Consider the following 71889-nt stretch of genomic DNA (forward strand, 5'->3'; position numbering starts at 1 on the left):
GGATCCGACCCAGCCGTCTGCAGGCGGCCTAATTTTGTTTAAAAAAAAGTTTACCTTTTCTTTTTTTAAATAGAAAAACATTTTTAAAAACTATATAAATTTGATATTGCTGTAATCGAAATAGAGATAATTCATCATTTTACTGCACCACGAACGATGTAAAAGCACAATCCACAGAACAATGGAGCAATTTTTTTTTCCATTTTACCCCACTTTAAAACTTTTTAATGTTTTTTGGCACATTATATGGGACTTTATATGGCACCAATACAAAATATAACTTGCCCGCACAAAAAAACCCCCAAGCCCTCAGACATTTATATCTACGGAAATTAAACAAGTTATAGCTCTGGGAAGACAAGGGACAAAAAAAAAGAAAAATATCTCAGGAGTGAAGGGCTGAAAGAGACAATGTGATCTAGATTTCGATAAAATGTTGCCTTCGTTGATCACCCGGGTTTAGTACATCTTGTTCCTCTGGGTGTTTTGACAGTATGGGAGTCAAAATGTGTGAAGGTCACATCCCAATTCTATGCCTGTGATGCCACTTCAGTTGTTCCGTGTTCCCTGATACAGAGGAAGTTTTATCGCCCTTCTAAATATTCTGTCCGTTACATACAGCTGGTAACAAAAAGGCGCTCTCCGAATTGTTCCTTCCAGTCCTCCCCGCCTCCCGCAAGAACTTGGAAGTAAAGCAACAGTTAGGCTAATTTGACACGGCGAGTGCAATATCGGTCCGTAAAACTCAACCTGATATCGCGCTCGGGAGCGTGTGCGGTTTCCCCGCGGATGCAAGGTGTTTTTGTGTCAAGAACACCTCACATCACTTCAGGGAAGTAGCGATCCTCTGCTGCAGCTTTTGGTATTTTTAGGGAAACCATGCATCGCACTCGCATGCACCTCACATGTCATGCAATGCTTTGCCAGCACCATTGAAAACCATGGGCGATGTGTTTCAAGAGAACGCCCAAAGATAGAACATGCCGCAAGCTATTCTCTCGCCGCGATGCAGAAAAAAAAAATTACTTGTGTGTATGATCCCATTCTTAAGGTCTATTCAATATAAAGTTTTCAGGTTCCGTTACGGATTACACCTCAAATCCTGAAAACAGGTTTGGACAGAAGCCAACTCTGGATATCTCTCTGGATGTCCCTTACTGCACGGCGGGCTTTGTGGTACAGAATGCTGTAAGTAAATGGATATTGGCCAGAAAATAACCCAATTGGTCTCTATTTCAGAAACTTTCTCCAAGGCCAGCGATAAGTTCCGTCCGCGGGTTCCGTCACGATCCTGTTTTAATGATTTGAGATATAAACCAAGATGGAACCCAAGAACGGAATCTGAAACATAATGTAAAGAGGCTCTTATTACCTCTGCATGGAGGTAGAGGGGGGTTATGGACACAGAGGCTAACTTCACACTGCAGAGCGCGATATGGGGCCATGAATCCCGCCCTTATATCACGCTCGCCATCAATATGAAATCCCTGATGATGCGAGGCGTTTTCATGGCTAAACAGCCTCTCATCACTTCAGGGATGCAGGGATCCTCCAATCTGCCATTGTTTTCAATGGGAGGTTTTGGCATTGCATCGCATGCACCTACCCGTAGCATGCGGTGTGATGCTGCCGCAGGCCCCATGGGACACAATGGGCGTGCAATGCAAGAGCACACAGAAAGATAGAACACGCCGCCATTTTATTTCCCGCATCACATCGCAGTGCCATGCAGGAAAACATTGCTTATGTGTATGACCCCATTCAAAAGAATTGGGTTCATATTTGTGTGAGATTTGTGCGTCTCGCAATGCACAAATTGCGCACAATTTTGACACCCGTGTGAAGGCAGCCGGACTTGTCTGTAGTAAAAATATCCTTTAACCCCCTAAAGACCAGGATGTTTCAGCCCAAGTACTTTTTAGCAACTTTACCCATGTGGTGGTTTTAGCTAATCCGACCAGCACTTTCAAGAAGCGGGGATTTTAAAATCCCTGGCTAGAAGAAAGTGCTTTAGATCAGTGCCAGCATGCAAGAGAGAAGACGCGCCGGAGCCCGGACAGCGCTGCTAGGTGAATAATGTTTTTTTTTTCCTACACCTAGGGTTGATTTACAGGGAAGGGCTTATATTTCAAGACCTTCCCAGAAAATCACTGCGGGGGTTGCGTTCATTCCTTTGCTGTCAATGTGGCGGCAGCAGCGCTGGCCCCATTGAAAGCAATGGGAGAACATCACCATCTTCTGCCACAGCTGTGGCAAGTGATTCTTTCATCCCCGCGGGAAGACCCATCTTCACTGAACTCTGTGACAATGCTGTCACAGTGTTCAGTGATGAGGGGACTCCCCGCAGGGATTCTATACCGACCTTGCCGCTGCACGCATGATCTATCTTATTCAGGTCCAACGTTTTTGCGCCTGTAAAAAGCGGATACGTGAACACTGCATAGGAAACCAATGGTTCTATCAGATGCGCTTTTTTTGGCGCACATTGGTGCATGTAAAAAAACGCTCATCTGACTTCTCCCTAAGAAAGAATGTCCAAAGTGTGGATTGCCCGGGGCAAATCTATACCACGACATTTGGGAATGTCCAAGCTAGCAAAGTTTTGAGTTGGAGCATCAGCACTTTTGTATTTGATTACCGGCAGTAGAATAAAAGAGGATTGGTGGTGATATCTCCTCCACGAGGTTCCTGGGTGACTCCAGCATCAGCATTATCTATGGATATAGCCCATATTGTATCACTGGAGGACAAAAATCTATTCTAAAACACTGGATCTGGGTTCAGCTACTGGATCGGGATAGGCATTGGAGTCCCTAGGAAACCTATGTACTTGGAGAAATTGGAGGTGGAGAGGGTCCGATGGAAGCAAGACAACGCCTCTTCCAATTTGGGGGTTATATATTGAAAGAATAATCTTGGGGGAAGTTCGACAACAGATAATGACTTCCTCCTACGGGTAATTCGAATGTGTATTAGATACTTATGTGGGGTTGTGATTCCCGTTACATGGGGGAGGAAGCGGAGATAAAATCTAAACTGTGCATTACATTGTGTACCACACTATATCTTCCCAGGCTGTAACCCTTATTTCCTGATATGTTAGGTCACAAACGTTTAAAAAATATCTATCAGTGAGATTAAATTCTCGGTTTGTGCCCAGAAAAACGATTGATTAGAAAAATTGCTGTTATGCAATAAAACCTGTGAATTTTCCTTATTCTTGTTTGCATAAAATCAGTAAACTTCATTTAAATCAAGTAACATTAAGATTTATTCATACACGGATAACAATGGGTCAGAAACTATATTTTTTGTTCCTAAAGATTTACCGCTAGTTTTGAGTTACCTCGGTCACATGTAGTTAATTTTCTTCTACTGAGTCATAACTTTGGTTTTGTACCAGTTGAGCCGGTATTTTAGCTGGCCCTATGTCCTAAGGTCTCCAGTCCACGGGTATATTGGTAAAGCACTGTAGGTCTCCCCATAGCGTTTTACCGGTGTTTGTAAATACCAGCTCTGAGAGTCGTCAGAGACCACGTATGGGTAACGAGCAGGGGCGTAACTATAGAGGATGCAGGGGATGCGGTTGCACCTGGGCCCAGGAGCCTTAGGGGGGCCCATAAGGCCTCTCTTCTCCATATAGGGAGCCCAGTACTATGAGTAAAGCATTATAGTTGGGGGCCCTGTTACAAGTTTTGCATCGGGGCCCGGGAGCTTCAAGTTATGCCTCTGGTAATGAGTATACTGCGCATGCCCGTGTATCACACGCATGTGGTCATGCGCAATGTGCCTTTTTTTATTTCTTAATTCTCCGCTCTGTTTCATAGAGGAGTTGTGTATGAAATTGCTGCCTATACTCAATGTATTACATATGGATAGCATTTGTATACAAAAGTACAGGGCTCGCGCTACGTGGTACACCGAGAAATAGAGCATTCTGAGATCTATTTCTCGCATGTATCTACATGCAGTGTCTACACCCTCATGTGCATGAACCAATGAAAGTCCAATTACTTTCATTGAGTCTATTCACCGTGTATTATGCGGCCGTGCATCGCACGTGTAACGCGCAGTGAAAAAAATGCGCATGAACATGAGCCCTAAGTAGCATACCACTGCACGCATCACAACAACATACCCAATTGTGGCAGATTGCAAACAGATGTATCATTGAACATGGCGCATGCATGTTTGTTTTTGGAACTGCCTGGAAATCTGAAGTATACTATCTGTTCTCTGCGGGAGTCAATCAGACAAACAAAGTATCCACATTGGTTTTCTCATGGCCTTTGTAGGTTGCCAGTATACTTGAAACCTCTGGAGGCCATGGGAAAACCAATGCAGATACTTTGTCTGATTGTTTCCTACAGACAATAGAAGGTATGCAACTTCAGATTTCCAGGGAGCTCCAGACTTGCAAAAACAAACGGATGCACGCACTGTCTTTGTGATCGGCCACAATTGTGTGTGATGCATACGGTGATATTGGGACAGCTAAAATAGCAACTCTATTGGTACAAAATCAAAGTTAAGACTTGATAAAAGCACATTACCAGTTATATGTGACCCAGGCATCACAAAACTAGCCATAATTTCCGGTAAGAAAAAAAAATGAATTTCCATTACTTAATGTTATTTGGGCGCTGTATGGAGGTGTTATGTGGGATTTTTTTGTTCACCATATTTGTGCTCGGCTTTTGCCATGCAGTGTTGGGAAAAAGTATTTGCCCTTCACCCAATTTCCTCTGTTTTTGCTATTTTGTCACATTTCAGATCCAACCGATAGTAATATAAACTAAAGACAACATGAGAAACCGCAAAATGAAGATCCTAAATTATTCCATTTATTGAAGATTTTTTCAAACCCCCGTATCAGCCATCCGAAAAGGATTTGTTCAATAGCTGCAATCAAACATTTGTAGTAACTTACAATTTGACTTTCACATCGCTGTAATATACCGTCTGAACACACAAAACATATATCACTAATTACAGCGGTATCGTGTATATATGTTTATTTTATTTCTTGTGTTGATATAATTATACACTATGCACTTTATTATCATACTCTGGTTAATTGTTATTTATTATATAGGATGTATCGCCATCCTTATTCTGCTCTAGGGACTCCCATTTATAAGATGGTGACGCTGGTTTGCTGTTTGTGTTTAAACTGTTTTTAATGACTATTTTTACTGGTTTCTGAACAGTAAAATATTTACGAGAGTGCGCTTCATGTGGTGCGCCTTTTTTTTCTTTTTGCAACATGTTACTTGTTCTTGCACATGTAAGTAGCAACCCATTCATATATTTGTGGCCTCTAAGTAAGGTACATAAAGTGCCTGCTTTGTTCTGTTTTTTTTCGTTATAATTCAAATTGCGCACTCCCACCCATTTTGATTGCACGTCATAATGCAACCAAACAGAAAAAACTCCAAGAGTAGGGGATACATTCACAATGCACTATATTGCTTGGGTAATAAATAGCAATGCAGCGTCCTTTCAGCATACAGTATTAATTGGATCACGGTCGACCATTATAAGCTGAAAATATTGTATGCTGAAACCAGAACTCTATGGTAAACTGGAAATTAGAGTTGAGCGAACGTACTCTGCCGAGCTTGATGTTCGTTCGAATATTAGCGTACTCGATGGTGCTCGTTACTCGAATGAGAATCACGCCGCTTTCGACCCCGCCCCAGTTTTTGGCTCCTCCTTGCTGTGACATGCCTGTTTTGGCCCCTCCCTGACGCGACGCAGCACGCGAGTCAATGGCAAATTTTTTGGCTGGCAGGCAGGCGAGAGAGAGAAAGAGAGAGAAAACACATGAACCAAGAAAAAAAAAAAAAGCTTGGCACCCGGCGTCCCACATACAAAAATGCTCGAGTCTCCCATTGTAGTCAATGGGGTTCGTTACTCGAGTAGAGCTCTCGAATTTTACGAAAAGCTCGACTTGAATAACGCAGACCCGAGCATTTGGGTGCTCGCTCATCTATAGTGGTAATGCATTCTGAAGGGACCTAAAATGTCAACCAAAAGTAAACAAGCCAACATTGGGTCTGACTGTATAAACAGAGTTCAGGAGGGAGCCAGCTAACGATGATGTCATTTGCTTGTTCAAACGATAAATCAACTTGTCTAAAAGGGCTCAAATGAGATAAGGAAAATGTAGTTGGTAACTATCACAGATAAAGAACATTGTTACATATAACAGTCAGAGAGATACTGGAAGCTGTAAATCACTTTCTATGGTGTGCTCAGCAGCTTCTTCAGGGTCTTGCACAGTACACACAATGTATCAGGAATATAATATGGAGCTGCCCTCACTTGCTGTTCATAAGAGCAGCTCATCCTAAAGGTAAAGGGCAATACAGGAAACTTATCACATTGTGGTTCTGGCACCTCTAGTACTATGGGTTACACTGCTGCAGGTGTGGTTGATTTGGCTGTCTGGTGGTGTGGAGTTCTCCAGCCTGCGAAGCACCATGCGTTTGTATATATAAATACCAGATGCTCTTACTACAGGTTGCTGGTCATTATCCATTCCCCATCCCTCGCAGAATGTTGGTCTTTGTTCTATGTCTTGTTCTGCCCGTCTGGTTCGTGGTCTTGTTTGGTTTTTGTCTGATGTTCCCTTCAATCTGTAAGTGTGCAGACGCCTGGTGTGAACTATGTTATGTTTGGTGAACCCCTTATATCAGAAGGTGAGACGACGCCTGGTCTGTTTTGGTGTATGTCTGAATTCCCCTGTGTTTGCAGGTGTGTAGACACCTATTGTGTTTTATGTTCTTGTCTGGTGTTTCCTGCCTATTCCTATTTAGGTCAAGACAGGTGGTTTCTAGGTTCCAGCGTAGGGCCGTTTTTATTAGGACGATCGCCCCGCTTGTAGGCAGGATTCCCTTTACTGGGTTTTTTATCTTGTTAGTGTAGAGACTCACAAGATAACAAGGACCCTTGACGTGGGCTTGTGAGCTTGAATATTTTAGCTAAAATATGAACCAATACCTCATACTTAGTGATATTTCCATCTGCCTTGTTGTGTTGGTACATTGGTAATTTTTTGGCAACCTGCTATTGGTGTAGGGTCTATGTTTTCCCCTTTGTTGCTTACACGTTCGGATTATGTTTGGTGTGAACGTTGTCCGATCGTGTGTTTATCCATTCCCTCTAACCTTAAATATATTGCATTAGTATAGACAAGGTGAATAAGATCTGGATGAACATAACAACATGTAGCAACGCACTGTACTGTACAGAGGGAGTCATAATTAGACAACCAATCGGAGCATGCACTTCAGTAATACAGGGGTTTTACTTGAAATGCCTATACTGAGCATGTATCTTCTTCAATTATATAGACTTATAGAATGGTAGAGTTGGAAGGGACCTCCAGGATCATCGGGTCCAACCCCCTGCTCAGTGCAGGATTCACTAAATCATCCCAAACAGATATCTGTCAGCCTCTATTTGAAGACTTCAATTGAAGAAGAACTCACCACCTCCCTGTGGCAACCTGTCCACTCATTCATCACCCTGTCTAATATCTAATCTGTGTCTCCTGCCTTTCAGCTTCATCCCATTGCTTCTAGTCTTTCCTTGTGCAAATGAGAATGCCTACATGGGATAGGAGTAAACGAGAGTAAGGAAGATATAAACAATAGTAATCGCAGCACCAAGCTCTGATTCCATCACAGTGAGAGGAAGACTGAAAATAAACAGCAAAGAGCTAAGCACAAGGCCAGGTTAAATGGGTAAAGCTGGAAAGGTGTAAAGAATTCTGGGGAGAATATTCATCTTGAAGACTGAACATCTGCCAAACTATGAGAAAAGGCCCTTAGTCCATGAGCTTAAATCTGACCTGAGTATGCTTAGGATGGGGGGTAAGGTTGGCAGAGTAAAGGTCGGAAATGTCTGCAATGAGAGAAATCACAAGGTATTTAAGGTTGTCTCCGGCCCAGGAGAAAGAGAAGCAGTCCCTTAGTTCCTCTACTAGAGCTTGAGGTAGGGATATGTTTAAAGCTGCGTATGCCACCAGCGCCATGTTGGAAGACCACTGCACTGAAGCAGAGGGCGCCATAGTGCTTAGGAAGCGGCTCAGTGGTGCTTCTGAAGGGGGTAAGTTGTTCTCCTTTCTCCTGTTCCCCTTTGCCATGTCACGGGGTGAAGATAGATGAGTGTCCTGTCAGAATAGTATGTTATCCAGGTCCGGAGCTCCAGATCCCGCTTCCTCACTCCGCCATGCCTAAGCCACGACCCCTGTTTATCTAAGGGTACTTTTACACAGGCCGACTATCGGATCGTGCATGCGGGGAGTACGCTGCCCAGCCTCAATTTGTACTATGCCCATGTGTGGGACCTTTATCCGGTCAGTGCGTGTGCCGATTGGTGAGTGCCGGTTGACGTACTCTCTTGATTCCTAGTAGTCGGGGGTATGTACCGTTGTGTTTGTGGCACTATTACTGTTTGTCACAGGGTGATAGCTGTACATTAGGATGGGAGGATGTGGCTATCTTTACCCCTTAAGGACAGCAAAATGCGCTGTGGAGTGGTGCCGGGGCTCTTTGGTGGGTGTTTATACATTCACACACACATTTTGTGAGCGGCTTTCGACTGTTTTTGCACAGCAGTATATGTGATTTTGAATGGAACATGATGAGTATGTAATGGGACGATATATAATGTACTAATGTTGTGCATTATTTCACTATTTGTGGCTCATGTAGGTATTATGTATATGTTATCACCTGTTGAACTTGGGGCACTACATGCTTGGAAGCCGCCTTAAGATGTTATATATATATATATATATATATATAGTATTTTTTATACATGCTTTTAATATATTTGATCAAACATATATTTTTTATTGATGGTAGTAAGCTCTGTTTATTCTAGTCCAATAGATGCTTCAAATAAACGGTGGCCACGGAAAGACTGAAGGGTTTGAAAAAGTCATAACTTTTCATTTTTCATCTCTTTTATTTTCTTTTTGTAGGTTATAGAGCATCCCTCAGAGATTATAATGGCTGTATGATGTCCAGCAGCGATTAAACCTATTTCCAAATAGGATGCTATTATTTGTGTTGCAGTAGTATTGGGTGCTGAATGGTAGTGTCATTTGAGCAATGACTATTCGTATTATGTGGGACTATATAGGATCAATATTTGGCATGGTATGGTAGTACACGGAAGTTGGGTTACAACTCTAGTGGTGGGCATAATAGTTGTCACTCAACCATTCTAGAAAGACACGTAAGTAAGAAGCAGCTGACTGCAACTCCAGGACTTTACTGGGGGAAGATTCAGATTTAAAGAGGGATTGCCCTTTAAATACTGGAAACACAACTTTCGCTCTGAGGGCTGAAATAGTTATTGCATTAATTAATGCACCCTTAATATTTGTTTCTTGCTGGTCCAGATAGCTGGATCTGTATGCAGGGAGGTGGGGGTGTCCCACAGCCAAGGATTCTGTGTGCAGCGAGAACCTGACCTTCAGCTTAAATGGGGGTGGGCAAGTAAGGGGAGACTGGCATATACGTCTGCACATCTCTCATGTTTGTTGTAGTGTGGTTTGGTCCAGCGTTGAGATTCGTCCCCATCCATGTCCTCGTCCATACTCCTCTGACTTCTGACAACCCTGGAGATCTGCAATCACCATGAGCGGCACGTTGGCCGGGGTCTCCTGCCTGGTGACAGGGGCTAGCGGGTTTGTAGGACACCGAATTGTGCAGATGTTACTGGAAGAAGAAGAAGATCTGGCAGAACTCCGAGCCATGGATAAGACCCTGAGCAGCCAACTCCTCCAGACCTGTGACCGTAAGTCTCAACTTATGTAGAACGGGGGAATAAAGGGGATCTCTGCTGCTGCTTCTGGCCAGGGTTTTGATAAGGTCTCTTAAAGGGGTATTCCCATATGAAGCATTTATGACATAATGCACAACATCTTATGAGGAGAATAAGAATTCCTTCACCTGTAAGACATGGCTGGGCTTGTGTGCTTTCTTCATTGACATCTAAAGCGCTGCTCCACTTCTCATGGTGGGTGGAGTCCCAGAGGTGGAGAAGCCATAAATGCTACAGATGAGAATACACCTATATAATGCCTCTACACACCTGCTAATAAAGAGATCTAACGAGCCTGGATCCTTTATTACAGCCAGAGGTAATGGTCCTTTAACCCCATAAAGACTAGAGTGTTTCACTCTTAAAGGACCAGACACTTTTAAGCGATCTTATGCATTTTTTTCCATGGACCACCAAAATAATTTTTGTTGCCTTTTTTTTTTTACATAGGGCTATTTTTTTTTTTGCTTTATTAGAGGTAGTATATACAAAAAGTTAATTTAAAAAATATTTTATTTAAAAAAATGTTTATTAATAAAATTAGTAGATTAATGTTAAAATAAAGTACAAGAATGCGTCTCCCCTTTTTCTTTCGGGCGTTTATATATATCACGCATATACTCTTGGATTACAGAGTGACTATGCCGATCGTTTAGGTTGGCTTAGATATATATTTTTTAGATATATTTGTATTTTAGGCTTTAATTTTTTTACTTATTTTTCTAACTTTTTTTAACATTTATGTCCCCGATGACCTTTGGGAAACATTAACAATGTCTTTTTTTTTAATTTTGCATTTTTCCACTGTAACAGGGGCATCCATAGGAGCAACACCCACAGGTGCCCCAGTTACAAGGGGGAAACATCTCCTTATAGTAAAATAGTCACTGGCAGAGCTGATTTGGGTCTGCTCTATATCAGGCTGCAGGGAGCGTTCACAGCCGGGCCCTACAGAGCTTCTATAATATGTATACCACTACTATTCTATAACTTAGTTAAAAAAAAAAGCCTTACAAGGGTGTCTTGTCCTGAAGGGAGTAGGTGATTATTTAATGTGGACTGGAAGCGCCTGTATCGGGACCCTCTGATCTCAGCTGTTTAACTCTTTCATTGACATAATCAATAGTGACCGTAGCATGACTGAAAGGCACTATAAATGCAGTATATAGAGGTATTAGAACAACATATACTCCCATCCAGACAGCGTCTCTTTCAGGGAAGGACTTGCACATTTCAGCAAGACAGTGCTAAACCACATACTGCACCCATCACAACAGCATGGCTTCCCAGAAGAAGAGTCCAGGGGCTGAACGGGCCGCCTGCAGTCCGGACCTATCACCAATAGAAAACATTGGGCACATTATAAAAAAGAAATATACGACTAAGAAGACCCCGGACTGATGAGCAGCTGGAATCCTACGTATCAAAGGGAAATGACAGCATTCCAGGCGTATCAATTCAAGAGATATGGTTTTTATTCCTCCATAGACGCCACGTTTCGACCCACTTGGGGTCTTTGTCAAGCTTGACAAAGTGGGTTGAAACGTCGTGTCTATGGAGGAATAAAAATCATCTCTTGAATTGATATGCCTGGAATGCTGTCATTTCCCTTTGATACGTAGACAGTTACAGAAGTCGTGGCTCAAACTTTGAATTTGGATGCACATTCAGCGGCCTAAAGGCCTCTATAGGAACCTTGAAGTGTGCTGCGAATCTTCTGCATTGGACTACAGCTGGAATCCTACATCAGACAAGAATGGGACAACATTCCTCTCTGCAATTGGTCTCCACACTTCCCAGATGCTTACAGACTGTTGTAAAAAGAGGAGGGGATGCTACACAGTAGTAGACATGGCCCAGGCCAACTTTTTTGAGATATGTTGCTGCCATCAATTTCAAAATTAGTTACTTTTTTCTAATGGAATGGAAAAATGTCTCACTTTCACCTTCTGTTCTATGTTCTGTTTTGAATAAAATATGGCTACATGAGATTTCCGAATCATTGCAGTATTATTTTCTTTACATTTATTTACATTTTTGGGGAATTAGGGTTGTAACTAAAAAACACAAAACTACAATCAACATGATTATTAAGTATAAAATAACATTTGTAATGCTTTTGTTACATGAATACAAAAAAACATACACGTATTAGGTATCTCGGCTATGTATCTTCACAAAAAGATATACAGTATGTATCCTAGTGCATATGTATGAAACACTTTACGCCCAAATTCTGGCACCAGCACGAGTGCCAAAATTCCAACTTTTTGGGGATCTACATTGGCCACACTATTCTAAATGGGTGGGGCCTGGCGCTGGGGGTGAGACTACTCAGGTTGCTCAATTTACTCTAATTAATGCTGAAAATTGGTGTGAATTATAGCTGAATTCTGAACCACCATTTCTGATATCGTTTGTTAATATCTTTGCATAACTTAACAGTAATAAACGTGTTGTTTTGAAAAATTGAAAATCTTATAAAGAATTATAGCTGAAACTTACTGCAGCTTGCACCTCTTAATACGTATTTCACACTTGCCTAATCACGTAATTTACTTAGACCAGTGTATGATGCTAGTCTAAGTAGATATGCCCCAATATGTATAAAGAACACTCCATTGTTGCACACACTCAAATCCTGTGTATTGTGCATTTATCAGGGTTCCAGAGTAAGATCCAGGTGAAGGTTCTAGAAGGAGATATCCGGGATGAGGAATTCCTACTCAAATCCTGCCAGGGAGTGGACCTGGTCATACACACTGCGGCCATCATAGATACCACGGGCCGCATCAGCCAGGAGACCCTGATGTCCATCAACCTGCACGGTGAGACCAGAACAGATGCCCATACTGAAAAAAAAAAATAATATATATATATAGATAGATATATATTTCCATTGGGTATGCTGACTAGAGATGAGCGAGTATACTCGCTAAAAGCAATTGCTCGAGCGAGCATTTCCCTTAGCGAGTACCTGCCTGCTCGAGGCAAAAGATTCGGGTGCCGGCGGCGGGCAGGGAGCTGCGGGGGAGAGCGGGGCGGAACGGAGGGGAGATCTCTCTCTCCCTCCCCCCCGCTCCCTCCTGCTGATTGCCGCTACTCACCGCTCCCCTGCGCCGGCACCCGAACCCTTTGTCTCGAGCAGGCAGGTACTCGCTAAGGGCAATGCTCGCTCGAGCAATTGCCTTTAGCGAGTATACTCGCTCATCTCTAGTGCTGACCTATTTTATTCTTTTTTGTACTAATATTGTGAAGTTTTGTCTGCCTTCACCTGGTCGTGCACACCTGCCGCCCACTTACCTTCTGTCCCTCCTACTGGAGCATATGAATGGTATCCCACCTTCCCTGGTTTTATTTGTTGGCTTAGTCCCATGAGAGGAGCATTCTGAGAGGTAAGAACCCAAGTTTTTCAGGTTGAGATTTACCACCTGGTTTTAGCGTTAGGACCCATCTGAGAGCTTGGTCACCTGGACGTTGGTATTGATTATGGGAATGTATACCTCTGATAGTAAATTTATTTTGCGTGCTGTTGCCATTTTTGGTTTCTGCTTCTATATACTGAAAATATACTCGAGGGAGATGTGGGGAGCTGAAGCTGCAGGGAACTGAGATGATGGAGAGGACACTGCTGAGTACAGCACTATTCTACACTAAGGAAATTCCAATCACTCCTCTTACCATCACTACTGGTCTTACTAAAATGGCAGAGTGGGCGTCTGCCTCCGGGTTCCTGAGCAATATCCCTCCACAGCATGCTATGAAAAAATGATTCTTCATGCACGGCTTCCGTTTGCGGATGAAAAATCGCAGCATGCTCTATTTTCCTGCGGCTCCCGTGAGGGAAAGCAGGATTTAAAAAAAGAAAACCCCGTACTGCACATGTCTGACAGCGAGCCATGCAGACCATCCGCAGTACTGAGAAGCTGGAAGAAGACAGGTCTGCGTGGACGCCGGCAGAGAAAACGACAGGTACGCAGGGTCACCCGCCATGGTCAGGGATGGATTCCATGCGGGATTCCGCAACTGGAATCCGCACCTGCCATGTGCATGACGCCTGAGCTTCTTCTCCTATGCTCATTGTTGCCTCCTGCTGGGTAAGAGGTGTCAAAACGATCCTATACAAGTACAATAATACTACCCCCTATGTAGAAAAATAAAACTACTATAATACTGTCTCCTATGTACAAGAATATAACTATTATAATACTGCCTCCTATTTACAAGTCTATTACTACTATAACACTGCCCCCTATGTACAAGAATATAACTAGTATAATACGGCCCTCTATGTACAAGAATGTAACTACTATTATACTGCCCCCTATGTACAAGAATATAACTACTATAATACTACTTTCCATGTACAATGTGGGTGGGCAAACCCTTGTGATTCCAGTACAACCATTTTAAATTGGGAAGGATGAACCAATTCTCTGCCTCTCCCCATGTAAGTTGGACCCCCCCCCATGAAATGTGATCTTGCCTCATGTGTTGATAATGTTCCTTGTAGTAGTGTCTTTCATCTTTTTTCTCTCAACTTTAAGGTACTGAGCTGCTCTTGAAATCTTGTGTCCAGAACAATGTGCCGTACTTTATCTACACCAGCAGTATGGAGGTCATGGGGCCTAATACTAATGGGGACCCCATTGTAAATGGACATGAGGATCTGGTGTATGAAAGTAAATTGGGCTTCTTCTATGGAGAAAGTAAGAAACAGGCGGAGCTGGCCGTCCTGCAGGCCAGTGGTCGGGAACTCCACAATGGAGGGTTCCTGGTGACCTGCTCACTTCGGCCTACCTACATCTTTGGAGAAGGGTCTCAGTTTCTCCAACTTCATCTTGACCAAGCTATCCAGAATGGTGGAGTCTTCCACCGAATCTCCAAGAAAGAAGCATTGGCCAATCCAGTCTATGTGGGGAATGTGGCGTGGGCTCATATCATGGCAGCTCGAGCAATAAAAGAGCCAGACACTGCCAAGAAGATGTCAGGAAACTTTTACTACATCTGTGATGACACACCCCACATGAGCTACTCTGACCTGAACCACGCTCTGGGCAGAGACCTGGGCTTGGAGGTGGAGGGCAAGTTGGCTATGCCCTACCCGCTGCTCTACTTTGTGGCCTCCATGATGGAGTTGGTCAGCTTCCTGCTCCGTCCTTTCCTCAGGTTTGTGCCACCACTCACCAGGCACCTGCTGATCCTGCTGAACACCACCTTCACCTTCTCCTACAAGAAAGCCCACAGTGATATGGGATACAAGCCGCGCTACAGCTGGGAGGAGGCCAGGAGGCTAACCTCCACTTGGATAGCCTCCATACTGCCCCAACGTAAGGAGGAACTCAAAAACAAGTAGATAGAGAAAGAATGAGCAGCCGGAGTTGTTCCTTCTAGGTGGGAATACAAATCCAGGTGCAACCTAGAAGGTCATACTGGTGCTTGTAGATGAGTAGCCTCTAGTTACCTCCTGCAATGGTAAAACCCCTTATAATAAAAATATTCCCAGAAAATCTACAGCTTTGAGTCGTCTTTTTTGTCTTTATCTATACGTGTCCTGAGCTCAGTGACAGCCTTTGGGGGTATACTTGGTTTCATCAAGCAGAGATCTTGAAAATCGCAAGGAATTGCTACAAAATGTATATTGGAAAATTGTGGAACTCTTCATTATACCAATGATAATAGAAGATGATTCTCTCACTCAGAAACCCAAACATTCCTCAATAACTTTGTAATTCCTGTCTGGTTCTTTATGACCATAGACCTGGATCAAGATAGGAACACATTTTTGAAAACTGTCTAAAACAAAAACTGCCCTTGTTGCCTATAACAACCAATCACAGAGCAGCTTTTATTTTTCAAGAGCACAATGAGAAATGAAAGCTGCGCTTTGATTGGTTGCTCTGGACAACAAAGACAGTTTTTGTTTTAGACAGTTTCATAAATCTCTCCTTATGTTCGTGGATATGCGAATGTTCTATTTTTTCAATGGATGCGGAATAACGTGGATTGTCCGCGCGAGTGATGAACGCAGATTCCGCAATTGAAATACGGTCATGTGAGACGGACCTAATTTATATAATGTCAAAGGGCATTTTGGAATTAGTATAGTGAAGAAATTGTAGCGATAATCTATCTCTGAGCTCTTTATGTGTAACTGTAACTGGCACAAAGGGAACAACACTGGTGTGTGGGAGCTCAAAGGGTGCATCATTACTGCGGGAACTATTATTACTGCTTGGGTTGAACGATTATTGCATGGGGCAACAAGGTGAGCAATATTAATGTCTGGGGCACTGTTGAATGAAATGTCCGTACAGGTTAGGAAAAGGCAGGACAGGTTGCTAGAAAAGTGAGGCGTTTGTGGCTGGAAGAAGTCTTCATGGAGGTCTGGAGCAGATGGAGAAGAAAAGCAAAAGTGAGTGACTCATCAGAGAGGACATCATCTACGGTCTCCAGAATGCCTGTGTTGAACCGTTTTAGAGGTATCATTTATTAAAAGTATGAATGCATGTTTAGACTTTTTATGCAAATGGGAAGATGGAGCAATACCTCTGCAGTGAGACCTATGTTTGACTTTTTAGACAAGTCTTGTAACAATGACTGGGAATTGTAAGCCAAAGCCAAAAACCATACACAGACAGCTGTTTTGGGGTGATTGCCCCTCATCAATACCTTTCCTGACCCACGTCTATAGACCTCTCACTAGCCAAGCCAGAAACTTACTGACACTGATGAAGAGCAATCACTCCGAAACAGCTGTCTGTGGATGGTTTCTGGCTTTGGCTTACAATTCCCAGTCATTGTTACAAGACTTGTCTAAAAAGTCTAATATTGACTTGCAGGAATGCCTTCCCATAGGTGGTGCTGCAGAGGTATTGTTCCATTTTTCCATTTGCATATTTCCCAAAGAAGCGTGGATGGTCCTATAAGTCTCCTCACACACCTTCTAAGTCCGTGGTAACGAAGCTATGGCATGCGTGCCAGGGAGGGCATGCAGAGCCCTCTGTGTTGGCACGCACGCCGACGGCTGCTCATCACGATAGTGATTACTGTCTGGGGTGCTGTGGCTCCCCGGATGGTAATCACGCAGCGGCACTGCTAGTGGCACTGATCCCGGCGTACACTCTGACAGCAGTGTGTGCACCCGGGATCCTCCTCTCCTGACCTCTCCTCCTTAGTTCTCCAGGACAGAAGAAGGAAGGAGACGTTCCAGGCGCACACACTGATGTCAGTGTGTGCACCCGGCATCAGCGCCGAGAAGAGGAGGAGCAGCGCTGACTACAAGTAGGAGGTAAGGGTATGGGTTGGGGGGTTAATATTACTACTGGCGCTACTGAGGGGATTAATATTACTACTGGGGTTACTAAGGGGGTTAATATTACTACTGGGGCTACTGAGGGGGTTAATATTACTACTGGGGCTACTGTGGGGGTTAATATTACTACTACTGAATCTACTGTGGGAGACACTAGTACTACTGAGGACACTGTGGAGGGGGTCACTGTTACTACTGAGGCCAATATAGGGAACACTATTACCCCTGGGGCCACTGTGGGGGACACTATTACTACTGAAGCCATTGTGGAGTTCACTATTACAGACGAGGACGACGTATATCGGCTCGGCGTGAAAACCGAGCCGATATACGTTCGTGTGAATGCAGCCTCAGGTTGTGCTGCTGGAGTCTGTTGTCCTACAGGGTTCCAGGAGCACAACTTCACAGGTGAGGGATAGTTTAGCTGGCTGCGTGTGGTTTGCTCTTGCCAGCCAATCCCCAGGGTCTGTGCTTATATATAAATACAGGCATCTTTCAGTGTCTGTTTGGTGTCCAGGGTGAGCAGTCATGTTTCCTTCTGTGTGACTTGTGTCCTGTTACCTTTGTGTGCAGCTTGCTGTGTGACTTGTGTCCTGTTACCTTGGTGTTGCAGCTTGCTGTGTGAACTGTGTCCTGCGCTGCTGGATCATGTGTCTCGTTAGAGTAGGGACCATGAGACACGAGGACCCTTGATCGCTGGGCTCGCGGTTTAAGTGACTTAGCCAATTCATGAACTAATCCCTCATATTTCAGCTATTCCATCTGTTTTAGCGTGCGGGGATGTTTGGCGAGTGTGTTGGCTGTTTGTCCTAGGTTATGTCTATCCGTGAGTCCAGTCTGCAGTTCTCTGTCCTGCTTGGTGTTTCTGCCAGTACGTCCAGTTCGTTTTCAGTCCCTTGGTCCTAACCCGTGCTTTTGGGTCATGTTCGTATGGGCCCGGTGCCTATTAGCCCACACGAACGTAACAATGGGTTATTTCTGACATACTTGGTCATTCTCCACCTTTATGGTACAAAATATTCTTTATCCCCCTCCCATACAGCATCTTCCCGGTTTTTCTTTTTGCCTCAGCTGATCAAATTGCAACATGGTGAAGTGCCTGTGATGCCTCATGTCCACGGGCGGATCGGATTCCACATGCGGGAGCAGAAATTCAAATTTGCCCGTGGACGTTGGGCCTTACTGGATCAATAGGGCCGGCATCCTACTTCCATCTGCTTTCATGAAGAGATAATATATCTTCCTTCTCAAACTATGCAGCCCAGGAGGGAACACAGTGATAGTGTGTGATTGAGTGACCTAGGGTTAGAGATAAGCAGACCAGCAAGCTGACCCTCCCACAGGCAAGAACAGCTGCAGCTTCCAACAAACAGAAAACTAACTTAAGGTCCCTTTACATGAGACGCTTAAGTACTCGAAAGCCGCCCCACAGACTATCGCTCCTGTGCTTTCAGAAAATGGAGGCAGAGTGGCCTGAGACCTCGTCCGGTCACCCGCCTCCAGTCACTGACTGCACCCTCACTGTGGATGACCCGTTGATTGAATGGGCACTGTATAATTCCTCCTTCACACAAACGTATGCGTTTAACGGTCGCTCGCATGTGCCGTTAAATCGTATGAATGAAAAAAGTTGGGTATTCATGCACATTTTGATGTTGGCCTTACTGTCAGATTTCTCACCGCTGATGCTGAGATCCCCACCAATCCCAAGAATCGGGTGCTGGCGTCGCTTCTTCCACCTGCAGTTACGTCACATTGAACGGGGCAATGACTGAGGGAGCCAATGGAAAGGCAAGAAGAAGCGTTTTTTTTTTTTTTTAAACCCATTATGTCTCCCTGGCATTCTTTCCACTCCACTCCACTCAGAATACCCGTATAAGGGCTGGCAGGTCACCCTCACGGTGGGATGGGCAACAGCCAACAATCACTTTAGTGCAACACAACTCTGCTGGGACCTCAGACGCACCGCCTGATCCCCACCTGATAGAGGGCCACTCAGAATTTATTGTGCCACTGTTGAAAAAAAATCTTTCCAAAGGGGAGGTGTCAGTCCTCACTGTAATTCCAGAATTCTATTCATGTACCTGCAAGATCAGGATGAACAAAGCAACAGACCACATTACTTCTAAAAACAGCGCCATACCTGTCCATGTCTGATATTACAGCTCTGCTCCGCTGATTGAATGGGGCTGAGGTGCAGAACTAGACACAAGCGGACACTGTTTTGGGAAGGAAGACACCATGGTTTTCTCATCCTAGGGAAGCCCTATAAGGCCGATGTCACGCAAATGTATTTACGCAGCATGTTGTGCGCAAAACGCAGTGAACAGAAACAATTGATTTCAGCAGCTTCGCTCGTATGAGCGTGTTTTGCGCACATATTTTGTTCATGCAAGAAAAATTGCGTCTTGCAGTATTTTCCTGCACGAAAATAGTACATATCGAACTAATTAACTTAATTACCCGTTTCAATGAACAGGAGCGCCGTTGCATGTTTTTTTGCCCACAGATGTAAACGATTTGCGGAAACATGCACATGTGCGCACAAATACGCAACACCCATTGTGCAAACATGCATCAGAAATGCACGCGTAAATGCTCTTCCGCCCGTGTGACACCGGCGCGAGACAAGGGGTGTCTGTAAAGAGCTATTCGTTTTTATTTAGGCAGGTTAACTGCTTCATGCAGCTCCTGATGTTACTGGATCATAAAAGCAGAAAAGTGAATGCAGCTCTGGCTGTGACTAGAGTATAATGTATGTAACAGTAGAATAGTGAATGCAGCTGGAACATAAAATATCACATCAGAATTGGGACTGTAGATTTGAACATGACTGGAGATGAATAAATTATGTAGCATCGTAAATGCAGCTCTGGATGCAACTGGATCATAAAGCAGGAGCAGTTCCGGCAGCTCTGGATGCGACTGCAGCATAAAGCAGGAGCAGGGCCAGCAGCTCTGGATGCGACTGGAGCATAAAGCAGGGGCAGGGCCAGCAGCTCTGGATGCGACTGGAGCATAAAGCAGGAGCAGGGCCAGCAGCTCTGGATGCGACTGGAGCATAAAGCAGGAGCAGGGCCAGCAGCTCTGGATGCGACTGGAGCATAAAGCAGGAGCAGGGCCAGCAGCTCTGGATGCGACTGGAGCATAAGGCAGGAGCAGGGCCAGCAGCTCTGGATGCGACTGGAGCATAAAGCAGGAGCAGTGCCAGCAGCTCTGGATGCGACTGGAGCATAAAGCAGGAGCAGTGCCAGCAGCTCTGGATGCGACTGGAGCATAAAGCAGGAGCAGTGCCAGCAGCTCTGGATGCGACTGGAGCATAAAGCAGAAGCAGGGCCGGCAGCTCTTGATGCGACTGGAGCATAAAGCAGAAGCAGGGCCGGCAGCTCTTGATGCGACTGGAGCATAAAGCAGGAGCAGGGCCAGCAGCTCTGGATGCGACTGGAGCATAAAGCAGAAGCAGGGCCGGCAGCTCTTGATGCGACTGGAGCATAAAGCAGAAGCAGGGCCGGCAGCTCTTGATGCGACTGGAGCATAAAGCAGGAGCAGGGCCCGCAGCTCTGGATGCGACTGGAGCATAAAGCAGGAGCAGGGCCAGCAGCTCTGGATGTGACTAGAGTATAACAAAGGAGCACGGCCAGCAGCTCTGAATGTGATTGGAGTATAAAGCAGAAGCAGAGCTGGCAGCTCTGCATGCGACTGGAGTATAAAGCAGGAGCAGTGCCAGCAGCTCTGGATGCGACTGGAGCATAAAGCAGGAGCAGTGCCAGCAGCTCTGGATACGACTGGAGCATAAAGCAGGACTGGCAGCTCTGGATGTGACTGGAGTATAAAGCAGGAGCAGGACCGGCAGCTCTGGATGTGACTGGAGTATAAAGCTGGAGCAGGGCCGGCAGCTCTGGATGTGACTGGAGTATAAAGCAGGCGCAGGGCCGGCAGCTCTGGATGTCACTGGAGTATAAAGCAGGCGCAGGGCCGGCAGCTCTGGATGTGACTGGAGTATAAAGCAGGAGCAGGGCCGGCAGCTCTGGATGTGACTGGAGTATAAAGCAGGAGCAGGGCCGGCAGCTCTGGATGTGACTGGAGTATAAAGCAGGAGCAGGGCCGGCAGCTCTGGATGTGACTGGAGTATAGAGCAGGGTCGGCAGCTCTGGATGTGACTGGAGTATAAAGCAGGCGCAGGGCCGGCAGCTCTGGATGTGACTGGAGTATAGAGCAGGGCCGGCAGCTCTGGATGTGACTGGAGTATAAAGCAGGCGCAGGGCCGGCAGCTCTGGATGGGACTGGAGTATAGAGCAGGGCCGGCAGCTCTGGATGTGACTGGAGTATAGAGCAGGGCCGGCAGCTCTGGATGTGACTGGAGTATAGAGCAGGGCCGGCAGCTCTGGATGTGACTGGAGTATACAGCAGGGCCGGCAGCTCTGGATGTGACTGGAGTATAGAGCAGGGCCGGCAGCTCTGGATGTGACTGGAGTATACAGCAGGGCCGGCAGCTCTGGATGTGACTGGAGTATAGAGCAGGGCCGGCAGCTTTGGATGTGACTGGAGTATACAATCTCCCACCCTGTCTATGTACTTCTGTGTCTCCGAGATCTGAATGTCTACATTGTATCAGCGGCCGCACAGACGTCCTTCTGTGTCCCCCACAATGGTCGGGAGGACAGTGGCCGCCTTGTGGCCGCGCTGCAGGAGGTGACACTTCACTCCCGGAGGGGCAGGGTGAGGATTTGGGACCTTTATCAGCAGTCTGACTACACAAGCAGCAGCCGCCCGGCTAATGATTGGTAGCATTAACCCCGACACTGCCGAACTGCTTGACACGGGATTACACAGACTCAACCCTGGATCAGCATAGTAATCTGCTAATCCAATGAAAGGGTTACAGATGGGGTCACACCACATCACAGCCGGACCAAGGATGACGATCGTGCAGCCCACCCTAACCGCAGCGCTACTTACCTGCCTTGTATTAACAGGTGAGTCCCCGATGCAGACAGTAGGGCACAGATCAGCCTCCACACATAATAATGCTGTTCATCCAGAGCCTCCAGCTTCATGAATGGCCTCATACAGTCCCCTGATCCCCCTGACATTGTCACATACCCCGGCTGCTTCCCTAGAGGCACATTCTCCAGCACGGATTTGGGGAGTTTTCAAGCCCATATCTTTAGTGGGGGCACAGGGGGACATATTGGGGTCTCTGCATTTAGACTTGTGTGAAGTGAAGCACACTGCATGGAGGACCAGGTTTGCCCAATTCTATTTATTAACCCCTTAGTTGGCCACTTAAACCTGTTTGCACATTAATGACCAACTCATTTTTTAGTTTCTTTCATGGTTGCATTCCAGGAGCAGAACTCTATATATTTTCTGTCCAGACAGCCGTATGAGGGCTTGTTTTTCGCACGACTAAATGTATTTTCTAAGTCATTTTGGGGTATATATAATGTAATGTATAACTTTTTGTACACAAAAAAAACTTTTTTTTTTTTAAAGATTTGCTTTTGTGGGATCTTCATTTGTCCAATTTTTGGGAATATATAACATTTTGATTGCTTTTTATTCCATTTTCTTCTAGAAGCAAGATTAACAAAATTCTTCAATTCTGGCCTGTTTTTTCTTTTCTTTTAACAGTGTTCAATATAAATAATATGTTAGATTAATTCTGGAGACCGCTTCGATTACACCAATACCACATTTATATAGGTGGTGTTTTTTTTATTCTGTGTTTTTTTGTTTATTGGTGCATTCAAAGACCCCTAACATCTTTCTTTTTTTGTCAGCAGAAGGATGGGGGGGGGGGGGGTGCAGGATGAGTTGTACTTCTATTGGCACCATTTGTTGACCCATGTCACATTTTGGTCACTTTCTATTCTGTTTTTAGCTATTTTTGACATGATGTTTGTATTTTTTTTCATGGCGTACACTGTGCGGGTTAAACAATGTACTAACTTTTTTCTCTGGGTCATTACGAACACAGCGGTACCATACATGTGATTTTTCTTTATTACAAAGTAATGGCCAATGCCCACGGACAGATTATCGCTGCAGGATTCACGGCCAGACGCCCGCCGTGAATTCCGCAGCAATGACTGTCCGTAGACATGCAATGGTAAACGATTCTCCCCTGCCCACAAGCGGAAATCAACTGCGATTTTATGCTCACGGGGGAGAATCGCTGCATGTTCTATTCTGTGCACGGACAGCTTATGTTGCAGTCAATGGAAGCCGTCCATCCCGCGATATTCCATAGTGGGCACTGTGGAACTACCACGAGAATCCGCATTACAGCCCAGCATCAACGCGTCATTCCCTGCACTGCGTATGTGCGCCGGCCAAGACGTTCACGGTGGATCCGGAGAGGTGAGTATGGGGTTTCTGTGGGACGCCGAGTCTGATTCCTCTGCAAGTCGGACTCTGACTCGGCTGTGGGCATGAGCGCTAAAGGAGGGAAGGTGTGCTTTTTGCCACATTTATTTTTAGTTAGTTTTTTACTTTTTTTTTTTTTTACTTTTTTTTAAAATTTTTGTCCCACTAGGGAACTTAAATATCACCATATTTATCATTCTTCTAATTCACTACTATACTTCTAATTCACTACTTATTCACTACTATAAGGGGCAGAATAAAGCCCCTTAATGGCCGCCATCAAAAGACGTATGGATGGTCATTAAGGAGTTAAGTAGGGTGTATTTATTTATGCTGGTCTGTTTGGCTATGTCACCATGTAGTAAACACAAGGGGCAAAGTCCCATTCAAACCCACTATAAGCCACACTGTGGCATACAATATTGAGCTACAGGCATCATTATTAAAGTTGGCCACAAGAGGGAGCTCCAACATTGTTAATAGAAGTGGATGGAGCTATTGGAGTATATTGAGAAATTTTAAGCTAAGAACTGATTTGAGGCCAGTTTCACATGGTTGAGAATCTCGCACGAGATTTGTGCATTGCAAGACGCACAAATATGAACGCAATTCTTTTGAATGGGATCTAACACGGGAGCGATATTTCTTTTTTATCGCACCGCGATCCTGAAAAAAAGAAAATCACAGCATGTCCTATCTTTTGGTGTCCCATCACATCGCTCGTTGTTTTCAATGGGTCCAGCAAAGAATTGCACAGCATGCTAGGAGCACATGAGTGTGATGCAATGCGAGGTTTAAAAACAATGGGAAACACTCCGCGATCCTTTCAGCCACAGGGGAATTGTCATTTCCCTGAAGTGATGCGAGGAAGTTTTAACCCAAAAATCCCTTGGATTTGCGGGGACATCGCATCTTTGCAAGCTTGATAGAAGGCAGAGTTTCACGGTCCGATATCGCGCTCGCCCGTGTGAAATTAGACTATTAGCTATTTTAGGATTGTGATGCAGCACAGAATTCAGTGTGTGAGAGGAGAAGCAAACAGCACAGGGAGGTCTGCCGTGGCGGAGGGACAGTGTGGCCTTTCCTGGTATAGCAGGCTGTATTAATAAAGAATCAGATTCATGTGTCTCTGAGTGACATAGCTATAGGGATCGCAATTGTGATGGGACCCTAAACCTGGAAGTCTAGAGGCCCCCCTCGCCATACTAGCCCTGGGCTGACTGATCTGCTACATTTACAACTTTATTCCGTTCTTCCTTTTGCAATGCGTTACTGGCGCACAGCACCGTGTGCAACCTCCTCCCCTCACTACTCCTCTTTGGATCCTTGTTACGTCCGTGTGGTGCACTTAGCACCGCACCTCAGTACGGACACGAGATTGTGTCCTAGTAAAACCACAAACACACTTGCATAGTATTTGCAAGGACCAATCGCACCACTACAGGCAAAGATGGTAGGAAACCTGTCCCTTACTAATCAGGGGAAGTGGGGCACCCCCTGCTTAAAAGCGGGGTAGGCGCCCTAATAAGGACGACCCCACTGTCTTTGTCTAGGACCAGACTATTCCTGATTAGGAACCTGTAGAGATGCACAAAACGTAGGACACGACACTGTTCACACACACAGAACATGACTGTTCCTTCCCCCTGATGTCTGACCAACTGTACAGACACTCAAAACACGTCACTATTCACACCTATACACAACAGATAATGCATACCACAGAGAACAGGAAAGTTCATACACCCCATGTCTGGCCTCCTGTACAGACCCATTGAACACGTCGCTGTTCAAACATACACCTCAGGTAATGCAAACCACACAAAACAGAAACCCGACTCTGAACTCACATGCAAACAGCTAGTAAATGATAGGTAGTCGAAGTGTCCTCACACCAAGGGGAAAGAGAGTCCGCTACCATGCTGACATAAAGGGAACAGTGTCAGGAATCACCCATCTGACCATATGTGACATCAGATGTCTGGAGGCCGCACCTGTAAAAAGAGAAGGGAGAGGGGGGTCTGCATAAGATGCAGATGAGAACAACAGGTGTCTAGACTGTCCTCAGGAAAAGCAAGAGAAACACTACAGACCAACATGTATAACACCAAGCTCAAAGTGGGAATAACTCAGAGTAAAATAACCAGCAGCCTCTAGCCAGAGGAGCTGGTATTTATATGCAGCAGACCAGCGGGGATTAGCTGGCTGGAGAAACTCCACACCCAGCCAGTTCAATTATCCCTCAGCTGAGAAGGTGTACTCCTGGAAACCCATAGTACTACAAATCCCAGCAGTACAACACTCCTCTAGCGTTCTCTGAGGTGCTTCAAATACAGGAGTTGGGAGGAAGATCCAGTTCCGTGCGCCAGTGGCATTCTGCATGAAGAGGAACAGAATAAAGATATGCAAGTGCCAGACAAATAGAGATTATAAAAGACCACTCCTGGGGGACATGGGCACAGAGTGAGCACTAACACTTGGGGGGCATGGGAACAGAGGACGCACTATTACATGGCATGGGCACAGAGAGAGTATTATTACTTGGGCACAGGGGAACCATGATTAGATTAAAGGGGTAGCACAGAGGACACATAATTAGATTGTGGAGAAGCATCGGGGACACGTGATTAGTTTGCAGGAGCAGTACAGGCGACACACTATTAGAATGCAGGAGCGGCATAGGGGATGCATGATTAGATTCTGAGGGTGGAACAGGTATGCAGCCTTGAATCAGAACATGAAATTGCATGGAAAGAGGGGTCCAAGTTAAACTTTTGTACCAGGGTCTTTGGCTACACCTGTGGTGTCTCCTACACTTGCACAGTAACGCTTCCTGCCACGCTGCACAGTACACAGCTTCACAAGAACAGTGATTCACCTCTATTTTCCTATTATAGAAATGAAATCATCCATACAATGTGAAGATGATTCACTCTAAGTACATTTCAGTATTAAAGGGTCTGTAAAACCTAAAACTTCCCAAAATATGGGAATGTAAATGTGTATGAGATGCACTCTTCACCAGTTTTCCAGAGTTCTGTGTTCAGACAGGGCAAAAATCAGCTCTCTCATCCCCTCTCACAGCAGTTCTTAATGTTCGCTAATGTTGTAAACAGCAGTCAACAAATTAGCTACAGGACTCAAATCACAGGCAACCAATCAGAGTTTATTGGGGTAGGATCAGAATGGATATTTTTCTGACTTCACTGCTGAGAGCTCTATTGATCCTGAGAATGGGGAGTCCCGTGTCCCTCTCACTGCACCCCCCTTCCCTCGCAGTGAGAAGACGACTGAATGGCCTCTTTCCCACTGTGCTCCTCCATTCATCTTCAATTGGATTGTAGGTGATAGCTGAGCACTTGTACTTGGCTATTTATGTCCGCCCCATTGAAATGAATGGAGCGGCACCACTCCATTAACTTCAATGAAGCAGACAGAAAGTTGAGCAACTACAGCAGTCGACTATCTGCCTGTGTCATTGAGAGGAATGGAGCTGCACATGTGCAACCAGCAGCTCCATTCCCTACTACAATACAGAAACAGGACAATGTATGTTGAACTGTGAAATAGGGGAGACACAGATCCCCCATTCTTAGAACCGGTGGGGGTTCCAGAGGTTGGACCCTTACCTGATCTATCAGTTTTCACCCATCCAGTGGTGGTGGGTGAAAACTTAAAAAGAAAGTTCAATCATGGGAAAAAAAACTTTAACCAATCTCACGTGACCAGTCATCAAACTCCTATCTAGTACTGCAAATTAGAGGAAATTTATTTTCAGAGCAGTAAAAGTGAATATTCTCATCATGGCTGACATTGACAGCCCACAATGCCCTAATATTGAACTTACCTTAGAACAATGTCATTAGCTGCTTATAGGGGAAATCAGAGGCGTAACTTAAAGCTCCTGGGCCCCAATGCAAAACCTGTAGCAGGGCCCCCAACTATAATACTTTATTCATAGTACTGGTCTCCCAATATGGAGAAGAGAGACCTTATGGACCCCCTAAGGCTCCTGGGCCCAGGTGCAACCGCATCCCCTGCATCCTCTATAGTTACGCCACTGGGGGAAACCCTATAAGAAGGCACCTAGATTATCATCAAATGGATTGTCTGCTCTGGATCCCTATATTTTTAGGGGCCACCATTCAGAAGAGCCAGAGTAAAGCATCAGAGACTTAAGACAAGTTATGTTGTGATCCAGAGTTGGTATTCTAGTAATAATGCCCCAAAATATGAAACCCACCAACCAGACCAAACATACTCTGTAGGCAGCTCAGACTCACAGAAGGGGAATTTTCGATTAGCCCCTTCCAGGAGCGTAACTATAGAGGATGCAGGGGATGTGGTTGCACCCAGGCCCATGAACATAGGGGGCCCATAAGGCCCCTCTTCTCCATTTAGGGAGCCCAGTACTATGAATAAAGCAGTATAGCTGGGGGCCCTGCTACAGGTTTTGCATTGGGGTCCAGAAGCTTCAAGTTACACCTCTGGCCCCTTCCCTTTCTCCATGGATAGCATGGATCTTCACAGACACCCCTACCGCTGCATGGAGGAAGAAATGAGCCCAATGATCATATTTATGTTGACTGTATTGATACATGAGTCCCATTGTGATTACAATCAAGGTCATCTCTCTTCCTGCAGCAACTTCACACGTTGCTTTCGCCATCCTCCATGACTGCGCAGAATTCCAGACATCAGGATTTTTCCGGGTTAATACCCTCCAGACACAGTTCCTGCTCTTCAGCCCCAGGAACTCGACATGTGCTGAGCTTATCTATGCCAATGATACACACAGCATCGAGAACTCGGCCTTCAATGCAACTCTGGACACCAAGGTCATCCTTCATGGCTTCAGGTCAGGAGACCTATAGATGGCGACTGTTGGTGTATAACGTTTATAACACATCATCTACTTACACAATTGTAACCAGGCTATGTTGACTTTTTTTTTTAACCTTTTAGGGCTTTTGGATCGAAGCCATCTTGGGTTGACGGCATGGTGAAAGCTCTTCTCGCTGCTGGGGAGGTTAATGTGGTGGTGGTGGACTGGGTGTGCGGTGCCACAGCTAAATATAACCAAGCCGTGGAGAACGTTCCAAAACTGAGTCGGGAAGTGGTGGCGCTCATCAAGTGTTTTCTGGTATCCGCTTTCTTGAACATTCATATAATGTAACGTTGAATGTCTTTTGACCATGGTTCTTCCAGAATATAGACTATTGATATTCTTCTACATGGCTAATATATCTAAACCAATGACTTTCTAGATAATGCATATCCTTCTACATACCAATGTCCTCATAGATCATTATTTACTTCTAGATCATTCATGTTCTTTAAGTTCACTAATGTTTATCTAGACCAGTGATATCCGAGGTGCTAAACTCATTTTTACTGAGGGCGACATCAGCCTTATGGCTGCCTTCAAATGCCGATTGTAATTGTAAGTCTACATAGTAAGGCCTTGTTCACATGAGCGTATATTTTCACACAATGTGCGATCGCGTAAAAAAATATGTGGCATGACCTATTTTGGTGCCACCGCAATAAGCCATTGAAGTGAATGGGCCAACGCAGATACGCAATGAATACGCAGGAAAGCTGTGTATTCACTGTATATCTGTGCAGTATTTCTGTGTCTGCGTTCAGAGCGACTTAAAAATGCAAGTTTAAGCAATTTTTGGTCTTGCAAATATGTGCCCTAATAATGACCCCCATAGTGGTCCAATAATAATAGTGACTCCTGTTGTGGCCACAGTAGTAAGTATTCCTTGCATAGATGGCCTCAGTAGTAATAGTGCCCCCCATAGTGGCTCCAGTATTAATAGTGCCCCCTATATTGGCCCCAGTAGTAATAAGTGACCTCCATAGTATCCCCAGTACTAAAAGCAACCCTCTATTGGCCTCGGGCTGGGCAGCATCCCTACAGACATTCCATTCATCCAGTCTTCAGGTCCACTCTAGCGGTGGCAGTGCAGAGTCTGTGTCTGCTGACCTCTCGCCTCTGCTTGTGCGTTGCGTATAGGACTGTGCATGCGAAGGCTGTGGAGGAGAGGTTAGCAGTCAGACTGCGCTGCTGCTGAGACTGCAGGCTGGGTGATTGGAATGCTGCGTGGTTGATCATTCATGTTTTTCTAGAATACTGATGTTCCAATAGATCACTGATGTTCTATTATTCCACTGGTTCTCTAATTATTCATTGATGATCCTTTGATCACCGCTCTTGTTCTAAACCATTGGTGCTCTTCTAAAATGGATCATCGGTGTTCTTCTAGCTCACTGATGTCTATCTAGATCTGTTCTTCTATATTATTAACCTTCTTCTAGAATACTGAAGTTTAAATACATCGCTGAGATTTTTGAGCATTGATTTTCTTCAAGAATATTAATGTTCCTCTACACAGGGGCTTCTCAAACTTTTTTTCTGGACTCTCTCCAGCGAAATCATGTCATCGCCTGGGCTTCAGTGCTTTTATCCCTGTGCCAGTCTGCATCAGATCATGTCTTCCTGGGCAAAGCGACTCATGATGGGTCATCTTTGCCAGGCCAAAAATATTGTGTCGTTAGACAGTGGTCTGTTCTGATGACTTCTGGATGCTTGGGAGGCATGCCGCACCCCATTCAGAACTAGGCGATGCCTCACCTGCGAGGCTACCTTACAGTTTGAGAAGCACAGTTCATTGATGTTCATGTTGACCCCTTTTAGATATATTTCAGATCTTTGGTGTTATTTTACAGCTCCAGTGTTCTTTCAGTTCACAGATCTAGACTACTGACATTTGTCTAGATCAATAATGTTATTCTAGAACAATGATCATCAAATAGAATATAGATGTTCCTATGGATCACTGTTTTTCTAACTACCAGGTGACTTCTTGTGCGTTGTTCTAGAATATTCATTTCCTCTAGATCATTGAAAGTCCACTAGAATACTGATGTTTTGTTAGCTCTCAGATGTTCTTCTAAATCATTACATGTTTTGATCACTGAAGACCACTGATGTTCTCCTATCTCATTAATGTTTATCTAGAGCACTGATATACTATGCTTCTAGATCAGTGATGTTCTTTCGATGTACTGACATTCTGGTAGGTCTTTGGTGTTGTAGAATATTGCTGTGCTTAGATCATTAATGATCCTCTAGAATACGGGTGTTCTTTTGTTTCTCTACAATGTTCTTCTAGATTATTGATGTTGTGTTGGAATATCAAGTTCTTCTAAACCAGTGTTGCCCAGTCTGTAGCTTTCCAACTGTTGCAAAACTACAATTCCCAGCATGCCCTGACAGCCAAAGGTTGGGGAGCACTGCTCTAGACCATCAATATTATTCTTGTAAATTAACTCTTGTAGAACAAGCATTTAAGAGTGAAGGAGTCTAGTATCAGCCAATGTTGCTACAGGCGTTTCCTGCCACTGTGTAGCCCTAGCCTCACACCCATTACTCTACCTCCAGATCTTCTGACCCTCTCATTGTGCTGAAATTACAGGATTTAGGGTCTACAGAAGGATCTTTTCACTTGATTGGAGTCTCTCTGGGTGCTCATGTTGCTGGTAACGTTGGACATTACTTTGGTGGCCGCATTGGGAAAATCACAGGTAAGTAGCAATGAAACTTAATAGGGTCAACAACTTGGACACTAGTCACTGGGGCTGGGGTCCTTCTCTTCGTAAATATTAGGGTCCTTCTAATATTTCATGGCTATGAAACCTGTAGGCACAGACAGTCACTGCCCAGGCCATGCCCCTTCAAGTATTTCTACCTCATGTAGAATCCATGCCCCTTTTCCTAATGGCCCCTTTTTTAAATGAAGCAAGCCCAGCAATCAGCTGATAGGACCGGCTTCTGAAACCTCTGGTGTCGCAGGTAGCCACACATTTCTACATGAAGGGGCCGAGTCTGGTGAAGTTGGAGCCGCTCTTGCTCTTAGAGGCTGATCCCCCAGCAGAGGACCCCCTATTTTATCTTCTATATGTACTAGTAGGGCATAAATAAAGGGTTTCAGTGAGACCTTCCCTTTAAGGGGATCTCTCTAATGAATATTTTTTACCATCATCCTTTTCTTCTAGGTCTAGATCCTGCGGCTTACAAGTTCACGTACACCAACCTGGAGGAGAGGCTGGACCCGAGTGATGCCAAGTTTGTGGAGGCCTTGCACACTGACACAGACAGTAATGTATCTGCTCTCTATATGGGGATGATGTGCCAATCAACCAATACTAAATTATCAGCCTGTCCTAACATCAGGCAGGGCTGTAGCTGTACCTGTTTACCCTACAGCAGGGGTGTCAATCTCATTTTTACCGAGGGCCATATCAGCATTCTGGTTGCCTTCAAGGGGATCATTCACATGGGCATATTTGTGTTTCGTATTACGAGCAAATTTTTTACATGTATAAGATGGACAGTTTAATCCTCATTGATTTGCATTGGGGTATTAAGACGTGCATATTTCATGTGTGTATTTTGCGCGTGTGAAAAAAAAATCACTGCATGTCCCACTTTGGTCCATATTACATACCGAAATTACTTACTTCTTTTTCAATTATCTCAGACTTTGGTATCCGCATCCCGGTGGGACATGTGGATTACTTTATCAATGGCGGCCGGGACCAGCCAGGATGTCCGTCCATACGAGACCGTAAGTTATAATAATGTAATAAATTATACTATAATTGAGAAAGATGACATCACCAGATGAAAGACTTAACAAGCAGGACATATACTATCAATGGCTTTAAATATATCTCCCTCAATATACTCTGCCTCCATTATAAAATTCTGTCTGCCTACAGTCACCACTAGGGAGAACTTACTGGAGACTGTTATTAGTGAGTTCTATGTATGCAGTAGTTTCCTTAGCTCCCTCTAGTGGTGGCTGCAGGCAGGCAGAATTTCATTATGTAACTCTATAAAGAGCTAAACTACTACTGGAGGTCCACATGCAGATAGCTGCACAGAATATTTCAACACATTTTATTCAAGCTGGGAAATGTTTTTATGGATTTGCACTAACTGTTATTAATTCTAACAATTTTCAGCATATGGATATTTGATCTGTGACCACATGAGATCGGTCTTCGTGTTCATCAATGCGGTGCAAGGCACCTGCTCATACATCGGATTTCCATGCTCAAACTACCAGATGTTCAAAGAGGGTCACTGTGTGGATTGTCAGACATCTCAAATGCCCTCCTGCCCATATATAGGTACCATCTTTATTGTTGTGTTGCACCGATCAGTTGACATTCCTAGCCGGAAGCTGCGCCTGTTCAGACATTTACTCTGTAGTGGCCACTACAGGAGAAATCTGGTATTACATGCCAGTCATTCAGATGAATGATTGTCCATGTAATATATTGGAGGGTCTCCGCTTTGGATCATGGAGGAGGGGCCCTAATTGGTATAGGGGTGTGTGTGTATGTATGTATGTATGTGTATATATATATATAATATAGATGATCGTGATGAGACAACTGTTAAAAGGGTTTTACCAGGATCACAATTAATCGCGGGATATGGAATAACTTGCTGATTAGTGGGGGTCTCACCACTAAGACACTAAAGATCTTGGAGTTGTTCCAAGATTACAAGTTATCTCCTATCCATAGAATAGGTAATAAAAGCCTGATTAGTGGGGTCTTACTGCGGAGACCCTCCCCAATCTTGAAACCGGGGATCCTATGTCCTCCTCTGCCTTTCACTGCATGGCCACTTCTCTCCCCGCAGTGATGTCAGAGTAAATGGTGTGCTGGCCAAGCTTGCACAGTCGCCACTCTATTAATATCGATAGGGGTGACGGAAATACCTGAGCGCTTGCCGCTCGTTATCCCCCAGAGTCTCATTTAAAGGGGAGTGTTTGTGCACCCAGCGCTCTGTTCAGTCTCCTTACTACGGTGGATGCAGTAACTCCACAGTAAGACGAATGGGGGACATGGGACCTCCATTCTCGTGATTGGTGGAGCTCTCAGTGGTGAGACCCTAAATGATCAGCCAGTTATCACTTATCCTGTGGAGAGGAGAGAACTTGTGATCTTGGTACAACCCTTTAAGAAAGAAAAGTAGATTTATGCAGCAGTTACACTGCGACACAGGACAATGTCCTACATGTGCCCCCTGCTGGCAGTAATTATTATTACTATGAAATATTATATAACGCATCATGATTATTTTTCTTTTCCCATGAACCGCGAGAGACGAGATTTAATCCCTTAAAAATAAGATCTTAGACTGGAGATCATTTTAGACATGATTATCAGTGCCCATTATAACATAGACAGGCGGGCAGTAAATCCCTCTGTGATGGCGCTGACAGCTGTGCCTCCATCTTATAATAGACCATGTATTAATAGATTTATTAAGTTGCGTTCAGTGTAGTCATCACATGACAGTCCATTGGCGTCTATTACATACTGAAGGACTGTCGCCGTTGCCATCCATTGAAGTCTGCGGACTGTGGGACTGTATGCAGCATGTGATGTACACAGACCATTTTTGCGCACTGACCGAGGCTTTTTTACGTGCGTGTTGGCATATTTTACTGTACTTTCTCTGCTTGCATTTCTTTGCGACAAAAAAGGCACTGATTTGAAATGGCAAATTAGTTCCAGATGTGTTCTTTTTCTAGCAGAATTTCGCAGTGTTTCACGCATCTGTTTATTGCATGGGCATTTGCGCACCCCACATTCTTAGGCTGGATTCAGACGAACGTATATCGGCTGGGTTTTCAAGCCCAGCCGATATACGTCGTCTCTCTCTGTAGGGGGGAGGCTGGAAGAGCCAGGAGCAGTGGTCTGAGCTCCCGCCCCCTCTCTGCCTCCTCTCCGCCCCTCTGCACTATTTTCAATGAGGAGAGGTGGGACGGGGGCGGGGCTAATTCTTGGCATTTAGCCCTGCCCCATCCCGCCTCCTTTCATTGCAAATAGTGCAGAGGGGCGGAGAGGGGGCGGGAGCTCAGTTCCTGCTGCTGGCTCTTCCATCCTCCCCCACCCCCTACCCCCCCACCTGCAGATGAGGACACCGTATATCGGCTCGGTGTGAAAACCAAGCCGATATACGGTCGTCTGAATCCACCCTTAGGGACATTCTTCTATAGGGACTTTTGGCATACAAATACACAGAAAGATAGGGCATGTTCTACTTTTTTTTTTTTTTTGCGCAACCAAAATGAGCATGACAAATATGGAAATGTGAATGACCCATTGAAGTCAATGGGTTCGATTCTCTGCATATTGCATGCGCAAATACACCCACATTTGAAGCCGGCTTAAGAGTTCTGCAACTTTCTTATGAACTTTGTGGTCCAGTTCTGCACCATTTTCAGTATTTCCTCTCACTGTCAGTACATTGTTTACAAGAAACTATACCTGTGTAATACTTCTGAGGGTTTGTTACAATTGTATTCAGCCTGGATCATCCTCTGTGAGATAAATGAAGCAGCACAAATCTCTGTGATTATGGCTTGTACTATGTATCTGTGTAGGTGAAATGTATCAATTTGCAGTTTAGGAGCTCATAACGTTTGTCTAGACTGGATACAATTGTAACCAACCCTCATTTGTGAGAGCAGGGTCAGAGTCAGAGTGGGAAATGTGGCTTATATATCCATTAATATGACGTTTCATATCTGAGGATTCCCTACTATGATCACTGTAGAGCAGGACTAGGTCAGGATGGAGTTTCAGCTTCCCTGCCAATTTATTTACACCTGCTACTGCTCAAAGGGGTTGTTCGGTCAATGAATGAAATTAGTTTTCATCTATCCATCGGATAGGTCAAAACTAATAGATCAGTGCTGGACCGTTTCTCCGATTTCTGTAATGTAGTGGCGAATGAGTCACTTGTCGCACATGTGCAGTTGCCACTCAATTCATTTCAATGGGGCAGATAGGTAGCCATGCGCTATGTTCTGATATCTGTCTGCTCCATTGACATTAATGGACTGGCTGGGCACATGCTTAACCACAGTTCCATTCATTTCAATGAGGCAGACAAAGATAGCCGAGCATAGTGCTTGGGTATTTCCATCAGTCTCATTGAAAAGAATGGAGTGGCCCCAGTCCATTCTTTTCAATAGGGATGAAAAAATTAGCAGAGTATAATGTTCGGTTATATGTCTGCGCCCTTGAGATGAATGGATCTGCGATCGCGCAAGTACGGCCAGTGGTCCATTCACAGCTGCATTACAGAAATAGGAGAAAGGCTCCTGTACTGTCAAAATAGGAGGGACACAGGTTCCACATTCTCAGAATTGGTGAGGGTCCCAGCGGTTGGACCTCCAACGATCTATCAGTTTTCACCTATTCACTGGATGTGTGAAAATGTGTAATTTCATCCACAAACCCGACAACCTCTTAAAAGACTTTAAGGCTGCATTCCCACGAACGTATATCGCTGGGTTTTCACGCCGAACCGATATACGTCATCCTCATCTGCAGGGGGGGGGGGAGGATGGAAGAGCCAGGAGCAAGAACTGAGCTCCCGCCCCCTCTCTGCCTCCTCTCCGCCCCTCTGCACTATTTGCAATGGGGAGAGGCGGGGCTACGTTCCGTGAATTAGCCCCGCCCCTGTCACGCCTCTCCCCATTGCAAATAGTGCAGAGGGGTGGAGAGGAGGCAGAGGGGGGGGGTGGGAGCTCAGTTCCTGCTCCTGGCTCTTCTATCCTCTCCCCCCCCCCCGTCCCCCCTGCAGATGAGGACGACGTATATCGGCTCGGCGTGAAAACCGAGCCGATATACGTTCATGGGAATGCAGCCTAAGACTGATGGATCCTCAGGATAAGTCATTAATGGTTGATTGGCAATCTACTGCTCAACTGTGCGCTGGTCTTGCTGTTATTGAAGACAGAGTCGGAAGCAGATACTTCTGTCCAAGTTGCAGTGGCCTGGGTTGGTATTGCATTGAATTCAAAGTGAGCTGCATCTGCAAATACCAACCTGGGCCACCACAATGTGGACAGAGCTGCCTGCTTCTGGCTATGTCCATGTTTACAAGGGGCCAAACAGCTGATCGGTGGGATAGGTCATCAGTACTAAAATCCTTTAAAACCCAGTGATTGCCATGCTGATCTTCCTCTTTACCATTCCTCTTGATGTTCTCTGCAGGAATGAAGGATTTCCCCGTTATTCCAGATGTTGTGAATAGCACAGTCAGCCCTGGAGTGGTGAACTTCACCGGTGCCAGCAGTAATGAGATACAATATTTCACCGCTGAAGTCAGCCAAGTTCAAGTCCCGGTGTTCCTGCTTACAACAACAGCAAACCCGTTCTGCGGTAAGTTATGGGAACATGATGTAATACAACAAAAGATACTGTCTACAAGGGATGGATATGAGATAAGGCTGTTTTCAAGAAGAGAAAGCGACCAGTTCATTATTTTCCCCTCTCCTATTGTTAGTGGTGTAGTCCTGCCTATCTAGTCTCCCACAGTAAAGCAAACTTGTCATTCTAATTTTACCCTCTAATGAGAACATAATGGCACTTCTGATAGAAGAATATATACACCCCCCTCTCTGCTATTGCTGGTTGCATAGTCTTGCCTATCTCATAAAAGTACTTTTAGATGGGATGACTGTTGGGGAATTAAAGGCACTCTATGCTGACCACCTGTTGAAAAGAGCCGAGCGTTGTTTCTGTAGTTCTGATTGAAGTGAGTGGGTGCTACAGTTGGGTCACCAGTCACCCATTTATGACCCATCTTCTCTTCTCCTCACAGCTCATCACATCTTACTAGTGTTTAATCTGACGGAACCAAAACAGAATGCCCTCACAATCGATATCCAACTGATCAGCCCCCTCACGGGCACCAGCAAATCCAAGATCACAATGTAAGTGTCACAAAGTAGATGAATAATTACTGTAATATTGATAACTCCCTCTGCCATCTATTCTAGACAAGAATAACATAGCAGATCATCACTCCCAATGTAGACCATTATTGAACCTGATGGATCTTAGGGCGGCTTCAGACGACCGTATATTGGCCGGGTATTCACGCTGGCCGATATACGGCGTCTCTCTCTGCAGGGGGAGGAGGCTGGAAGAGCCAGGAGCAGTGCTCTGAGCTCCAGCCCCCTCTCTGCCTCCTCTCCACCCCCTCTCCGCCCCTATGCACTATTTGCAATGAGAGGAGGTGGGACGGGGGCGGGACTAAGCTCCAGTGAGGGTTAGCTCTGCCCCATCCCACCTACGCTCATTGCAAATAGTGCAGAGGGGCGGAGAGAGGGTGGAGAGTTGGCAGAGGGGGGGGGGGCGGGAGCTCAGAGCACTGCTCCTGGCTCTTCCAGCCTCCTCCCCCTGCAGAGAGGGACGCCGTATATCGGCCAGCGTGAATACATGGCCAATATACGGTCGTCTTAATAAGCCCTTTGTAGAAGCAACCACTGGATATTTAAGGGAGGGGGTTCCAAATGCATTGGTGCCCGCATTGGAGACATCAAAATACCAACCACCATAATTTAATAGTCATTCTCCATTGTTTACTAGCCATAGATTTCTTATGACTTCTAAGATTAATGATGGTGGGTTGACACTTGGCCAGTTTATTTCAAGGAAAACATTGAGGGTTTTCCAGCATTGCTTGATGGTGGTGGCCATTTACTTAAAGGAGTTTTCCAGGCAAGACTCGCTGTCAGTGCTGGGCTACGCGGTAATCGGAGCGTAAGCCGCTGCTCCGATCCCTGTGTAGTGGCCAGCACTTGTAATTGCAGCTCCCATTTATTTCAGTGAGAACTGTGCCTGCAATTACGAGAGCTCGCCACTATACAGGGGTCGGAGCAGTGGTGCCTCCTAGCACTGACAGCAGGCGCTGCCTGGAAAACCCCTTTAAGACTCCAAATCAACCCTTCATGAGATGGTAGCTATGTGGGAATGGGCAGGCACTCTTGTAGAAAATCACTAATTATCCCAATAAACTTCACTTTTCTCAAGTCCCAAGCAAACCCTGGAAGGCCGGGGCCTGGCTGCCCATGGGACGTCCCTCTGCCAGATAGACATGGTTATACTACGGACCAGCAGCTCATGGCTGTCTTTAAGAAGAAGGAAACAATTCAGCGGGACGCTGTGCCTGGCGGCGATGCCCATGAGCAGCAGGTATGAGTGTGTTTACAGCTTCTTATTATAAACACCCCCTATCCTGGGTGACAGTCAATATGGCCACCAGTATAGTCTCTGCAGGGGTCGTGACTCTTCACCCCCATTATCTAATAAGGAAAAATCTCTGTTACATTGTTGTGATGTCATGTTTTCCGGCACGAGAACAGGAGAGGTTTCTTGATAACTGCAACTCGTGATCTCAAGGGACCCTTCATTGAGATTAATACCCCCCCCCCCCCCCTTGCTGGCCTTATACGTCTCACAGCTGAGGGTTTGTTACTATGTACCTATAAAGGCAATTCTCTGTGATCCGAACACTGTAACAGCACAAATCTCTCTCCTTTCTTGACAGTTTGTTACAATGTATCAGTGCAGGTAAAATGTATCACTCCTCACAAAGGATTGCTAGACTGCATACAAGTGTAACAAACCCTCAGCTGTGAGAAGTATAAGGTCAGTACATGTTTTCAGCCTCGTGATGTAAATAAAATTGTTCTCTTTTAATGACAACAAGCAGAGATCTTGATAACAGTGGGGAATTGAAACAAAGTATTTTAGACATTTGAAAATCAAACTGCAGGGGCTTCCATGGTGTACCACCCCACCACATTTAAAGGAGTTGAATCAAGATTACAAGTTATCCCTATATCCACAGAATATGGGATAGCTTACTGATTGGCAGAGACCTCACTGCTGAGACCCCGCTGACTTCAAGAACAGGGGTTCCGTGTCCCCATGCTCTTCACTGTCGAGTTAGTGCACCCCTTGCAGTGAGGAGACTGAATGGAGCGCTGGTCGTACAAGCAATTGAGATCGACGGGAGTCTCGGAGGTCAAACCTCCACCAATCAGCAAGTTATACTCTATCCTGTGAATAGGGAATAACTTGGAATTCTGGTACACCCCTTTACTGATGAGCTGTATCACATGACCCTCCTCTAAATAAGGGCTGTATGTAATAATATGGCACTGGGCGTCCCCTATATACAGTATATATAATAATGCTATATCCAATCTCTTTTCAGACAGGAGATGATTTGTTTGCCGGATGTTGTGACGTTCTCGAGTGGCGATCTTCAGACCCATAACTTGGCTGAGAGCAGAAGCCACCTCTGCCAGTAACCTGACCGTGAATGATTGGCGTCTACATACTTGCTGGGGGTGGGTCATTGCTATAGATGAGGGAACATTTATAAGAGGAGATGTCTGCGACCAAGTCCGAGCCGCCACCTCCTGAGAGGCATTCTAAGGATAAGGGAGCGGCTGATCTCAAGCATTGTGCTGTCTAATGGAAAGTGTCTGTAAATGTGGTCATTATAATGACAAGTTCATTTTCAGGATCTCTTCTAGCTGTTAGTTAATGGGAATAGAGACTGAAAACCCATCCTGACCTAATACTTCTCTCAGCTGAGGGTTTGTTACACTTGTATCCAGTCTAGACAATCCTATGTAAGCTACACAGCCTGACTCCAGCAGATCTATTTTACCTGAACTGATACGTTGTAACAAACTATCATGGCAGGAGAGATTTCTGCTGCTGTGTTTATCATACACAGGATTGTCTACTCTGTAACAAACCCTCAGCTGTGGAAAGTACTTGTTTTTACAGGTTTTTCATCTCTCTGGCATTTTTTTACATTAGTCATAAACAGGGCATTGGAGTAAAGATGAGCCTAAAAATGGTATAGGGGTATTCCCATCTCAGCTTTTCATGGCCGAGATGGGAAAACCCGGCTCAGTGTGGTGACCACCTGTCAGACAGAGATGATCGCTTAGAACGGCTCTCATTGAAGTGATTGGGAACTACAGAGACCGTGTAATGCAGTGCACTATGCTGTATCCGTAATTCGGGGAGTTATGGAAATAATGTAGTGGGGTGTGCTATGCTGTTTCCGTACCTTCCATTCACATCAATGAGAGCTGAAGAAACAGTACTGGGCTAAGTGCTCAGCTCCTTTCGTAGGCAGCAGTTTCCCATCTTGGCTTTGAAATGCCAAAATGGGAATACCTCTTTAAGAGACACATGCTTCTTAACAAATTAGACACATCTCTGGCTCCCTGTGCAACTGATTAGAAACCAATGCTATGTGCTGACATAGATTGCCAATATAAACTATAGCCGTTTCTGGTGTAATTTATAGTAAGGCTGGATTCACACGAACGTATATCGGCTCGGTTTTCACACTGAGCCGATATACGTCGCCCTCATCTGCAGGGGGGGGAGAGGATGGAAGAGCCAGGAGCAGGAACAGAGCTCCCACCCCCTCTCTGCCTCCTCTCCGCCCCTCTGCACTATTTGCAATGAAAGGAGGCGGGACGGGTGCGGGGCTAAGTTTTGCAAATTAGCCCCGCCCCCATCCTGCCTTTCCCCATTGCAAATAGGGCAGAGTGGTGGAGAGGAGGCAGAGAGGGGGCGGGAGCTTGGTTTCTGATCCTGGCTCTTCCATCCCCCCCCCCCCACAGATAAGGATGACGTATATCGGCTCGGCGTGAAAACCGAGCCGATATAAGTTCGTGTGAATCCAGCCTAAATCTGATGGTCCCACCCCTCCCGCTAAGCCCAGCTCATACTGCAAGTTTTCGTGCAAGACACATCAAGTGCCAGCATTTTTAACTTTTTTTATGCCATTATTTGAGTAAAATCATTGATAAATCTGCTCCCATGTGTTCTAACATCTCACTGCTTGCAAGCCATGTTCAGACAGCGACATAGTCCGCATTAGAAACATGAGACTGATCCTTGGTATTTCTGTTCTGAATCTGCACACAGATTTAGCGCCAACTAAAGGGACTAATCGTGTGGCCGACCGCTGCGGTTTCAATACAAGACTGACGCATCTCTTCCTTTTTTCTGAAAAAGGTATTTCATATCTGAGGCAGAAAAATCAGCGACCGTGTCGGCTACCACAAGGCTTTTTCATTGAAATCAATGGGATGCGGTTTGTGGGCAGATTCCACCATGTGAACATGTCTTCGAGATCTCCGCTTGCTGCCAGTAAGGGTTTGTTCACCTCGGTGCTGGAGGTTCTGTTTAGAACCTCTTTAACTAAATTCCATTAAAAACAGGACAGAAGAATGCTGCGCACTGCGCTATTTCATCCTGTAGAATGCGGTCTCCCCATTATATGATGTCCAGTTTGGCCACTGGGTGCTGTTTTACTGTTCACATAACAGAGCAGGAAAACGTAACCTGAAAGCATTAATGTAAACGAGCCCTAAGTAAAAACATTTGTATCAGCATCCAGAGGTCGCTGGCACGCCACCAATTCCATACATGATTTTGCATCCATAATACAAACGCTTGTCCTGGTCTGACCGCGGTATCCTTGACCCAAACTAGATATCTGTGATGCTTCAGAGTTTGAGTCAGGAGCCCCGCAATCAGACCGGGACGCATGTCCATATTACGGAGGCTGAAAACCAGTCCTGACCTTATACTGCTCACAGCTGAGGGTTTGTTACAATTATGTCCTGTCTAGACAATTCTCTGTGAGCTGAATAGTGCAGCAGCACAATTTTCTCTCCAGTCTTTTGAGTTTGTTACAATGTATCAATGCAGCTAACATGTATCAGTCTGGATGTTTTCTTTGTCTAGACTGGATACAATTGCTACAATAATAATAATCTTGTATGTCAATTTATTCTGCAGTGCTTAACAACAAACCTCAGCTGTAAGAACTATTAGGCTCTCACTGTGTAGATGTGAACAAGAATGATAATATTCACTCACTGCAAGCAGAGATCTTGAGAATGCTGAGGAATTGATAAACATACAAAGTTCCACTTTTTACTTGTTTTTCTATTTTTTTTTTTTTACAACCCAATTTATCTTTTGTCATTTTAATAAAATGTATTCATATTGTAAATATGAGGACTCTTTAACTCTTTATCTGCTGATTATTTGCTGAAATCCACCAAATTCTGTGCTCAGGTGACCATGGGCAACCTTCGCTGTGGGATTGACGTTGTGGGCGACTGTTATTTGGGTTGTGCCACTTGTGTATGTCACTTGCAGCGCTGATACAAATCTATGACAAGGCATGGCCTGAGATGCAGCAGAGTTTGTTACAATGTATCATCTGGTAACATGCTGACAACGTGAAATCCACGTGGGATGATGAGGTTTCCTATTCAATGGCATGTTGTAGCAACTATGGCTTACATTTTCACCTCCATTTTTCTGATTTACTTATTTTTTCCATTGATGCATGCATTTCTCGCTACTTGGAATATAGAGAATAATGAAGACCGGAGCGCGGATTTCACTTATCCACAGACGAACCGCTAGTCATCATACAAAAGATGCCTTGTGCTTGGGGCGCTGTGACCGCTTTCACTAGGAGTGGTAGTGAGAACAGACGGGCAGCCGTCACCTGTGTATTAGGCACACAGAGCGGAGCTGTTGTCCATCCGTCTGTCCTGTGGCTGTGATGCATTGTCCATTGTCAGTGAATTCACACTAGTGTTTGTGCTCAGAGCAGGGGTTTCCGGGTCCAGTCATTGTTCCCTAAAGTTCTGGAGTTTGAGTTGGGGCCAGAGGGGCTCGTCCTTTAGATTGGAGGCGCGGGTGACCCTTCTGCAGAACACTGGAAGCTGGAAAACAAGAGAGCAGAGGTCGTATTATCATATAGACCTCTCAAGAGTAGGGTGACTGGGCAGTAGGGTGACTTACCAGTATACAACACTGTCAACTGAAACCATCACGAAGGGTTCACCCCAAAAGATAAAACATCTAGAACGTTCTCCAGCTGTTGGAAAACTCCAAATACCGTCAGGACTTGACAGCCACAAGCTATCAGGACATGCTGGAAACTGTAGTTTCCCAATAGCTGGAGAGTCACAGGCTGCTGACCACTGATCTAGAACAAGATGGTCTGCGGCTGTCAGGGCATGCTGGGAGTTATGGTTTCTCAACAGCTGGTAAGTCAAACATTGCAGACCACCGATGTAGAACATGATGTCCACATTAAAGGGGTTGTCTGCTCACCTAAGAAGTTGCCTTAAAGTCTCCAACAATGCTATTAGTCCTGCTATTCATAGGAAATAGGTTGAAATTTGAGTAGTAATGCTGCTCTGACTACAATTACATGATCCGTAACATCCGCGTGGCTGCGACGGCACGACATTTTGTCTGCCGATCATGTGGGCTACTCTCCAGGTAGCCCTGACCCCTTAGATGGAGTGAGCTCACATGGGTGAGGAATATACTGAGCGTTTGAAGAAATGGCCATCCAGCTCCCTCTGTTTAACCCTTTAATGGTGGACCCATTTTAGGCCTTAATAACCAACCAATATTAGTTTTTTTTTCATTGTCGCATTTCTAGAGCCAGAATTTCTTTATTTTTCTGTAGACCTGCAGACATCCTTCAGCATGCAGATTAAGGGTGGATTCAGAGGACCGTATATCGGCTCGGTTTTCACGCCGAGCCGATATACGGTATCCTCATTCGCAGGGGGGGGGGATGGAAGAGCCAGGAGCAGGAACTGAGCTCCCGCCCCCTCTCTGCCTCCTCTCCGCCCCTCTGCACTATTTGCAATGAAAGGAGGCGGGACGAGGGTGGGGATAGGTTCCGAGAATTAGCCCGCCCCGTCCCGCCTCTCCTCATTGCAAATAGTGCAGAGGGGCGGAGAGAAGGCAGAGAGGGGGCGGGAGCTCAGTTTCTGCTCCCGGCTCTTCCAGCCTCCCCCCCCCCCCCCTGCAGAGACGACTTATATCGGCTGGGCGTGAAAACCGAGACGATATACACTACCGTTCAAAAGTTTGGGGTCACATTGAAATGTCCTTATTTTTGAAGGAAAAGCACTGTACTTTTCAATGAAGATAACTTTAAACTAGTCCTAACTTTAAACAAATGCACTCTATACATTGCTAATGTGGTAAATGACTATTCTAGCTGCAAATGCCTGGTTTTTTGTGCAATATCTACAAAGGTGAATAGAGGCCCATTTCCAGCAACTATCACTCCAGTGTTCTAATGGTACAATGTGTTTGCTCATTGGCTCAGAAGGCTAATTGATGATTAGAAAACCCTTGTGCAATCATGTTCACACATCTGAAAACAGTCTAGCTCGTTACAGAAGCTACAAAACTGACCTTCCTGTGAGCAGATTGAGTTTCTGGAGCATCACATTTGTGGGGTCAATTAAACGCTCAAAATGGCCAGAAAAAGAGAACTTTCATCTGAAACTCGACAGTCTATTCTTGTTCTTAGAAATGAAGGCTATTCCATGCGAGAAATTGCTAAGAAATTGAAGATTTCCTACAACGGTGTGTACTACTCCCTTCAGAGGACAGCACAAACAGGCTCTAACCAGAGTAGAAAAAGAAGTGGGAGGCCGCGTTGCAATACTAAGCAAGAAGATAAGCACATTAGAGTCTCTAGTTTGAGAAACAGACGCCTCACAGGTACCCAACTGGCATCTTCATTAAATAGTACCTGCAAAACACCAGTGTCAACATCTACAGTGAAGAGGCGGCGGCGGGATTTTGGGCTTCAGGGCAGAGTGGCAAAGAAAAAGCCATATCTGAGACTGGCCAATAAAAGAAAAAGATTAAGATGGGCAAAAGAACACAGACATTGGACAGAGGAAGACTGGAAAAAAGTGTTGTGGACGGATGAATCCAAGTTTGAGGTGTTTGGATCACAAAGAAGAACGTTTGTGAGACGCAGAACAAATGAAAAGATGCTGGAAGAATGCCTGACGCCATCTGTTAAGCATGGTGGAGGTAATGTGATGGTCTGGGGTTGCTTTGGTGCGGGTAAGGTGGGAGATTTGTACAGGGTAAAAGGGATTCTGAATAAGGAAGGCTATCACTCCATTTTGCAACGCCATGCCATACCAGTGGACAGCGCTTGATTGGAACCAATTTCATCCTACAACAGGACAATGACCCTAAACACACCTCCAAATTGTGCAAGAACTATTTACAGCAGAAGCAGGCAGCTGGTATTCTATCGGTAATGGAGTGGCCAGCGCAGTCACCAGATCTGAACCCCATTGAGCTGTTGTGGGAGCAGCTTGACCGTATGGTACGCCAGAAGTGCCCATCCAACCAATCCAACTTGTGGGAGATGCTTCTAGAAGCGTGGGGTGCAATTTCTCAAGCTTACCTCAACAAATTAACAGCTAGAATGTCAAAGGTGTGCAATGCTGTAATTGCTGCAAAAGGAGGATTCTTTGACGAAAGCAAAGTTTGATGTAAAAACAATGTTATTTCAAATACAAATCATTATTTCTAACCTTGTCAATGTCTTGGCTCTATTTTCTATTCATTTCACAACGCATGGTGGTGAATAAGTGTGACTTTTCATGGAAAACACAAAATTGTTTGGGTGACCCCAAACTTTTGAACAGTAGTGTACATTCGTCTGAATCCACCCTAAATAATATAACAATTCTAGTGATACCAAGTTTATACAGTTTTTTTGTTTTGCTATTTTTGTGCACTAAAAACAGGGTTTTTTTTTATTAAAGATTTTCTTTTGTGTCACCGCATTCCAAGAACATTTTTATTTTTTCATTGATGAAGCTCTATGAGGGCTTGTTGTTTGCGCAATGAGTTCTAGTCTACATTTATCTCATTTTGATCTCTTTTTATTATGTTTGTTCTAGAGGCAAGATTACCAAATACTGCAATTCTGCAGCAATTTTAAATTTTTTACAGTATAAGGGTGAAGTCACACGAACGTATATCGGCTCGGTTTTCACACCGAGCCGATATACGTTGTCCTCGTGTGCAGGGGGGGGGAGGATGGAAGAGCCAGGAGCAGGAACTGAGCTCCCGCCCCCCTCTCTGCCTCCTCTCCGCCCCTCTGCACTATTTGCAATGGGGAGAGGCGGAACGGGGGCGGGGCTAATTCTCGGAACTTAGCCCCGCCCCGCCTCTTCCCATTACAAATAGTGCAGAGGGGCGGAGAGGGGGCCGGGAGCTCAGTTCCTGCTCCTGGCTCTTCCACCCTACCCCCCCCCCCCCTGCACACGAGGACAACGTATATCGGCTCGGCGTGAAAACCGAGCCGATATACGTTCGTGTGACTTCACCCTAAGGGTGCAGTGCTCTGAGCTCCCGCCCCCTCTCTGCCTCCTCTCCACCCCCCTGCACTATTTTCCAATGAGGAAAGGCAGGATGGGGGTGGAGCTAATTCCTGGAACTTAGCCCCGTCCCCGTTCTGCCTCCTCTCATTGCAAATAGTGCAGAGGGGCGGAGAGGGGGTGGAGCTCAGAGAACTGCTCCTGGCTCTTCCAGCCACCTCCCCCTGCAAAGAGAGACGCTGTATATCGGCTGGGCGTGAAAACCGAGCCGATATACGGTCGTCTGAATGCACCCTTAAATTAATTCTGTTGGTCAGTATGATTACGTCAGTACTAAATTTATATAGTTTTTAAAAAAATATTTTGCTACTTTTTCCAACTTTTTTTTTTTTAAATGATGTGTTTTTTTTTTTGTATGATTGTATTCAAAGACCCCTTTAAAAAAATTTTCACCAACGGTGCAGTGTGAAGGTTTTTTTTGTGGGGTGAGCTGTACTTTTTAATGATACCATTTGGTGATTCACATGACTGTTTTAGAGTCCACTGTGTGGCTTAAATAATGTACTTAACATTTCACATGGGACATTACGAATGTGCAGATACCAAAATTTGTGATGTTTGTTTTTTATATAGTAAGTGGTAAAAGGTGGGGTTATGCTTTTATTTAATTTTATTCTTTATTTTTTTTTTTTTTTTTTTTTAATGCTTTTTAAAATTTTTATATTTGACCTACTAGAGTACTTGGATGTCACAACATTTGATCGTTTCTATAATACACTACAGAACTTGCAGTATTGCAGTGTATTACATGGTCCTATGAGGCTTCGCTTCCACTGTAGATGGCAGACCCAGGGACCATCATCAAATCTCTGGGTGCCGTGGCAACCCATTGCAACCTCATGAGGACATTGCAGGGGGTCTGATGGGTGACAGAAGAAGACCTCTCCCTCTGTAAGCCTTTAACATGCTGCGGGTGCTTTGACTGTGGCATGTAAAGGGTTAAACAGTGGGGATTGGCAGACTCTCCAGTTCCTGCTATTAGACCCTGAGCCTGGCCGTCTGAAGACAGCTATGTCCCCCTCCTACTGGCACGACAGACCCGCATTGTTATTCTAATGCAGTGTTGCAAAAAGGTGTATGCATCAGAATAAAGCTTCTTAACAACCGCCAGAGAAAAGTGCATGGGTTGTTGATAAGAGAGCAAGGCTATCCGGAGAGTAGCCCCTCTGATTGGCAGATGGAGCATTATGCTATTGCAGCAGCGCTGGATGTTAAAATCATGTTAGCGTGGTCAGAGCAGCGTTAATACTAAGTTTTAACCTGCTGCCTATAAATGACGGGCTGCACTGCTGGAGTCCTGGATTTTGGGCACTTTCATTGGTGTTGCCTTCCCTCCCCCATCCCCCCTCCCTCCTCAGTAGAACACAAATATTAGATGGCACTTATGCAGAGGCACAGGCTGCACATATGGCGAGTCCTCCTCTGTTGCAGAGTATCAAATGGTTCCACGAACTGGAAGGATCTGTGGGGCTCAGAAGCTTATGGTCAGACGTTTGTTGTGTTACCAGGTGCTGCCAGTAGAGAGCAGCATCACTTGTTATCTTTTTGCAGCCTTCTCAAAAGCAGCACAAGATAGTGACAATCACACTGATTACAGTGATGTGTATATCTGTGCAGTAGTTTGGGAGAAACTTGCATTTTCTCAGTAGCAGCAACAGACAAAGAACTACAAAAAATAGTCAATGAGATTCATGAGCTAGTCACACCCACCCTGCCCTCCAGTCACTGATTGACTGCAGTCTGCCTATTACTATGCATGGAGAGAGAGATGTGGCTAGTGGGTGGGGCTAGCTGCAGCTACTGCATACCAAGGACTACTTCCTGTAATCCCCTATATCCGTCTGCTACCAATAAAATGCAAGTTTCTCCCAAAGTACTGCACAGATGCATACTGCAGACAGTAATCGGCGTGACTGTCATTACCTTGTGCTGCTCTCCGAGAGGGCAGCAAAGAGATGTCGACAAAGTCTCTTTAATCACATGAAGATGACAGATCTGATTGCTCAGGCCCATACACATTAGATGAATGTTGGATCTCTCTGATGAGCTGCTATGTAAAGCTCTACATGCACCTTCAGCAGATGTTGGACAAATGATTGTTAGTCCAACAGCTGTTTTCACCGGCTCCCCCCATACACATAAATGTTCGACTCAGCTGAGTGTTCATGTATTGACGAATTTAAGATTGAGCCTGACACCGCTGGAAACAAGCGGACAGGGTATTACAATTCAACATCCCCGATCCTTCTTTCCAATGACATCATGTATTGGAGGAAGGTTGAGCCCCCTCCCCCCCCCCCCCCCCCCATGCACATTAGAGAGTCGTCCAGCCCTTAACCGTACCTGTGTACACCCACCAGCCATCTGATGTGTATGGCCGATGTTAGTCTGTTATATGGGTCTTCAGCAGCAATAAGAGATGTCATGTCTTCACAGGGGAAAAGGTCATGAGGGTTAGGGTGCTGGCGCTGTCACTGTTATGGGGGTACTGTGGCTGGTACTGTTATGGGGAATTGTCTCCGTCACTGTTATAAGGGCGCTTTAGCTGACATTGTTATAGGGGCATCAGTGATTGTCCCTGTTATGGAGGTATTCTGGCTGTTATTCTTATAGGGGCTCTGTGTCTGACACTTATGAGGGCACTGTGGCTGGCACTGTTATGGGGCACTCTGGCTGGCACTGTTATGGGGGCTCTGTATTTGTCACCGTTATGAGGGCACTATGACACTGATATGGAGTGACTGTTATTGTCACTTTGTCCAGAGATGATCAAACCACAGGGTTATATTTGTACTGTCTGATTGGTCAGTGCTTCGTGATATCATTTAGGCCAGGCTCACGTGACCCTGTTTACAGCGTGCTGCGCGCGAGCATGCAGCAAGTACGTAATGACAATGCAGACTTGCTGCGTGCCACCAATCCCCATGCATCTTGGCGTGAACGTACACTAAATAGAACTTAATAGCTGCATTTATTTATTTTTTTTTGTGCGCGTATTTCATACGGCGCGTGTGAGCGGCACAATTAAACTATATGGGGGATGGCTATTGTGTATTATGCACGCGAAAACTGTGCTGGTAATATGCATTGAGCATACGGTCGTGTGAGTCTGGCCTTACTGATTTCCAGTATTACACATTGCTTACAACCCCCTCCCCCGACACACATGCCAGTCAATCCCACAACGTGTAGTATTACTGCAGCGGTCACATGATCCTCCACGCTGGCGACATGTTAGATGATGCAACATGCAGACACATCAGCTGTGATGCACACCATCATGCTACCATACAGGAAGATCATCTCCATGTGTAATGCACGGCCCACTATACTTTCTCTTCTGAGCCCCATTGGCTGACATTAGCGCCCCCTGCAGCATTCTGGAAATGTATCCATTCGGATTTTCCCCTCTTCCCTGCATAACAAAGTAATGATTGCATTGGCTCTAAAAATATATATCTGGTAGACCCAAATAAGCTAATATTTTTGCATTTATTTTGAGGGTAGAGCATGACGCGATACTTTCCAGGGTTCAGCAGCAAATGAGCAGCTTCTAGGGTGCAGTCACTGATCCTGATCCCCCCCCCCCCTCCCCCCGCCAAACAAAAAACTGGGGGTCTGAGCAAATTCTGGTCCCAAAAATGTTCCAGTGTTTCCTGAAATGACCAAAACGCACCAACTGCAGTATGCCAAGGAGATTCGCTACTGTGCGGTAAAATACTAATTCTAACTATTCCTAAAAGGAGAGCGGAGGATCAGGACCACCAAACTGCCAGCTGCACCCAGGGATCTAAGGACGGGCATGGACCCATGTATGTCTAGTAAGGTGCCCCTGTACAACAATGTAGTGGCCAGACGTCTATGTTGCTGGCCTCTCCATAAGTGTCATACATGTAATGTCTTTTGCAGGTGCGCCGTGCAAAAGTGTCTTGTCATTCTGTTATGTATAATGTACAGCTGCAGCAAATGAGGAGTCAAGTGTTTGCAAGAGACTGGGAGATGCTTGCAATGTATCAATTTGTCTCGTCACGTGTTGTGAGTGAACACATAAGTATGAGTGTTTTGGGTGTGATGGAGGCCCATTTTTCATTCCACTGCTTCTGGGTTCCTGAGAGTGCCAGCCACATGGGGGTACTTTCAACCCCCATGTGGTGAAGAATGGAGGAGGAAGAGCAGTTCCCAAATATCTGTATGCCAGTTACCGTGGAGTGGTGACCCCCCAAAAGAGAGAGAGCGTGTTGGTGGTGAGTTAAGGCCAAATCCCCGTGCAGAGGTACTCTCCTATTGCTTTTCCTATGCAGCCATTCTGTACCTGGAGCCAACCGCGTAGAGGTACTTAAATCCTGTCTTTCCTACACGGCTGTCCTGTGCCTAGGGATCACCGTGTAGAGCTACTATAATATTGTTTTTCCTGCACATCCGTGTTTTGTAAATTGTGCCTTATAACCAGTTTCATGCTAAGTAAAGTTTTGCCAGGCCCTGACCATTCCCAGGGACCTGAGGTACATTACTCCAGTCTGTGGCTCAATTATTTACCACCGAGGGTCTTTCCGGTGGGTAACGGAACGGTGGCATCACCCGTGACAACCCCTATACTTGTTCGCAAAGTTATTGGGCATCCGGAAGAGGCCCAGCGCTGCCTAGGTCAAGGCTACATGCGTCCCTCTGGGAGGGAGTGTGGTAAGTGCCACCATGACCAGTGTCCATCTTGCCCTCCCAGCTCCTCAACGTATGCCCTGCGTCCTGGGTCACCTAATGGGACACTGCACAGACACATCCTTCCATTCCCAGCTGCTATGCCACACGCAGGTTAGACAGAGAAGCACATAGACACACTCCCCATGAATGGGCAGGCAGGGTGGTACTTACAGGATGTGCCCATACCAGCTGCCTCGCCCCCTCTCACTTCATATACTCCCCCTCGCTCACATAATCCATAAAGGAACCAGGCAGCTCCGCAAAGTCCTCTAGAATGAGGCTAGTGGAGTCCTCACCCGGATTGCCACTCTCAGGCTGAGAGCCCCTGATGCCCGCTGGCAAGTGAGGAAGGGATGCAGGTACATTCTGTAGGGCTGGAGCAGCCTGTATATGGTCAATCATCGGTCCTATATCACCCACAGGCTCTGACGATGGCCCCAGGACATGGTAGAGACTGGGCAGCCGGATGTCGAAGCGGAGGCCAAACTTGGCAAAGAGCTTGTCGTTGAGCGCATAGAGTTTCTGAGAGATATCAAAGCCAAGAAGTGCAGAGAAGAGGTGGGTGATGTACTTCTCCCGCGCCAAGAGGAGATACAGCTTTTTCCGGGGCCAGCTGATATAGGTGCTGTCTGTCTCCGCTGTCAGAGTCACCTGGTGGAAAATACAGGAATTATCTGAGGCTTATACTACAGCTCCTATAATCTTCATTAGCACTGAGAGCTCCTCAGGGGTGGAACTAGAATCCATAGACCAAACCCCCTAGTGGTTACAGTAATGCAATTTACACATAGGTTCATTTATGGTCCACACGGAATGAGGCCTCTCTATAATGAGCTGTCATCCACATTATATAGACAGTGACAACCCCCTTCTATATGATGTCTGTAAGGTTGTCACAGCCCCCCCCCCCTCCCCCATGCCCCCACACTACTGACATCACTGAATCTTTATTTTAAGTTTCAACTTGAAACTATATAATTTAAGGAAAACACCACCTAAAGTATTTGTTGCATGCTCCTCACCTGGAATGTTCCTTCTTCTGAGGGCCTAAGAGATTCCCACTCTGGAGAATCCAGGAACTGGTATGGGAAAATATAGTGTAAGAACTGACCGTCCAGGCTCACCTTCACCCTGTAACACAGGTAGACCATAGGCAATTTAGAGGGGTACAGCAATGTTTTGCAGATCTCTAGAGAGGTCAGTTGTATAATAATCTGCAGGTTATATCACTATATATCTGTCAGCTGGTAGAAGGAATGGAGCAATGCTCTGCAGATATCTATAAGTCATTGATGTAATAATCTGCAGAATATATACGTATATATTTGTGCAGAGGTAGAACAACACACTGCATATTTTTAGGGAGGTCAGTCATCATCATAGAAGCACCACTTTTCTATCTGACCACTTGGTCTCCTTGGCGTCAGCTGTGGCATTAGTAGTAGTCCTGTCATGTGACCACACTGGGCACCCACCTTCCAGAGATGAGAAGAGACAGCCGGTCAATAGCGGTCTTGCCCTCCAGGGCGTAGCTCTGGTCAGTGTTCAGTGAATGGACCTGCATGCCACTGCAGTGAGCGATCTCCTTGAAGATGGGCAGGGGCACCTGCAGTGGTTGGTATATGGTCTCATACAGGGCATCATAGTCCTTCCCATAAGATTCTCTGCGTAGTCGAAAGAGGAGATGAGCGATCTGGATGAGGCAGACCACCGCCAACAATACATTCCAGACCACAACGTCCACCCCGCAGCTCCACAACAAGCCCCAAATCATCATGCAGATGAAACCAATGGACAATAGTACAAAGATGTAGATGCAGCCAAAGATTCCGCTGCCACCCATGAATGCCAGCAAGAGAATGAGGCTGGCCAGGTGGAACAAGCTACCCTCCATGGAGGGCTTCCACCCCACACACTGGGGAGCATAGAAAAGGTGGTCCAACACCGAAGTAGAGGCCGACATGTTTCCTCCACCTGCAAAGACACAGAAGATGAGAGTCACCATGATGACGCATTCTGTCACTTGAGGATGCAGGGAGTGCCCCCTAGTGGTGACTGCAGGTAGCAGAATATTATCATGTAACTCTATGGTTGTGTGAATGGAAGCAGAGGAGCACCAATCATTATTAAGATATAACATTACAGCAATATTATATTTGTATATTTGTCTAAGCTGTCAATGAGGTTGAGGCCCATTCTGAGTTTTGCTGGGGGGGTGGACACTATGATGTCTGGACCACAGGCTAGATATCACAGCACTGTCCATGGAAAGAAGAAGTAGGCTGCAGTACACAACGTATCACCTCAGGTGGAAGGCTTCAATATGTCCGCATGCTCTGTAACGGATCCTGACCATGGATCCCCAAACCGATCAGCCAAAACTAGAAAGTTGAGCAGCAGACGGGTGCAAGTAACATCATCTTCTTAATTAAATCAACATAGTGACAAAGTTTCGACTGTAATACACAAGTCGTGACAAAGGCTGTGTATTACAGCTGAAATGTTGTCACTATGTGGATTTAATAAAGAAGATGATGTTACTTGCACCCGTCTGCTGCTCAGATCTCACAGCACTGATGGGCCAACTCCAAGACCATTTCATAGTGTTGCCTTACCAATACTGTCATTTCTAAGGATACCCATACATCGCCCAACACCCTCATATACATACCATAAATGTGTAGCCCAAGTATGTGTTCTGAATTGTAGGGAGGAAAGAAAGCTGCTGCCACGCACTTCTGTTCCCTGCAGACCCCTCTGGCAGCAGTTCTTCTCTCGAGAACAAAAAGTTCAGATAGTTGAAATCTAATTGTCTGATCTTTATGTCCCCCGACATCTGCTGCCGGGATACCCCTGTACACATCAGAGACTAGGCAGATCTGCATCTAATATACAGCCACCCTAAGGGCGCATTCAGACGACCGTATATCGGCCGCGTATTCACGCTGGCCAATATACGGCGTCCCTCTCTGCAGGGGAAGGAGGCTGGAAGAGCCGGGAGCAGTGCTCTGAGCTCCCGCCCCCTCTCTGCCTCCTCTCCACCCCCCTGCACTATTTTCGATGAGGAGAGGCGGGTCTGGGGTGGAGCTAATTCACAGAACTTAGCCCTGCCCACGTCCCGCCTCCTCTCATTGCAAATAGTGCAGAGGGCAGAGAGGGGGTGGAGAGGCGGCAGAAAGGGGGCGGGAGCTCAGAGCACTGCTCCTGGCTCTTCCAGCCTCCTCCCCCTGTAGAGAGAGATGCCGTATATCGGCCGGCGTGAATACCCGGCCGATATATGGTCGTCTGAATGCGCCCTAAGGCTAATTTCACACGGGTGAGTGCGATATTGGGCTGTGAAACTCAGACCCCCACCAATCAACTATTGATGACCTATCATTAGAATAAGTCTTCAATGCTGCAAGGGGTTAACTGTCTGGAATACTCATTTAGGAGACAGGGAAAATGGCAACAATTTTGTTTGTGTGTAGATAACGTGACTAACCAGAGATTGATGTACACCCAGATCTTTACAATGCTTTTGTAACATTGTTTAGCTTCATGTCTTCCCATAACCTGTCTTGAGGCACTCTTCAAACTAACCATTCTTTCTTTTGAAGAATATATTTGTCAGTAACCAGGTTTTGTGTGTCTTTATTTAATGGGCAAAGCACATATGAATCCCACACTTCCAATCCCAGCTCTTTAAAATTTTAAGGGCTGGGCATGAGTTATAATGATATAACTCTATAATGTTATATAGTGATAACAATCAGGGTACATTTTTTGTAATCAGTGCAGAAATCCAGCTAATTGCAAAGGGTTCACTTACTTATTTTCTACTATATTTTACTGTACTGACTTTTCAGCTTATAGCACTGACTTATCTCTTAGAACTAACTGATCCCATAGAACTGACATATCTTATAGCACTGATTTATTATTTCTTGCACTGACTTATCATCCCCCGGCTCTGACCTATTCTATCAGGAGCCTAAACACATCATAGTAATGACTTATTTTACTTATTTTGACTTGACACATTTTCTTCAGGTTGTTTCTGTGATGTTAGGGGTCATTTAGACGAGCCGCACAGTCAGGCCTTATTCACACGACCGTATATACGCAGCTATTAAGCGGCATCCAAATATCGGGCAAAAATCGCGACCATCTCAAGCATTGGATTACAATGTATTCAGATGAACGATTTTTGGCGGCGTAAAAAAAATGTCACCATTTTCGGTCACCGATTTTTATATGCTGCGTCAAAAGATAGGTCTAGTCCTACCTTTTCCTGAGATACTTTGGAAGTTTCCATAGACTTCCAGCTGTGTTCAATGCCAGGAAAGGAAGACGGTTGGTTCTATTAAAACACTAGTAGTCATTCGGAGGATTTCTGCTGATAGAGGGATTTCCACAATGCAGCGTATTTTTTTGCCGATGGGCAGAAGCCGCCGTGTGAATGGCAGAAAATATGCGGCTAAAGTTTGGGACTCGATTGTGGCAATTCTTCATTCATGCGATTTTACGGTGCGTACAAGCGCCTGTAAAAATGCATACAGTGAAAGAGGACTCAGAGTTCGCTCGGGCAGCCTATTTATACGGGAGATACATTGTTGCTTTGTTCAAACGAGAAATCGTTCAGTCGTTCTCAATCGCTGTATTTGTGAATGAAAACGACTGAATGATCACTAATATCTAAAGTGAGCGATACGTGAATGAGCCAACGGTGATTTTTAGTCTAGCATAAAATGAACAGAGAATGAAAAGTGAATGATTTATTGATCGTCGTTTGGTCGTTGGCTATGTTTAGACTGTATGATTATCGTTCACTTTCGCTCGTTTGAAGGATTATTTGAATGATCATTCCGTGTAAGAGGGACTTAACTTGGCATGATATTGTCAGAGGTATACAATGTGTCGGAGCGTCTGAGAGATGACAGAATAAATGGCAGCAGGATCTGTGAAAAGTCTTTATAATGCAGATTTATAATCGCCGGATTTGGGAGGATAATTCCTGCAGATCTTCTAATACTCGCTGTAAATAAGGGACTGAATTCAGCAGCTTCTGTTAGGAAAGCCTCCATAAGCTGCTCAGACAGATCATTGCCAGTTGCACCATGCTGGCACCAGGTATAGATGAGGGCACAAGCGGGTGCAATGTATAAGGCCGGCTTCACACGGGCGTATTTGTGCGTGCAATATGTAAAGAATAGAATGCATTGATGTCAGTGGGTTCTTCACATTTCCATGATTTGGAGCATGCATTTCGGTTGCACAAAAAAAATAGAACATGCTCTATCCTTCTGTGTATTTGTGCACCAATGGACTCCATAGAAGTCAATGGAATTGCGCAAATGCACACGCAACACACAGGAGATGCGCAAAACGCTGCGTAATTCGGATAAAAAAAACATATCTGGAACACATTACACAAATTAGCCATTTCAATCGGATGCGTGTGATAGCACCCTCCTACAGCCTTACATCCTACTGGTACCCAAACAATCTCCCGTCATTCCCAATTCCTGGGATTGTATCACCTATAAGGTGATTGGCAATGACTTCATAGAGTGTAGGACAATTCTCATACTAGGCAGCTATCTCTCTACTGGTGCATTGTAACAAACCATCAGCTATGAGACATGAGGTCCGGACAGGTTTTCAGCCTCTCAGTGTAAACAATGACTGTTCCCTTCACTGATAGCAAGCAGAGATATTGAACACAGTGAGGCATTGAAACAGAGTATATTAGAATGTTGCAAAATTCCAGAATACTGCATGAGGCCTATTAATATTGTTACAAAGTGACACTGGAGCTTAAAGCGATAACTCTGTACCTCGTTCATCCACCTGCCTGAATAACATATACCTCTATACTGCTATATGGCAGGATACCCTATAACAACCTCAATACCCTCTTCCCTACTATCTTGCCTGTATAAGTGTCAGTCTTCACTGTCGTTCTGACATTTCATTCATGAACCAGGAAACTCATAATGAACAGATCTTATGGATCCTGTCCACATAGGACAGGGTCCTGTCACAGAGCATGGGATTAGGGAAAAATGCACAATAAAGTCAATATAAAACATAACATATAATCTATGTAGTTATCATCAGTAATGATACAGCATATGTGATCAATGGATGCTCCTGGGTGGAGGGGAGCTGTGACCTGTGGGGGATCCTGGGTGGAGAGGAGCTGTGATCTGTGGGGGCTTCTTGGTAGAGGGAAGCTGTGATCTATGAAAGCTCCTGGGAGAGGAGTTGGAATCCATGGTAGGCCCTTGGAAGACAGGGCAGCTGTGATACATGGGTGCTCCTTGGTGGACGGGAGTTAGGATCTATAGGTGCTTTTGGAGGAACAGGAAAGCTGTGGGGGTTCCTGGGAGGGGAGTTGGACTCTATGGCGGCTCCTGGGAAAAGGGGAGCTGTGATCTATGGGAGCTCCTAGGAGTGGAGTTGGAATCCATGGTAGGCCCTTGGAAGACAGGGCAGCTGTGATTTATGGGTGCTCCTTGGTGGACGGGAGTTAGGATCTATAGGTGCTTTTGGAGGAACAGGAAAGCTGTGGGGGTTCCTGGGAGGGGAGTTGGACTCTATGGTGGCTCCTGGGAAAAGGGGAGCTGTGATCTATGGGAGCTCCTAGGAGTGGAGTTGACATATATGTGTGCTCTTGGTGGAATGGGGAACCTGTGATCTATGGGGGCTCTTGGCAGGAGAGGAGCTGTGATCTTTGGGTTTCTGGGAGAGGAGCTGTGATCTATTTGAGCTCCTGTGAGTAAAGTTGGGGTCTGTGTGGAGAGGAGCTGTGATCCATGGTGGTTCCTGGGAGTGAATTTTGGATCTAAGGGTTCTCTTGGGAGGAAACGGGAAGCTGTGATCTATGGGGTCTCCTGGGGGGAAGACAAGCTGTGACCTATGGGGGCTCCTATGGAAGATCAGGATTTCCAGCAATGCTACGAACCTTGTATACACAGATTGCAGCACCACATGTACAAAAGCTGTGATTTCCTACAATGAATGTCTATCATGTATGATATGTGTAATGTTCTGCCATCGTCATGCAGGAGTAGTGTCACACGTTGCAGCGAGGAGGTGGCGTCTGGTAGAGCGTAATATAGTTTAACATTACACGAAGTGTGACGTATTAAAATGTGTACTAGAAAATGGCGTAATAACTTGCACCAGGTTTATAGCACCTCTCCCACGCTTCCTGTAGGGTTAGTGACTCCTATTTTATATTTAAAGGCCGGGGTCCACCTGTCTCCATGTTATACAGGGGGGTATAAAATATATTCTGCAAAAGGGGTGAAAATTCGGCACACATCACTTGCCTTTCAATATGTTGTTTTGGGGGATTATATTGCAGATGACCCCCAAAGTACCTTCACTGCTAGAACTAGTGAACCGTGGTCTGGAGCCCCTTGAGAACATTCTTACCTGAAGCCTCTTGCTCCATAGATGTTCGACTTCTAACAGACCGTGGGACTGGCGAATGTGAATTACACTGGAAACACTGGGAAGCAGTGACGCCTGGGATCAGCCTCAGTCCAAGGGGCCTCTGATCACCTAGTGAAGAGTTTCCACATCCCGTGGTCTCTGGTCGGACCCTCAGATCCTACTAGTACCCCGCTGAGGGCTCATAGTAGGAGACACTACACACAACGCAGGCAGCCAGGGCTCTGGAATGTCTCTGTACTGGAGACAGCTTGAAGTGACACCCCAGCTGGATGGCCATGTTTGGAGTTGAAATCCAAGAAGGGTTACGCAGAGAGATAGTGAGCAGGCACTCAACATTGCAGAGTCACATAACACAGATTACAGGGTGCCCGGCTTCTGCAGCAACTACTACACTACACCAGTACTGACTCTTAAAGGGACAACAACTCGAAACGCCTATATTTACAGTGCAGCTGGATGAGAATCTGTTGTCCACTGTTATCAGCCAATTCATACTTCTATCGATCAGCTCAATACAACATCAACACGAATCTCCCTCCTCTTCTGGGCTCCAGGCTGATAGGTCTCACTAATAAACTGCAACAAACTGGTGGAAGTAGCCAAAGTTAGATTTTCAGCCTCGAGTTGTAGACAAGAACATTTCCTTTCACTGTCAGCAAGTGTAGATCTTGAAAACAGACAAGAACTGAAACCCAAAGTATATTAGGAAGTTGCAAAACTTTTCATTATACAGTGATTAAAGGAAGTGTATCCTGAACTATTGCAATTTTCACATCAGAGCACACAAGGGACTGGCATTTTTTGTTTTCTGCAGCTCATTTGTCACTTTTGCTGTACAGACAGGGACAGGATGAGCAGAGTCATTTCATTATCATTAGACGGCTGGGCAGTTAATGACAGCTCTATTGTACTGCTGAAAGCAGAATATATGGTAGAATACTAACACTGAACGGTATACAGACAGATAGGCCTCTTCATGCAGCTACCCTGACACTCCCTGGTCTCTAGGGTAGAAGCTATACTCCATTACTTCCAACAGACTGTATGAGTCTTCTAATTGACTCTGATTCATTGCAGCTGCCATACAGCGCACACGCGCTACGGCACTGTCTAAACAGACAAAAGAGGAAGCCTGTGCCTCCAATATGGCCACCAACAGGGAAGATTTACAAGAAATAGTTACATCATTTACACTCATAAGCAATTATGGGCATCTTAAGGTCTTGTTCACATGTCACCCAAATCACTACCATCTGAAGCATTGGTTTTCAATGTATTCGTTCAGATGACTGATTTTTAGCCGTGCATACGCGACCGAAATCGGCGACTGAATTGACACGCTGCCAGAACAGATAGGTCTTGCCCTATCTTTCGACCAATATATGCTGGCGGCTCCCATGGACTCCTATGGGAACTGCAAAAAAAGGGAGGTGGTGGGCGTTTAGCTGCGTCCAGCGCTGCAAAAAGCTTACAAGTGCCTCTATTTAGACATTGGAAGTCATTCTGAAGCTTTATGCCGACCGAGGTGTATTTTTTCGCTACTATGTTGCACCTGGCCGTGTTAATGGATGACAAAACACTAATTGTAGCCATGATTCAATTGCAGGCTTTCTTCATTCACACCATTTTACGGCATGTGCGGGTGACCGTCAAAGCACATACACTCGTGTGAGGGACTGTAGCTGCTGCCCCTTCCCCAGCAGTAAGTCCCCTTGATGACTGTGAATCACAGGTTAAGTACTTGATTAGGTATGTGAGGCTGGTCGGAGGTAAGTGCATGCCCCGGGGCCTGAGACTTCAGTCCGCCAGCCCTGAACTGTTGACTGATTTCTTCCCATACATCTAAATTAGGAGCAAGGCCATAGGAGCAGGTGCAGGGCTGAGCACAGGGAAATGGCATGAGATATTACTCCGTGGTATGTGAGGAACACAGAGGAGAGGCATATGGGGAGAACACAGAGACATGACATGCAGGGAGAGCAGACTGGGGTGGCATAAAGAGTAAAGACATGTCATGCAGTAGAGAGACGGCATGCAGGGCGAACAGAGAAAGGTGGCATAAAGGACGAGCCGACAGAGATCACATGCAGGAGAGCAGAGATGCCAAGCAGGAAGAGTAGAAAGACTATATGCAAATGGCAGATGTCACAATGCCTTGGCAGCACCACCTATTAGAAGGTCGCTTTTCTACAAGTCAACATCTAACCTTTTAACAGGCCTTGTAACATGACTGGCAAGATGGCATGCAGGGAGAGCATAGAAAGGTTGGCACACAAGATAAGCAGGCAGAGGTGATATGCAGAAGAGCAGAAGAGAGAGAGAGAGAGAGAGAGAGAGAGAGAGAGAGAGTATGCAGGAAGGCAAGAGAGGGCATTCAGTGAGGGCACAGAGAAATTCTATGGGACAGCAGAGAGAGAATGCAGGGAGGGGGAAGGGGAAAGGTGGCAAGAGGTTTTTGTATTTCATGTGTGGGAGGAGTTAATCTCTATGTATATACATATAAATATACACTCCTTCAAAAACAATCAGGCACCTAGAAGGAGTTGTCAGAATCAAATGAAATAATCCCTGTGTGATTGTAACGTTGTTATAAGTGATTACAGTATCAGAGCAAAAGGGGCATTTATTGCAGAAAACTGACCACTTGAAGGGAGGCTCTAGTACCCTGTTGTACCGCCTCTAGTTTGGATGCAAGATGTGATACGGGTGGGCATGGAGGCTCTAGTACCCTGTTGTACCGCCTCTAGCTTGGATACCAGATGTGATACGGGCAGGCATGGAGGCTCTAGTACTCTGTTGTACCGCCTCTAGCTTGGATACAAGATGGGATACGAGCGGGCATGGAGGCTCTAGCACCCTGTTGTACTGCCTCTAGCTTGGATACAAGATGGGATACATGAGGTCATTGAGGCTCTAGTACCCTGTTGTATCGCCTCTAGCTTGGATACAAGATGTGATACAGGTGGGTATGGAGGCTCTAGTACCCTGTTGTACCGCCTCTAGCTTGGATACAAGATGGGATACATGAGGTCATTGAGGCTCTAGTAGCCTGTTCTACCGCCTCTAGCTTGGATACAAGATGTGATACAGGTGGGTATGGAGGCTCTAGTACCCTGTTGTACCGCCTCTAGCTTGGATACAAGATGGGATACATGAGGTCATTGAGGCTCTAGTAGCCTGTTCTACCGCCTCTAGCTTGGATACAAGATGTGATACAGGTGGGTATGGAGGCTCTAGTACCCTGTTGTACCGCCTCTAGCTTGGATACAAGTTGTGATACGGGCCGGCATGGAGGCTCTAGTACCCTGTTGGGCCGTCTCTAGCTTGGATACAAGATGTTATACGGGAGGTCATGGAGTCTCTAGTACCCTGTTGTACCGCCTCTAGCTTGGATACAAGATGTGATATGGGCCGGCATGGAGGCTCTAGTACCCTGTTGGGCCGTCTCTAGCTTGGATACAAGATGTTATACGGGAGGTCATGGAGTCTCTAGTACCCTGTTGTACCGCCTCTAGCTTGGATACAAGATGTGATATGGTGGGCATGGAGGCTCTAGTACCCTGCTGTACCACCTCTAGCTTGGATATAAGATGTGATACGGGGGAACATGGAGGCTCTAGCACCCTGTTGTACCACCTCTAGCTTGGATACAAGGTGTGATACGGGCAGGCATGGAGGCTCTCTTACCTTGTTGTACCGCCTCTAGCTTGGATACAAGATGTGATACAGACGGGCATGGAGGCTCTAGTACCCTGTTGTACTGCCTCTAGCTTGGATACAAGAAGTGATATGGATGGGGATGGAGGCTCTAGTACCCTGTTTGGCCACCTATAGCTTAGAGACATACACATTCCATACGGTATCTTCAGCTTTTGGGGCTAAAAACCACCTGGTTGCACTCTATAGCAGTCTAATTTCATCACTCACGATACCACTACAAATGGAGGCAACGGTGGGTGTCAAAGGCCGTACATGTAATGGCACTATGAGACTAATTCTCCTTCACCAAGCGCCTGGAAATGGTTCAGACAGACAAGGGGGTGTAACGATAGCGCCACCTATTTCTAAATGGCGAACAACTAAACAGTTTGAGCTGCTCGTGCTTGTCAGACGATCAGACGCTCCTCTCTACTGGTGGTCTGTCGTGGATGTCCTGACCCCGGTCGCCTTGTGCGCCCCCACTGGTCCCAACACCTCCTAAGTCTGGTCAGAACGGCCCAGGTTGCGGGTAATTTACCGATACGAACATTCAGCTTCTCTCATCCCAATAATGCGCCCCTCTCAGACTCTGGTAACGGGTGAAATCTCTTCTCTGCATCGTAGAGGGTCTAGTGGCCAACAAGCTCTACACAAGAGGAAGAAGGGGTCACTACACACAGGGAGCCTCCGAGAGCCTCTTATAGGCCAAGGGGGAACCATTTTAGTGTCTTAGGTGGCAAGACCGTTCATCTAATCACCACAACTCTCATCATTTACATATCCGCCTGAGATGGAACTAAGAAGAGTTTTGCAGCAAAACTACAACTCCCTCTATGGGCGGGATTTCTTTTGATAGAGTATATATATATATATATATATATGGGGGGGTGTATTGCTGTATGCGCTGCTCACATGATGGAGGGGGCGCAATATCTTGTCGCTTCTGTCAAAGTTGCTGAGTGAGAGCGGACACAGAACAGGATAATGAAGGACATATATAGATCCCACAGAGGAGCCTGATAGGAGTTATCTGCCATGGAGGCATTAATTCATAGCAAGGACCATGGACCCCCAAAATCCCATACATACAATTCATGAAGGACATCTCTCCATAAATGTCCTTTACTGCTGACAGAAAACTGGGTGACAGTCAATATGGCTCTCACCCTGCTTTCCCATACTCCTGAAAGGCGATTCCTAATTATACAGCAACACAATCCCAGTCTCCATGTCACTACTGAACGAGACAGATTTGCCTGTTAGGAATTTGAGAAAGTTGTGTGCCAAGACTTTTTCCAGATCTTTGAATTGATATTTGGCAGAATATTTCCTATTAGAGGAGGCAGCAGGAGAATCAACAGTGAAACTTCCCATCATCCAGCAGGGAAGATGAAGGTGAGATGAAGCCCTGTTCATAATTGCCACATCCTCCGATCATCCACACCCTCCGATTATACCCCCTAATCTGCCCCAAACTTGCTATCCCATTTTTAATTACAGAGTCAGATCCCCCCTGATAGTGGATGATACCATTTCCCAGGAGGCGTCAGATCCGTGACACCCCTACCAGTAATGAGACTTTCCACGTATGATGCCAGCTGGGCATGGTGCCCACAGCTAATGGAGTAAAAGGTTAACTGTTTGTGGCTGGATGTTTATCTGTGAAGAACGGGCAAAATCAACAGCAGAAATTTGAGTGTGAGCTCTTGGAGCGACAGTGTGAAACAGGAGGCTACCACCGCCTTCACTCAACGCCATTACAGCGCGGACTCTTCGTGTATCAAGCTGACGACAGACTGAAATGGAGACATTACCGCCTGATTGGGGGCACCAACTTTTGCAAATTTTCAAACCATCATGTGAGATGAGCAAAGTGTCGCCAAGTAAGAAATGATTAAAGGCGATCGTCTCTGGTGAGATCCTATTCAGTGTGCAAAAATACGTTAAAAATGGCAATGGTGAAGGGATTGGCGAAATACGAATTGGATGTTTGGACTGGTACAATGCCCACAAGCAAGGCAGGAAGCGATGGCAGCCACTGTCCGGTGTGCGGGAGCGGTACATCTCTAAAATCTACCGAAAGCGGTGCAGTAACATAATGATATTCGCCACCACTTTTAGTTGATATAAAACCAGGAATGAGCAGAAATCTTTGGCGCTAGTGATGATACTTCAGTACGATGAATGGAGACTCACCTGAGGAGGGTTTGGAGCATGTCATCCTCTCCGGAGCAGCGAAGCGTGGATGTATCACTGCTGGGAGCGCAGTCCGGGTTGTTTTACACTGAGTAATAAATTATTCACAGGGCCCCATAGGGACACAGGCTGGAAAAAAAGCCTGAGCCGGAGGCAGGTGCCTGCTGAGAGAGCGGAGGCGTCATCCAGGTGAGAGGCTGCAAGGGGAGGGGGAGGTCAGGTGTAGAGCAGCAGTCTGCAGGCTGGGACGCTAAAGCTGTGTTACTACAAATCCCAGCAGGCCATGGAAGGTGCCGAATGTCAGAGCATGCTGGTGCTTGTAGCTTGACAGGGTGCAGATGACTGGTTTAGTGGATAAGAAGGTCCAGAACTGAAGTGGTAGCTGTTATAATAAATGCAGCTTCGGGTGTGACTAGAGTATAAGACAGAATTGGGAATGCAGAAGTACATGGACAGGAGTATAAGAGAATTGCAAATGCAGCTCTGAATGTTAATGGACTGTATAAGCCCATTTACACGCAATGATAATCGCTCAAAATTCGTTCAAACGACCGCAAATGAGAAATAATTGTTGCGTGTAAACGCTGCGATCGTGCACTTTTCATCTGAACGATGATTTTAAGATGAGTTTATAATCCATCATTCAGCCGCAGAGAGATAAAGTATCTATCAATAGACCACATGCTGTGTTCTCCGCGGGAGACAGGACATTACATTGTATTCTGTTGGCAGCCCCGAGAACAATGCAGCTGTGTGCAGAGCCCATCCCACATTCTGGACTCTGCAAACTGCCCCCTTGAGGTCCTTTTACATGCAAATGAGGATGATAAAGTGTTAATGGGCATTAGTGTCCATTAACACTTTATGCAAAATGATCGCTAAAACGTTCAATCTTTCAATCGTTTGAAAGATTATCTTTGTGTGTAAAAGGGCCTTAAGAAAGAGTGGTGAATGCAGCTTTGTTTGTGATTGAAGTATAAGATAAGATTGTGAATGCAGCTCTGTGTGATGAATGCAGCTCTATGACTGAATTATAAAACCAAAATTTTGAATACAGCTTTAGATGCGATAGGAGTGTAAATCAGAACTCTAAACACAGCTGTGGATGTGACTAAAGTATAAAGCCCCATTTACAAGCAGCAATTATTGTTCAAAGTTCGTTCAAACTATGGCAGATGAGCGATAATCGTTGCATGTAAACGCTGCCATCGTGCGCTCTTCGGCTGAATGATGATTTTAAGGTGAGCTTAAAATCCATCGTTCAGCCGGAGAGAGATAACAGGGACTGCATGCTGTGTTCTGCATTGTATTCAGCTGACAGCCCGTGCAACAACAATACAGCTGTGTGCAGATCTCAGACCATGTGCTGTGCTCTGTAAGCAGGTCCTGGAGGCCGTTTTACACGCAAATGAAACTGATAAAGTGTTAATGGACATTATTGTCCATTAACACTTTATGAAAAACGATCACTAAAACTGTCAATCTTTCAATCGTTTGAAAGATTGACTTTGTATTTAAGTGGGCCTTAAGCCAGAGGTCATCTAAGGCCGGATTCACATGTATGTATTTGCGCACTAAAAATTTGCACGCGCAATACGCAGAAAATAGAACCTGTGGGAGAAACCATAGTGTATGTTGAACACAAACTTTGTTTCCCTTCCATTTTGACTGATTTACTTGACATATATTCAAATATTTTTGTAGAGAAGATTGCAACGCCTGACAAAGAAGGAGGATCTGTGAATGACCTTTCCCTCATAAATGTGTGGCTAAATATGGACTTAGTAATTATCTGTCTTACTTTATTGGATCTTCTATACATTTAGACCTTGACCAGGCTTAGGAGTAGTTCTTGATTACCAATTAATGATCTCAGACAGTGTGTGACCGAGTGACCAAAACACCGACGTCCCTGCGCAACTGATGAGGCGTAACAAGTTATGCATATGTTAATCAGGTGACTTCTATGTATTTGTTTTAAAGGCCTAGGCTAATTTCACATGGGTGAGTGTAATGTCGGACCGTAAAACTCGGCCCGATATCGTGCTTGCCAACATGCAACGTGCCCGCGGCCTTCGGCTGTCTTCATCCAGGCTGGAATTGGCCTGACTTACACACCCAAATCCGTACAGAAATCCACTGCAGCAAATTCCGCAGCAAAACCCACCAGTCTCAGGCCAGCTTCACACAAGTGGATTTGTGCACACTACATTTGCGCGTGCCATACGCAGTGAATAGAACCTATTGATTTCAATGGGTTTGTTCACATGCAAGTATTTTTCATGCAAAACAACTCGAAGCATGCTCTATTTTCCGGCACATTTGCACACCAAACATCCCCATAGAAGTCAATGTAGATGCGCAAATGTGCGCAAACTATGCCAAGAGATACATGAAACACTGCGTAATTGCGCAGGAAAAAAAAACTCACATCTGGAAGTCATTAAACTTATTAGCCATTTCAAGGGCTGGGTGCATTGTGGATTTTAATGTGAAATTGCAGGCAGAATTTACCTGCAGTCCTGCAGGCCAATTCTGCCTTTGTTTAAGACCCCTTATGTGCTTAGTCTGGGTTATGCTGGAACATGTAGTGCACATCACTGGCGCTACTGTGTATTATTAATTTGCTTTCATGAAATGGACACATTCATCATATACATCCAAAATCTACTGAACATTTGTCCTGACCCAAGCACTCACACAGCTGGGGGTCTGCTACAATCCATCATAAGCTAAACACAGCACACATTTTGCTGCAATGTATCAGTCCGGAGTCCAGGCTGTATAGAGAAGAGGTATACAACTTTTTCTGGTCTGAGGACCACATTGCTATACTGAACCACTTCTAAGGGCCGCAAGGGTATACCCATCTGAGACATTTATGACTATCCTATGTGTATGCCATAATAAATCAAAGTCTTTCAGCACTCCCACCTATTGGGAGAATAGGGTTCACTTTGCCCCCAATCAGCAATCCAGAGAGCAAGAAACAATGAATGTGGCTCTATTGTAGATGATGGATGTCGAAGTAGTGGCCTTTACTGTACATACCATCCTTACTAAAAAAATGACCAAATATGGGATTGACAAGCCAACTCTTAGGTGGATTCACAACTGGCTGAGTGATCGTACTCAAAGAGTGGTCATAAATGGCTGCATATTCAAGTGGAAGAATGTATCACGTGGGGAACCACAAGGCTCTGTCCTAGGCCCAGCGGTGGTCAACATTATTATAAATGATCTGGAGGAGGGAATGGAGGGGAAACTGATCAAATTTGCCAACGACACAAAGCTAGGAGGGATAGCTAACACTAGGGAAGAGAGAGAGAGTATTCAAAAAGATCTGGAAAAGCTTGCACAGTGGGCAGCGACTAACAGAATGGTATTTAACAAGGAGAAATGTAAAGTCCTACATCTGGGCAAGAAAAATGAAAAAAGCCCATACAGAATGGGAGGAATTGGGTAGCAGCAGCACATGTGAGAAAGACTTGGGTATACTAATAGATCATAGACTGAACATGCGTCAATAATGTGATGCAGCAGGCAAAAAGGCAAACACAATTCTGGGATGTATTAACCCCTTAAGGACCAGGTTGTTTTGTACCTTAAGAACCAGACACTTTTTAGGGATTTTACCCATGTGGCGGTTTTACTGCTCCATTTTTTTTGCTTTAGCTACCAAAATTATTTTTGCTGCGTTTTTTTTTTCGTGACATATAGGACTATTTTTTTAATATCTTTTTCACTGACTTTTTTTTCCAGTTTTTTAGTTTTATTGGGGGTAAAATGCTAAAAAAAATGATTTTTTTTAACATTTATAGTTTTTAAAAAAAACTTTTTTCTATTTACACTAAAATAAAGTATGGGAATGGGTTCCTCTATTTATTTCAGACGTTTTGATATATAGTATGTATGGTTTTGGTTTACAGGGCGCATACGGCGACAGTTTTTGTTGGCGTCTGCTTTGTGTTATTCTCTTTCTTATGTATGTATTGTTGTTTTATTCTGTTGTTTTGTTTTACTTATGTTTGTAATTGTGTTTTTTACTATCTATGTCCCCCATGACGTCATATAAGACCTCTGGGGGACATTCACATATTTTTTTTCTTTATTTGAGACTTTCCCACTGTAGCTGGGTGTCCATAGGAGCCCTACTTATAGGGGAAAGCAACCCCTGTGGTGACATTAGTCACCTGCAGAGCTGCCAGGGTCTAGTCTGACCCTCCAGCTCTGCATAGCAGGGAATCCCGGGAGGTCACATGACCCCCCTCCCGAGGCTCCCGTAGTGAAAGTACTTCTTACTTTCACTTTGCCCACTGTATATCGGGGAAGCAGAAGGCAGGAAGGGTTAAAAACCCCTCCTGCCTTCTGCTCCGGGTTATCAGCTGTCACTAACCGCTGATAACCCGTTCCTGCCTCTGACTGATTGCAGAGGCAGGAGACTTAGAGCACCACCGTATTTTTACTATCAGCGGTCCTCTAAGCCCAGGACCAGCCGCCGTATATATACAGTGGCTGGTCCTAAATGGGTTAAGAGAAGCATAGAGTCTAGATCATGTGAGGTCATTATCCCCCTCTACTATTCCTTAGTCAAACCTCATCTGGAATACTCCAGACAAACTGGAGCAAGTTCAGAGAAGAGTTACCAAGATGGTGAGCGGTCTGCAAATCATGTCCCATGAGGAACGATTAGAGGATCTGGGAATGTTTAGCTTGCAAAAAAGAAGGCTGAGAGGAGACTTAATAGCTGTCTACAAATATCTGAAGGGCAGTCACAGTGCAGAGGGGTCAGCCCTATTGTTATTTGTACAAGGAAAGACTAGAAGCAATGGGATGAAACTGAAAGGGAGGAGACATAAATTAGATATTAGAAAAAACTTTCCAACAGTGGGGGTGATCAATGAGTGGAACAGGTTACCACGGGAGGTGGGGAGTTCTCCTTCAATGTAAGTGTTCAAACAAAGGCTGGATAAATATCTGTCTGGGATGATTTAGTGATCCTGCACTGAGCAGGGGGTTGGACCAGATGACCCTGGAGATCCCTTCCAACTTCACCATTCTATGATTCTATGTACCATTAGTACTTGCCCTAATATATAGGGGAACAGACATGACTACATCGTGCACAGTACTTGTCCTAATATATAGGTGCCCCAGGCATAGCTACACAGGGTACCCTTAGTACTTGTCCTAATATATAGGTGCCCCAGACATAGCTACACAGGGTACCCTTAGTACTTGTCCTAATGTATAGGGAACCCAGACACGGCTACACAGTGCACCCTTAGTACTTCTCCTAATATATAGGAGACCCAGACATGACTACACAGTGCACCGTTAGTGCTTGTCCTAATGTATAGGGGACCCAGACATCACTACACAGTGCATTCTTGGTACTTTTCGTAATATATAGGGGACCCAGACATGACTACACAGTGCACCCTTAGTACTTCTCCTAATATATAAGGACCCAGACATCACTACACCCCCGGTTTTGAAGACCAATCAGGTATTTTGGAGGGTTTGACCTGTGAATGTAAATGATAAGGTTCCCATTCACCGACTGCAAGCAGAGGCAAGAGTTGCAGAAGCCTTTTCAGTTGAAGCCTCTATGCAGTCAGCTGATGGACAAACACATTATATATGATGGCCGGGTGCCCAGAGCTCTCTGCTCTGGCTAACAGAGGGGTGTCTGGAGTCAGGACGGGGTGCTGTTAGGTGGAGACCCTACTTAGATACCAGTTTTATCATTATGAGTCTCCCCTTTCAGCAATATGCACACTTTTCTCCTCCAGTGTTAAGTATGCAGCTCCAATGTATGCTATATGTCTCCATGGTTACAGAGTATGTAATTCTCCTCTCCCCCCCCCCCCCGGTCGGCATATTAACAATTTCTGTAACAGCTCAGTCGTATTCAGCAATTCCAGCAATCTGATTGGTTGTTAGGGCTGAGCTGTTACAGAAATTGTAGTACTGCTAAGTATAGAGCAACGGGGGGGGAGGAGCTTTTACGGCAGGCGGGGACCATAAATCACACGTGACCCTACTCATGTGTCCCGACAAGGAAGCACTGCGCACGCGTACCACAGAGAACGCTGGGGGATGTAGTCTTTTTTTTCTCTCTCTTGCCTCATCACATGACCACGGTTTCCTAGCAACGCAGTGCCGCGACCATCGGTTTCCACGGTGACTAGTTACTCTGAACCAGCAGAGGCCTGAGCACCATAACACCATGAGCCGGACCCTCACCCAAGTACCGCCGGGACAAGCACCCCGATACCGGGCCGGCCGCAGCTACGATTTTCTTTACGGTACCGGCATCCACCCAAGAGCTGCTCCTCATTATACCCTGACACCCCCGACCCTATATAAACCCTATACCTGACCCCCCCCAGGCCCTGTATACCCCCAATACCTGACACCCCGGACCCTGTATACCCCCCAATAACTGCCCCCCCCAGGCCCTGTATACCCCCAATACCTGACACCCCGGACCCTGTATACCCCCCAATAACTGCCCCCCCCCCCCCCAGACCCTGTATACCCCCCAACACCTGACACCCTGGACCATGTATGCACTCCAATACCTGATGTCCCAGTAGCTGATATGCCAGACCCATACCATCTGAATACATAACACCCTGTGCCCTGTACACCCCAATATATTTCAGCTCAGACCCTGTATACCCCCAATACCTGACATCCCGGACCCTGTATACACCCCTATACCTGACATCCCAGTAGATGATACCCCAGACCCTGAACATCTGAATATATGACACCCTGTGACCTTTATACTCCAATATATTACAGCCCTGACCCTGTGTGCACCCCAATACCTGACACCCCAGACCCTGTATACCCCCAATACCTGACAACCCGGACGCTGTATACATCCCATACCTGACACTTCAGACCCTTTATACCCCCCAATTCCTGACACCGCGGACCCTGTATACACTCCAGTACCTGTCACCCCAGACCTTGCATGTTACCCAATAGTTGACACCCCAGACCGTGTATATACCCCAATTCTGACAACCCGAACCAAGTATGCACTCCAGTACTTGTCATCTCAGACCCTGTAAACACCCAAATACCAGACACCCCAGATCCTGTATTTACCCCAATGCCTGTCAA

At 45.5% G+C, this 71889-nt stretch overlaps 4 protein-coding genes across 5 annotated transcripts in view; 3 read left to right on the plus strand and 1 right to left on the minus strand.

Moving 5' to 3' along the window:
• The first annotated feature begins 9656 nt into the window (after positions 1 to 9656).
• Positions 9657 to 15199, plus strand: LOC136624582 (3 beta-hydroxysteroid dehydrogenase/Delta 5-->4-isomerase-like). The gene is made up of 3 exons (XM_066598543.1): positions 9657 to 9816; positions 12507 to 12671; positions 14391 to 15199. The coding sequence occupies exons 1-3, from the start codon at positions 9657 to 9659 to the stop codon at positions 15197 to 15199; spliced, it is 1134 nt and encodes a 377-aa protein (XP_066454640.1).
• A 6696-nt stretch (positions 15200 to 21895) lies between these two features.
• On the plus strand, positions 21896 to 40784 carry PLA1A (phospholipase A1 member A). Its single transcript, XM_066599242.1, has 11 exons — positions 21896 to 22134; positions 28172 to 28385; positions 28493 to 28670; positions 31015 to 31123; positions 31595 to 31696; positions 32080 to 32166; positions 32567 to 32734; positions 36629 to 36796; positions 37239 to 37350; positions 38453 to 38614; positions 39642 to 40784. The coding sequence occupies exons 1-11, from the start codon at positions 22029 to 22031 to the stop codon at positions 39736 to 39738; spliced, it is 1503 nt and encodes a 500-aa protein (XP_066455339.1). The 5' UTR covers positions 21896 to 22028; the 3' UTR covers positions 39739 to 40784.
• A 1605-nt stretch (positions 40785 to 42389) lies between these two features.
• Positions 42390 to 59068, minus strand: POPDC2 (popeye domain containing 2). Of its 2 annotated transcripts, none has more exons than XM_066599244.1 (5): positions 58834 to 59068; positions 52884 to 53382; positions 52431 to 52539; positions 51705 to 52059; positions 42390 to 43209 (listed from the first exon to the last, which is right to left on the minus strand). In XM_066599244.1, the coding sequence occupies exons 1-5, from the start codon at positions 58850 to 58852 to the stop codon at positions 43124 to 43126; spliced, it is 1068 nt and encodes a 355-aa protein (XP_066455341.1). In that variant the 5' UTR covers positions 58853 to 59068; the 3' UTR covers positions 42390 to 43123. The 2 variants fall into 2 exon arrangements, with proteins under 2 accessions (XP_066455341.1, XP_066455340.1); XM_066599243.1 differs by having other exon boundaries at positions 43119 to 43209; positions 51580 to 52059.
• An 11843-nt stretch (positions 59069 to 70911) lies between these two features.
• Positions 70912 to 71889, plus strand: part of CFAP91 (cilia and flagella associated protein 91) — a 13543-nt gene continuing 12565 nt past the window's right edge. Inside the window, exon 1 of the mRNA XM_066599245.1 lies at positions 70912 to 71060. Coding sequence (XP_066455342.1) covers positions 70982 to 71060 — 79 coding nt within the window. The 5' untranslated portion in view covers positions 70912 to 70981. The remainder of the gene's footprint in view (positions 71061 to 71889) is intronic.

Source organism: Eleutherodactylus coqui, chromosome 4 (assembly GCF_035609145.1).
Source record: "Eleutherodactylus coqui strain aEleCoq1 chromosome 4, aEleCoq1.hap1, whole genome shotgun sequence".
NCBI classification, from domain to species: Eukaryota; Metazoa; Chordata; class Amphibia; order Anura; family Eleutherodactylidae; genus Eleutherodactylus; species Eleutherodactylus coqui.

Bases quoted from the DNA above. Each gene is read 5' to 3' on its own strand.
- LOC136624582 (XM_066598543.1), top strand. From the start codon at position 9,657: ATGAGCGGCACGTTGGCCGGGGTCTCCTGCCTGGTGACAGGGGCTAGC. The intron at 9,817-12,506 runs GTAAGTCTCAAC...TGCATTTATCAG, and splicing joins ACTCCTCCAGACCTGTGACC to GGTTCCAGAGTAAGATCCAG. The intron at 12,672-14,390 runs GTGAGACCAGAA...CTCAACTTTAAG, and splicing joins GATGTCCATCAACCTGCACG to GTACTGAGCTGCTCTTGAAA.
- PLA1A (XM_066599242.1), top strand. From the start codon at position 22,029: ATGAAAGGGTTACAGATGGGGTCACACCACATCACAGCCGGACCAAGG. The intron at 31,697-32,079 runs GTAATGTATCTG...CAATTATCTCAG, and splicing joins CTTGCACACTGACACAGACA to ACTTTGGTATCCGCATCCCG. The intron at 37,351-38,452 runs GTAAGTGTCACA...ACTTTTCTCAAG, and splicing joins AGCAAATCCAAGATCACAAT to TCCCAAGCAAACCCTGGAAG.
- POPDC2 (XM_066599243.1), bottom strand. The intron at 52,540-52,883 runs GTGGGTGCCCAG...CCTGTGTTACAG, and splicing joins TCTCTTCTCATCTCTGGAAG to GGTGAAGGTGAGCCTGGACG. The intron at 52,060-52,430 runs GTGAGGAGCATG...ATTTTCCACCAG, and splicing joins CAGAAGAAGGAACATTCCAG to GTGACTCTGACAGCGGAGAC.